General features: G+C 49.0%; 1 pseudogene; it reads right to left on the reverse strand.

Moving 5' to 3' along the window:
* Positions 1 to 39,799: 39,799 nt before the first annotated feature.
* On the reverse strand, positions 39,800 to 41,703 carry LOC125758479 (uncharacterized; annotated as a pseudogene).
* Between the last annotated feature and the right edge of the window lie 30,386 nt (positions 41,704 to 72,089).

A 72,089-nucleotide genomic window follows, 5' to 3' on the forward strand; every position in this document is an offset into this window, starting at 1 on the left:
ACATAGCGGCGAAGCAGCTTTTCGGATAAGCCGCGTTTCCGTACGGGAATCCACATACTGTGGCTCCCGGTGCCTACTACACGTCTCTTCGTCGCAGATTGTACCGATGCGTGTCGGCTTTCTGTTGTTGGTGAATACGATGTTGCGCCAGCTGTCTTGCTTCTTCTGCTCTTTCTATGTAGTCGCTGATGTCGTATTCATTCACTGTCGCCTCATCAACAGGTAGCATAGCATTTGAAGGTGTGGTGACTGTCCGGCCGAAAACAAGCTGAAATGGCGTCATTCGGGTTGTCTCTTGCATTGCGGTAATATTAGAGAGCGTTGCATAGGGTAATATTTTATCCCATGTACGGTGCTCTGTCACCGCGTACATCGACAACATATCAGGAAACGTTCTGTTCAGTCGTTCTGTCAGTCTGTTTGCTTGTGGATGATGCGCTGTCGTTTCCGCATAACTGGTGCGCGTTAGTTTAATACCATACTTCATCGGGTTGCCGTAAATGAGGTTCCTCGGTCCGTGATTAGCACTGTAGGTGCGCCATGCCGCAGTACGATGTTGGTGAGGAAGAATTCGGCCACCTCAACGGCCGTTCCTCTAACGCGAGACACTGTCTCAGGAATCTCGAGTCAGATAGTCGGTTGCAACTATGATCCACCGCTTCCCCGACGACGACGTGGCAAACGGGCCAAGTAAGTCCATTCCCACTTGCGCGAATTGGGCCTCTGGTGCTTTTATAGGATGAAGGAGGCCTTCCGGTTTCACCGGTCGGGTTTTGCGTCTTTGGCATGCACGGCAAGTTCTGACATAGTATTGCACAGAGCTTAGCAACTTTGACCAGTAGTATTTAGTGCGGATGCGTGCTAATGTTCTACTCACTCCTCAGTGTCCCGCTCACGGATCGTCCTGGCAAGCCTCCAAGATCTCGGGTCGTGAAAGTGAAGGGACGACGAGCCGGAACGTTGCAGTAATATTTTCAAAATTCCTTTTGTACAGGACGTTACTGCGGAGGACGAACGCCCACAAGCCTCGGGCAAAGGCTCTTGGAACATCAACAGACAGTCGCTGTAAGTATTTGATCAATTGTAGTACTTACGGGTAAGACTGCTGGTGAGGTGTCATCTACGATGTTGTCACAGCTCCCAAGAATACGGAAATCCTGTCCGTCATCGGCGGAAGTAGAGGCAGGGAGTTCAATCGGAGTATGTGAAAATCAATCAGCACCACTGTGCTTGCGACCGGCCTTATACACGAGTGTAATATCGTTTTCCGGTGATCGTAGGCTCCATCTTGCGAGCCGTCCAAAAAGGTCCTTGAGATTAACCAGCCAGCATATTGAGTGATGGTCACTTAAATCTCGAAAGGGCCTGCCGTATAAATACGGTCGAAACTTTGTGCTAGCCCATGTCACAGCGAGGCATTCTTTTTCCGTCGCTGAGTAGTTCACCTCAGTTTTCGAAAGCGGGTGAGTGACGTACGCAATGACTCGTTCTTGTCGATTTTGCATTGAATCAGTACTCCCCCAACACCTAAGTTACTTACATCTTTGTGGATGTGTGCTTCCACTTCTTCGTCAAAATGCGCAAGAACAGGATGGCTCTGACGACAATTCCGTAGTTCATTGAAGGCATCATCGTGTTCACTAAGCCAAATGAAGGGCACATCTTCTTTTGTCAGTCGATTCAGCGGTTCAGCGATTCATGAAAAATTTTGATGAATCGTCTGTAATAGGTGCAGTGACCTAAAGATCGCCTCGCGCCATTTTTATTAGTTGGCTTTGGAAATTTTGTGACGGCCTCAGTCCTCCCAGGATCTGGCGGACGCCTTCAGCACTGATGACATGGCCGAGAAAAAGGAGCTTACGGAAGCCGAAATGACATCTCTGCAGTTAATCATCAAATCTGATGACTTGATAGCGGGGAGCACAGCATGCCGCCTTTCCTCATGCTGCTCGAAGGTAGCAGAGAAGACTACGACGTCGTCAAGGTAAACCAGACAAGACCGCCATTTCAGACCAGAGAGCACTGTGCCCATCATTAGCTGGAAGGTGGCGGGTGCTGAACAAAGGCCAAAGGGAAGAACCTTAAACTCGTATAAACCGTCCGGTGTCACAAACGCCGCCTTTTCGCGATCTCTTTCGTAAATATCGATCTGCTAATATCCGCATTTAAGGCCCAGCGAGGAAAAATACTTGGCATCTCGTATCCTATCCAGAGTGGCATCGATCCTTGGAAATGGATAAACACACCCTTAAATGACGGCGTTCAGTTTCCGGTAGTCAATGCAGAAACGCTAGACTGGTCTTTTTTCTTCACAAAGACAACAGGTGACGCCCAGAGACTTGCTGATGGCAAGTCCCTGCGCGTCGCCCTTGAGCATTTCTTTAACCTGACTACCGATAGCTTCTCGTTCTTTTGGTGACACTCGGTAGGGATGCTGGTATATAGGCCTCACCTATATACCAGCATACCAGGCCGCATCGTCAATGATGCGATGTATGGCGATAGGTGTACGTCGCACTTTATGACATCGAGAAACATGCGGCAAATTCCCTTAAAAGTCCGTCTATCATTTCCTTTTGATGGGGCAGTAGTCCTGGTAAGATGTCGATAGCTGCAAGGGACAGAATCCGCACCTTCTAAATCAGATGCCGTGGTTTCAGCAGTGTTAGGCTCCGTAACCTGGACGAAATCATTCAGACTGGCGATGACGGTTCCCTTTGCGATGTGTTGTATCTCATTTCCAATGTTACTAAGCAAAACGTTAGTACGTCCGCTACGCAGTTGAACAAGGCCGCGTGCCATGCAGATACCTTTTTGAAGCATCAGGTCGGTGTTGCTGTCAGCAAATCCTTCACTGAACGCTCAGTCACTGAACGCTCTGTTGGTTACTGCGACAGATATGCTCGATATCGGCGGTATCAAGACGTAGTCATCCGCAATATAGAGGTCATAAACTTCTTCTTCAGCTTCGAAAGTTGCGCAAGCGTGCCTCGTTGAGAATGAGACGCAAGATTCTCGCAAGTTGATTAGTGCGTCGTTATCATGCAAGAAGTCCATGCCGATAATCAAGTCTCTTGAGCATTCGGGCAGCACAATAAAGCTGGCGACGTATGTGAAACCCCGTATACCTAATTCTTGCTGTGCATATTCCCGTCGGGTCAATGAGATGCCCTCCTGCTGTGCGAACTGGTGGTTCCTTCGAAGGCGTCACCACTTCCTTCAGTATTTTAGAAAGGTCGTTACTTATTACTGAATAATCTGCCCCTGTATCTACCAGTGCAATGAGATTGTAGCCATCAGTAAACACGCGTAAATCTGAAGCAACATCGCTACCACAGCACCGGTTTCGGAGTCTGTCGTCTTCGTTCAGAGTCAGCGACGGAGGTTCTTCTGCGTCAGCGTTGACAGCGGCCTTGCCTCCGCATGTCGCTGACTCTAGTTTTTCCGACTCGGGCTTGGTGAATGTCGTCTTGGAGAGCTTGCTGAAAGGCGGGGCCTCGGCGACCGGTACCTCCCCGCCGTCGTTGCTGGAGGTTGATGTGTCTGAAATAGACGTGATCTTTGACGGCTCGAGAGGTATTCTTTGATTTCGAAGGGGCGCTCACCATTTCAGTAGTCGAGGTGCGTTTACAGAGAAACAACGACGTCCTGCCTGGCGGTATTGGCACATGCGGTAAATGTGGCCAGCCTCCCCACAGTGGTTACTAAGGGGTAGTCTATCAGGTGTAAGCCAGACATCAGCTCTTCCCGTAGTCTCCTCTAAGGTGGCAGTGTGGTTGGCGAAATCGGGTGCTGCATGCGGGTAGTGGCTGCGACGTCCGCACGTTCAGGAGCTCGTCACGGTAGCATATCGGCATAGGTCGGACACCCTCGGCTGCTGTAGTAGAGGCGCTTCAGGCTGTGCGTTTAGCTGAGGTTCTCGTACCACATGTCTAAGCTCCTCGCGGATCACGTCGGCCAGTGAGGAAAGCATTGAAGCATTTGGCCAAGCCGCTGCTTTTAGAGCTCTTCTCGTACCACAGACCGTACTAGCTCCCGTAGTACTTCTATACTGTTTCCGAAGACTGGTGGCAAAAGTCCAGAGAAGTGATGCCATGTATCTGTTGTATCTCCTTGCTGGCTATTGTAGCGCTCACTCCATTGTAGTCGCCTTTGAACAAAACTCAGCGATGGTGCGCGGCGGACTCTGAACCAGCCCGGCAAAGAGTTCCTCTTTTGCGCCTCTTATCAGATGACGCTTCTTCTTGTCTTCGCTCATATTTGGATCCGTTCGTGAGAATAGGCGAGACATGTCTTCCACGGACATGCCTACACTTTCGTTGTTACGCTGAACACGGTGGACGCAAGTGCTACAACTGCAAGGTCTACGGCCACATAGCACGTGACTGTCCATAGCCTAAGTGCCCTGCCAATTGTCAAAGTTGCCAGTCTACCGACCATACGCAACGCAACTGCAAAGCTTTTTCGCGTAATGAGTCTAACGTTGTCAGAGAAGCACTTCCTTGCACCGGGGCCGGTCATGTGTTGCTCAAGGAAGTAATTATCAATGATGACTTCGCTCTCGTAGGTCTCATCGACACGGGCAGTTCGGGTTGTTTGTTGCATGCGTCAGCAGCGGCGCGATGTGGCATCGAGATGGTGCAGGAACCTACTCATTTGTACGGTTTTGGCAACACGAACGTACCAGTGACAAGGAGCCTCGGTCCTGCAAGGCAAAGATAAGCATTGATGGCGTTGTGGCCGATTAGATGTCTGTGTTAGTGGTTCCAGACAACGCGCAATGTGTAGATCTGCTAGTGGGCAGAACCTTCACCGACCTGCCCTTCGTCACATATGCAAAGGTCAGAAGCACGTTCCGCTTCTTCCACCTAAACGACTGTCTTTTCTCAGATCTGGTGCCATTGAAACAGCACTTGAACCTGAAATTGAGATGCAGAGAACATGAGCTACGACATGATACGATGAATTTCCTCACTATGTCGACCGATCGCTCCGTCACAAGCCCTCTCGTTTCTCGCCACTCAGGACGTGATGTGCTGCTGGACGAAGTAAATGGAAAAAGCGCAGTGCCAATGTGCTCCACAAGTGGCAGTGAGACTGTTATCTAAAAATAACAGCCCTTCGAGCAAGCCAGCAAAGTTGAAGTTTTGTGCGTCCACTAGACCAATAGCCGGAATGTCATCCCTACTTATAGTAAGAACGGCTCCCACGAAGATGCGTAGAAAATAAGCGACCTGTTGTTGAGTCAAAAGTCAATGTTGGCAGTACTGTAACTGTAGCCCGACGCTCAGATCAAGCGGAAGAACGCAACGAATTCGGAGAATGTTTTGCTATGAATCCTTCGGAGTTAGGATGCACAACAGTATTTGAAATGAATATCCAGGAAACAAGCTATTTGCAACGAGACCTTACAAGACAAATGCAGAAGGATGTAAGCTCTTGTTATCACGCAAGTTTTGCCAGCGGACACCTACCGCCAACCGAAGAATCCAGAGAAGGCCAAGAAAAGCCAGTGCGACAACGTCCTCACTGCAAAGGCACATTACCCATTACCGTCCAGGCTAGGAAGCTATGTGTCGTGATTTTATTTTATTTTTGCCTGTGCCTCTAAAGAACTGCGTTGCGCCATGTACTTGTGTTGTATGAACCTCTGATTGTTTTTTTCTCTCCATTTCATTTTTGTGGCTTTCCGCATCGCCAAGCCAGTCAAAATGGCCGGAAGAGTTGAAGAAATACTCTGTGCTGTGAGCAAATCTTTAGCGTTAGTTATTGGATTTATTGTTCGTGTGTTCTTGTTTTTTTTTTCTAAACTGGAAAGCGATCCGTGCTACGCAAAGCATCTTGACGTGCACTGATGTTGTTCTTCTTCTTGCTATCTCTGCCCGTTTGCTGACGCCAAATTTTGGCGGCATTGATACCCCCTCCCCTCCCCCGACGCATGCGTGCTGTTTGACTGGTGTGGACTGACCTGGCATGAATGACCGAGCGGCTGCGTGAGTATCCGGTTGACGTCACTTCCTCCCGGAGAAACCTACATAAACGTGGGCGGCAGCGGCTTGGGACCATTGGAAAGCGATACGTGCTACGCAAAGCATCTTGACGAGCACTGATGTTGTTCTTCTTGCTACAGGTACGTGACAGTATGTCACTTTCATTTCTGCATTTGGCGTAGTATACGGATGGCTTTCCAAGTTAATTCTGTTCCCTTTTTTTGTGGGGGGAGGGGCGGGTGTCTTGTGTGTGTGTTGTTACTGCAGTTTATTGTTGACGTGCGATATGCCTTCTAATGTGGACGTTATCAAGGAGATAAATACACTAAAAGATGTACATGACCAGACAGATTAAAGAGTTGGCCGATGAATTAAGGAAAAGTCCGTGTTCTTGGTGAGAACAGGGCTACCGCTTACGAGGCGAAAGTAAGTGAACTCACAAAGAGTGTGAAATTCGTGAGCGATCAGTATGATGGTATCGCCACGAGGCTTGACTCTGTCCTCATCGAGAATAAGGCACTAAAAGAAAGAAACGATGCTCTGACCTCAGAGAATAACAAACTGACAAAGCAAGTTGAACAGATGGAGCAATACTCCCGTCTTAACAATTTAGCGATCAGGGGAGTTCCAAATGCTAAAGATGAAAACTTGGTCGCATTGCTGTGTAGCATTGGAATGAAAGTGAAATGTCAAGTTCAACAATCCGATAGTGATACTGTCCAATGGATTCCGACACTAAATAACCCGAAAGGGAATAATATTATAGCTCGGTTCCTTTCCCGTGACAAAAAGAATAACTTCAAATGAAAGATGCGTAAAGCAACGCTCACAGCTAAGAAGCTTGGTTTGGGCAGTGAGCCATTGAACATCTACTTCAATGACCATTTAAGTCCCAAGAATAAGGCCCTTTTCTCTGCTGCCTTGAAGCTTAAAAAAGCGAATGAATGATGATTTCTGTGGACTGATCAATGCGTGATAAAAGCCCGTCGGAATGCATCAAGTGCGGTACACAGAATTAGCTCAGAGGCAGACCTTCGTATATTTACGGAGGGTCATAATGAGTAATTATCCTCACTGCTCGACATGTCTGTTTGCTTGATTTCTCCAGAAACATTTAAATACCTAATTCCGAATTCTCCAGACTTCTCTCTTTTGCACTTAAATATTCGTAGTCTCCAATGTCATTATGATGATTTTTTCCATCTATGCGTCACCTTGCAGCATACATTTGACATGATTGTTTTATCAGAAACTTGGCACAGAGATTCGTCATGTGTTAATTATGCTATCCCGGATTACAACCTTGAATTACAAAGTCGGCAATCCACAACAGACGCTTCTTTGCACGAAGGGGTAGCTATATACGTTAAAGACAGCATCAAGTATAAAGTACGACAGGACCTATGTTTTACAACGGAGTGGTGCGAGTTACATTTCATAGAAATTCATCCTATTACCACACCAAATCGTTGCGTGCCGCATAAAACAAAAGCCACGCTTATTGGAGTAATATACAGATCTCCTCAGAACCGGAGGGAACATTTCCTGCAAGCACTACAATTGTTTCTCACAAAACATGTAACGAATGAGGCCAACATTTTTATCACAGGTGACTTCAACAGTGATACCTCTGACAAAAACAGGATAACTTGTGGTTACTTCGACCTTTTGGCGTCTCATGGTTTAACCCAAGTAATAAATACGCCAACTCGATACAATGGTGACAAGCACATATCATTGGACCACATAATAACTAATTATCCATACTTTGCCTTTACAAGTGGTACAATATCGGGTGATATACCAGACCATATGCCTATCTTTACTGCATCTACTTCGTCATTCTCTGCTAAGAATGAAAAATATGTCCATAAAGTATATGACTACAAAGCCATAACATGCAAACTAGGTTTAGAAACATGGGTTAGTGTTTATAGTGTCACTACTACTGACGAAAAACTTGATGCTTTTATAAATACATTTTATGGTCACATGAGCAGCTCTTGCACTACGGTATCCGGCAGTAGAAAAAGACTAAAAAGAAAGCCATGGATTACACAAGGCCTAATAAAGTCGATAAATCATAAGAATAATCTACATAAAAAACTTAAGCTTTTTCCTTACAGCATAGACTTGGAGATGAGATACAAAATTTATAAAAAACGTCTAGAAAAGTTATTGCATATTTCGTAGGCTGATTATTATCGTTTCCATATAAACAGTGCCGCTAATAATATTGCCGAAACATGGAAAGTTCAGAAATCTGCAATGAATATTGAGACACACCAAGGTAAATCGATAGCTGTCATATAGCGCTGTCATAACAGGAACCATATGCGCTGGACAGAAAATTTTAAGTTACTTTGCTGAGGTTCTTGCAGAGCTTACCTCAAAACAACAGCCTGCGAACTTCAACAGCCTGATGATTTACCTATAATAAAGCATCACAATAGCTCCTTTTATCTCGCACCTACTGATCCTACTCAGGTCCGTAGTGCTTTGCTATCGTTGAACTACACAAATTCTGTAGGACATGATGACTTACTTGTAGCCCTGTTGAAACAATCAGTGAACGTTATTTCGGAACCCTTAGCCGATATAACAAACACAGCGTTTTTATCTGGTGTCTTTCCAACAGCTTTGAAAGTCGGCAAAGTAATACCGGTATTTAAAAAGAACAACAAACTACTCGTCGAAAATTACCGGCCCATTACCTTGCTTTCATCTCTATCTAAGGTAATAGAGAAACTACTTCTTAAGCGAATCACATTTTATTGTGAAAACAACAAACTTTTATCAAGCGCACAATATGGCTACCTGAAAGCGAAGAGTACTGAACTAGCCTTGCTGACCTTTACGGAAAAAAATAAGGCAAAATATTGAAAATAAGCTCCTCACCTTGGGCATATTTATTGACTTAACAAAAGCAATCGACGTTATTAATCACAAGAAAGTGCTTTCAAAACTAGAAGTCTATGGCATTCGTGGCACTTCTAACAAGTTAATAGAAAGCTATCTTACGAGTTGGCAACAGTATGTGTGCATCAATGGACGAAGTTCTGATAAAAAATTGGCCGCGTATCTGCGTGCTTCGCTGCAAATGTCGTCTAAAGACGATAGAAGAGGCGCTGCGTGAGATATGGACGCCATCTGGCAATTCGTCGGGAAACGTGAGTGCTGTGTTGCGGGCTTGTAGTGCCGGCGCAGCAGCAGGTGAAGACCGGCGGTGACCAACGCGACCGGCGGGGACGCCAGCCAGCCCGAACACGCGGTTTGGCGCGAAGCGCTGAAGCAGAAGGAACGTCCGCACTCAACGAGTACTCTCCACTAGAGGTGTGCACGGGCTCCGGGTAGCCCGAGCCCGGCCCGGGCCCGAGGCGAAAATCCGTCGGCCTGCCCGTGCCCGGCCCGCGGGCCGTGTCGGGCTCGAGCGGGCCGACGGATTTTCACCTCGGGCCCGGGCCGAGCTCGGGCTACTTGGAGTTTTATCGGGCCGGGCTCGGGCCCGGCGCAAAGCCCGACTCAAGCCCGAAATATAGACAATGAGCGGGAATTGTTTTCCAGCACACATGCAGCGCCTTTTACGCAACCGCCCTTTACCGCTTCGCCTTTCCATTCGCTACTCTAAACAAAAGGGCAGCAGGTAAAGCACTGCCTCTGTTGCACTCCGACAAACAGACAAGTAACACCACCTGAGCTATAGTGACGGCGTCACGCGACTGTTCGCGTTGGATTTAAGGCTAAATCCGATATGAGTGAAAATGCACGCGACAGCGACGAGCGACCCGACGTAGATCGCCATTCGTGCGAGCTGACGCTTGCATGGGCATACCCCATACACGTGACGGCTTTGGCAAGCGAACTCCATTGACCGTCTACTTGTATAGCAAAAGTGCCGCGCTGTCGCAGGTATGCAATGCAATTAAATATTTGTTGCATGTTGGTACGTAAAACGTTTACCGTTGTCTCGCAGTATTTTTATATGCACGTGAATTATTACGTTATTACGTTAATTATTGCGTTAACCTTCAAAAACCGGGCCGGGCCGGGCCGGGCCCGGGATTGTGTTTTCGTACGTCGGGCCGGGCCGGGCGGGCTCGCAGCCCTTTGCTGTCGGGCTCGGGCGGGCCTTCGACAAAGTCAGCGGGCCCGGGCCGGGCTCGGGCTCGGCCCGTGCATAGCTGTACTCTCCACACACTATTTTATTTACACGTCGCCTGGGTAAAGCAGGATTGCAGAACGGCGCCCCATGGCATTCGTACAGTGCAATACAGAACCGAAACCGAAACACAACAATGAGCTCGTGCAAAGGGCACGGCAGGAAGACAAGTTTCAGCGCAGTCGCATTTTCAGCGCAGCTTCAGAAACTAGGGTCTTTAAATTACGTATGTATGCATTTTCAATTAAAGGAACACACAACCTAATACTTAACTAGTGATGTTGCACCTGAGATATGCGTGATATTTACTTTTTAATCGACAACGTTCACAAGTATGAACAGTCCGTACCAGTTCAAGATGGCTGGCCCTTGGGCAAGTGGTTCAACTTTGGCCGAGTGGCTGAATCGAGTGACGTGCCGACAAACAGAAAGTCAGACCAAAATGTATCCGTTGAAGTATCCCAAGGAAGGCTATCGTCCTTAAAAACCCATTAGTACAGGTGTCCCACAGGGGTCAATATTAGGGCCTTTCTTGTTCATTGTATTCATAAATGATCTCCCATCGTACATACTGGAAGAATGTGTCTTATACGCGGATGACACAAATGTGTTCATAGCGGCTAAGACTGAAAGAGATTTATATCAAAAAGCTAATCACACTCTCAACAGGCTTTCTTACTGGTTTCACACAAATGAACTATTCTAAATCATGCTAAAAGCAATTTTATCGTTTTCTCTGCCAAAGACATGCCCCTCAGTAAGGGCGGAAATTTCCTTTTTAATGGGGTTTCTTTAGAAAATGTTAGCCAAACAAAATCTTTAGGATTAGTGATAGATGAACATCTGACGTGGCACAATCATGTGCGTGATATGAGTAGGAAGATTTACACAAATATACCAATAATTTATAAACTACGGTATCTGTTTCCACTACGCACCATTCTGATCGTTTACCGTAGTTTTATTGAATCATATGTCTCATATGATATTTCAGTTTACGGACTTACGTATCCCACAACATTACAGCCAATTCAGGTAGCACAAAATACAGTTTTGCGAATAACCTGTTTTATCCAACGTACTGAGTCCATATCATTTGCTCATCTCTTATTACATATTTTAACGCTGCATTGTCACATTCGTTTCCGCATAGCAGTTCTTACGTACAAATTTCTAAGAAATATTATACACTGTCCGCCAGTTCAATTTCATCAACACGTTACGCACTATCCAACACGTTCCTCTTTTTGTTAACGTTGCTAGCAGTTTCACGTGCACGCACAAATTATGGAGCGTTTTCGTTTATAAATACTGCAGCCAGTCTTTGGAATGCACTTCCTAAAGAAATAACTTCATCACCATCCATTCAGCATTTTTCTAACTCACTGCGCCAGTACTTCCTGTGCGATTCCTAAGTTCACAAAAGCTTAGTTTCACGTTTTGCTTTTGCATTGTATAACGTTTTGTTTCGTTTTGTGTACACCTATGCGCAAGATCTTTTTACACGGATACAAATTAACAGCACCATCTGTGAAAGGCACCCCTTCCACAACTCATGTCGAGTTCTGGAGTCCGAACTGTATAAATATTAAGCACTGTACTCAAGTTTTGTTATGAATAAAACCTGATTGATTGATTGATTGATTGATTGATTGATTGATTGATTGATTGATTGATTGATTGATATGTAAGTAATCTTGCCTTATCGTGTGTCATTTATTAAGTAAGTAGTTAAATAGAAGGATGGCCGAACATTTGTATGCTAAACCAGTTAAGGAACTTTTGCCGACATCGCCTTAACGAGGACGTTTAGCTTTCCTAGAATCGCCGAATGTTGGCACATCGCTAGCGCCTCTATGAGAAGCGCGCGTGCTGGTGTGAGCAGTGGTTGAAGAAGACGACGTTGAGGGTGAGACTGTCATGCTGTTCGCCTGTGTGGCGTGGAGTAGCCTGTGAGGCATGTGAGTTTTATTGCGTTTGCAGTAAATTATCTTTCTTTATTACAACGTCTCATGACTTCTACGACGCCCGAAGACAACAAACAAATCGATTGCCATAGAGCCTACAATCCTTTGTTAGTTTGGAACGACTGAAAAGTGATATTATATTGGTTAAACGACTAAATATTTACTAAAGAGCAACGTTGTTGCAAATTACGGTAACAGATTGACACCTGGAAAAGTAACGAATATCAAATTAATTCAAGCACGTGCGGCAAAGAATATGATTTGAGAGAGTTCATATGCGAGTTTCAAGACACCTTTTCCTACCATTTTCATTTTGTTTACATGTCTTCATTAGGTAATAAGCCCATCGTCATGGCAGCAAAAGTATATCTGGCATTGAAAAGGAGCAATTTATATGTTCAGTTCGAAGCATTGTTTAGCAGCTTTCCTTTTTAAAACGAAAACAATGAAGCTACTACCAGAAATATTTGTAAAAGCCACCTATAGTACAACAAAGAAAGTTATTCGTGCATATTGTGTTACTCTGTCTATACAATGTGCTGAATTGTTGACTCTGGCGGATGTATACATGCGTGTTTTTTGGTTGTGCTCAATGTAGTATTGGTGCGTATTAACGATGACTTACCTGCAATTGCAAAAAGACCAAGATTAAGTGCGTAGGCCGTGCCGCTATCGGCGCTATGTTCAGCAATTACATACGGGAGAAGTATGTTGACGGGACCCGAGGATAAGATGAGAAGACTCAGTGCCTCTGCAATAAAAGAGTATGTAAGGTATTCGTTTCTCCCGCATACCCAAAAATACAATGTACAGAAAATTCACTTTTTCACTGCACATTGCAGGCATATATTCAGGAAATGCCTCTAACTTGGCGGCTCTGGTTTATCACAGCATGTTAGAGCGTCTCAGGATATTTGCACGAGGTTATGAGGCGCTCAAAATGCTTAAATCAATGACTGTAGTGCAATATGGAAGGAAACACACAAAGCATTCAGCCTGACACCAGCGTCGTACTTCGAACTAATCTCCTCTTGAACGCTAAACGAAACTCGCGATTAGAGGACAGCATCACAACAGTTCGGGTGTATGTATGTGTATATGTATGTATGTATGTATGATGTATGCATGCATGCATGCATGCATGTATGTATGTATGTATGTATGTATGTATGTATGTACGTATGTATGTATGTATGTAGGTAGGTAGGTAGGTAGGTAGTAGGTAGGTAGGTAGGTAGGTAGGTAGGTAGGTAGGTAGGTAGGTAGGTAGGTAGGTATGTGATCATAGGTTAATTTGGTCAGCGTCTGCACGGCATCCCAAGCGAGTAAGCCTCGCTCCGTAACCCATCGGCAGTGCCGTTGCCTTGCGCCAGAATGCTTGCTTTAGGCGCTTCTTCGCGCTAAGCAAACCGGCAAGTTTTCCCAGCGCTGTGGTAAAAAAGGTAAGTGGCGTCACACGGAACAAAAGATAAATGGTACCCAAGCACTCAAACTCCCACACACGAGCATGGACACACAACATGCATCAGATCCTACTCGCACAGCTCTTCTGTAACACCGCTAATATACACCTAACACAAGCGCTTTAGCGCAAGGCAACGTCATTCCAGATGATCAATAGAAGCGATCTCAAATTCACCCCAACTAGCCAGCAGCAGTCACAAAGTTTAGTCTCGCGATGAATCGATATTGCCACGGGAGATGGACAGCGAACATAGCAAAACGCAGCCGGTAAAGATGAAATGCTTTATTGGGTGATTGGGCCAGGAAACGAAAAGTTGAAGTACGCGCTGTACAGCGTTAGCCGCAATGACAGTCATCGGCGTCGGTAAGCTCAGTTGTGCAATGCGTGGGCTTTTATAGACTATTTTACGGACGGGTTTCCCGTGCTTTATCTTGAAGCTTGCCGTGTTTTATCTTGAACAACTAAGCGAACAGCGCTACGGTGGGCGTATACACATGAACACTGTTGGGTTGGTGCATTCGGCGTTTCCTGGCTTTAGCAGTTCGCGTCACGGGATGCAAAAAAAGGAAAACATTCGTTTAACAGCCCGTGATAGCGGCGCCCATATGCCTTGCGTAACGTAGTCTATATATGCCTTATCCAACATTCAAGCGTTATCGCTGGTGCTCGTGTTAGATCTGGAATAAATACGGTTACTCGTGGCCTGCGAGTATTCTTGACAGAACCGTCTGAAACTATGCCGAAGTTTACGAACATTGCGGCGCTTCCTGCAACGACTTCCAAGGCTAAGTAGACATGCCGTAACTTGTCTTCACTGCTCACGGTATTGAAAATGGCCAAGCGTTCATACTAGACTGATCTAGAATAGTGAGAGTGTCCGAAGCGCCGGCTGCCGCGTGGGCCTTTTGCGGTGAACTTCCGCGCCGCGCCGCTGCTGCGCCGGACCCGTGGCCTTTCCGCACTCGGGAAGCGCGCGAAAAGCGAGGGGCGTCTGCTGCGCGCTGTAGCTTTTCTTTTTTTTTTTTTGCGCTGAGTTTCCTCACAGGGCACTTGAAGTCTACTTAAATTTTATAACGCGGTGCGGAATGGAGCTCATTCATCTTTGTTGTATATCAAGAACGCAGTATGAGAGTGTGGAAGAGAAACTTTATTGAGCTGCTCGTAGTTACAGTGCCTCGAGCAGACTGCCCCGATGGAGGCGTGTTCCTCGAGGAGGAGGAGGGCCGTTACATCGCACTCGTGTTTACAATACATGGCGAGAGCGGCGTCTCGGGGAAACGTGACTCTACATGTCTTGAGTTCACGGCGGCTGCAATAGTACATAAATAACAGCCGCGCACAGATGTAAAGAGGGAGAGGCCATGTGGTCTCTCACTACACACTCACGTTGTTAAACACGCACACTTTGCCGTTGCTTATAAGTGTGTAGCTTTTTAGTTCCCATCAATCTTTAAGCATTGTGTTAGTCCTGGGGCAACAACAAAAGGCAAAAACATCATGTGTCAAAGGGCTTCAGCGTGGCCTAGTTCCGGTGATACAGTTTGCGATAGTTTGTGGGTGCGTAAAAACGCGCAAAACGAACAAGCACAAGAAAAGAACAAAAATACTTATTCTCACGGGTAATCAGGAATTGCACCAAGTATGCAAGAATGAAGACTAATAAAAAAATAAATTACATGGGCAGTGAGCTGAAATACGCGCAGTGACCGCTTCAGACTCCGAGCTTTTACTCATGGTCGCCAGTGGTGTGCTAGCCATATGCACACCGCTTTATTCGACAATTTGTTAGCCTGCACTAGCACTTTAGTATGGCCAGAGCACACCGGGAAGACGTAATGGAAACAAAATAAAAAGTAGAGACGGCATACGACCGCAATGCTGTTGGCTTTTTTTTCCTTCTTAGGTAGCGTACAACAAGATTCACCGTGCGCGAACATTTGAAAGAAAACCAATGCCAGGTAAACTAACCTTATTCCACAAATTTTTGCATACCAGGCGTAATATAGAAAATTCTTCACAAATATCCAGATGTCATGAAATAAAGTGAGAAATACCCCTATTCTTGCTGTACAAGTTAAATATCTGCCTGAACGAAAATACGGTAAGAAATTTAGAAATATGAAAATCTAATTTCTCAATCACTTCAGAAAATTGTTCAAATACCGAGATCTCTTACGCACTTGGCCTGAAAAACTGCAACGTGCGATAATATATATATGTATATATATATATATATATATATATATATATATATATATATATATATATATATATATATATATAGATGCTGAAGTGAAGTGGACGAACGAACGAAAAACGATGCTTTATTGCCAACGTTGCGGCCGGGGACCGGCCTTCGTCAGGGCACACATATATATATATATATATATATATATATATATATATATATATATATATATATATATATATATATATATATATATATATATATATATAGACAGAGAGAGAGAGAGAGAGAGAGAGTACATGACTAGATGTTTCAAAGCCAGCTGTGGTGTCACGCATGCGTCGGCCTTGTTTGTATCTACAGGGATCGCTGAACATCAGTATGAGAAGTTCGCGCGATCGAGATGCGTGCATTGCTTCAATCCTTCACTATACGAAATGAAAAAAGTTTCAAACAATTCATTCTAAATTTCAGATGTTTTTACGATTTTCGGAGGTTAGCGTTCCATTCCACTATGTGTCATCGTGACGTCACGTTGAGTGACGTCATATGATGACGCTATAACATCATATGGTCGCTTTGTATTGCCTCCGTGATCCGGGGCCGATTACGGAGGCAATGTAAAAGCAGGTAAGGTGCAGAAAGCTTACAATGCCTTCGATCCTGTGGGCAGTCTTAAACCACTTTATGTGGAGGAAGCTTTCGGAGAGGGGCGGGAAGGGTCAGTGCATCGACTGACGAAAAAGAAGATGGCTTTCGTTTTGGAGTCGTCTCAGGCGAATTGTATAAGGAACCCTGTTTTTTTATGTACTTTTTGCGCATACATTTTACCTGTGCCGTATATTCTTCAAAATGTATTGGTAAAGCTTACATGTTGACATCGATATTGGTGACCGCCACGTTTTTATCACCTGACGGAGCCAAATCGTCAGACCACACATCGCCAGACTTATTTCTGGCTAAAGAAAGCGGGTTTGCGCGCCACACGCCATATTATTACTGTTAGTCGTTACGTAAATGGTAAGCATATCAGGTTGGTGATGCCATGACCTATCGGTCATGTTAGCCATACATTCGTACCCCTCCATGCCAATCTTCATGTACACCAATTGATGGAGATGCGAAAACTACGGGAGTTATTTTTTTTTTTTTTTGGTACCGCGGCCACGCCAATGGACACATTCCGCTTCGCATAAAAGAGCTTGAAGCAACAGAACACGGGAGGCAGCCTTGTAAAACAAATCGGAAGCACGAAATAAAAGAAAGGATACGACGAGTGCAAACGCGTTACCATGAGCTAATCATTTACTACGTACCAACCTGCTACATTCCCCTTGTTATCTCCAGTTTATTCTCTCCTGCAGCAAGTTTACGTTCGTCATACCACACGAAAATAAGTTAAGCGCCTTCTCTCACCATGAAGTGCGCGCAGAATGCGTTTCTCAAACAGCCGCGTAAGTGTTCACCATTGCGGTGCCAAACCAGCTGAAAGGAAACATACAAAATACCCGTTTCACAACGAACAAACGCGTTCTCTGTGCGATGGGTCGCTACAGTGTTTTGTTGCAGTGACGCGGTGCTGAATAATGCCCAAATTTTCGCACTTTTCCCAAATGCCCGCCCTTCCCGTCAAAATATCAGGCGCGTAGCGCACGCTCGCCGTTTTGGCGCGGCTTCGGCCGCGGAAAAATTCCACGGGTTCGGCGCGGCGCCGGTGTTCACCGCAAAAGGGCCTCGCTCCTCCCATGTATTCGCGCGGCCCTTTGGACACTCCCCCTATTCTAGGTCACTCTAGTCGTACGCTCCAAGCCATCTTTCAGTTTCTTTGAATGATGATCCGCGGAAGGTCAGCGGCTCCTTCGGTTGTTGTAGCATGACTGTCGCGGGTGACACAGCGGCTGCTACGATACCTGCTGTCTTCATCACTGTGACTTCTGGCTTATTGGGTAAAAGTCCGCATTCTAATGGTAGTCGTTGCTTCCTACGGCGACCTCGATGATCCGAAATGATTTTGGCGTCTTCTTCACAGCTTGGGCTTGGTTCACGGCTTTTCGCGGGTGTCCAGAACACGAAGAAACCAGCGCCTCATCCAGATGTCACGTGGTCGCGACGGTGAAGACGACGCAAGTCCGAATAATAACGACGATAATAATAAAAATAATAATAATAATAATAATAATAATAATAAGAATAATAATAATAATAATAATAATAATAATAATAATAATAATAATAATAATAATATCTGGGGTTTAACGTCCCAAAACCACGATATGGTTATGAGAGACGCCGTAGTGGAGTGCTCCGGAAATTTAGACCAGCTGGGGTTCTTTATCGTGCACCTAACTCTAAGTACACGGGCATCAAACATTTTTCTCCAACGAAAATGCAGCAAGCAGCCGCGGCAGGGATTCAATCCCGCGACCTTTGGGTCAGCAGTCGAGCGCGATAACCACTAGACCACCGTGACGGGGCAATAATAAAGACGAAACTTTTTATGGGGCGAACCTAAGCCCAAAAAATGGAAAGTGAAAGTGCAAGCAATACGCGTTGCTGTAGGTAATCTGATAGTCGTTGGAACACATGAGGCGTCGAAACTTCCAGCGATATCGCTGGTGCTCACATAACCTACCGAGCAAACTTGAATAGCCCCTTTCTGCGCGTAATCTTAAAAAAAAATATGAAAAAATGCCCCCACCTCCCCGAACGGAATCGTGAGGAAATGCGAATGCATTTCTTGCACCGACAGTACACGGCGTAGTAATTTTAATGGCGTAAAGCTTGACACATCGACGCGCTCAAGTGTCTCCCTTTTGGGCGCCTCTCTCAACGAACGCTTCCTATATGCGTTCGTAATCACCTCAGGCGTGTTGCCGCCGCCTTCAATGCAGCTCACACGCGTTTATAACGCGCTGTTTTCAGGCTGTGCCAAGGCAGCACAAACGCTACAAACGCGTTTCAAACCAGTGTTGTACGGAACGGCGTTCCAAGGAACGACGTTCTAGGAACTAGTTCCTTTTTGGAGGAATGGAGGAACGCCACCGTTCCATTGAGGATCGGTGGAACTGTAACGGTAACTCGTTACGTTTACGTAGGAACGGCATAGGGAACGGCGTTCCTTCTGTAAAGGTTCCTCTGCCTTGAACAGGCACCCGCACACAGCAGATCATGCAGAACAGGGTGGATGGGCGACCGCGCGAGGCGCAAGAATCTACCGCTCGACTGTCACTCGACTATGCTGCATCCTGATTTTCACTTTAAGGCGCCCGCCGGGGGTGCAGGGAAGCGCGCGATGTCAAGACCAACCAAGCGCGGGAGGAACAGCTGATTTTTAGGGGCGAAGCTCCTTAAGGCGGCACCCGTTCGTCCCTCGTAGTCGTCGTGGTCGTAGTAGTGAGTAACAAGTCTTACGCTTTGACCTCCAATGTGGTGCCGGTGGGAGATTTCTCCTGTGCGTTGTTGAACAATAAAAAATTCGCAGCGTGCGCGTTAACTAAAAGCCGAATTCTTCTGTCTCTCATTCCCCATTAGCAGCCATTGGCATGTTCCAGTAGGAAACGTTAGTAGAAGTAGAAGTGTAAGTGTTAGCTAAAAGCCGACTTCTTCTGTCTCTCATTGCCATTAGCAGCCATTGTTTACCTCCAAGGTAGTGCCTGGTGAGATTTCTCCAGTGCGTGATTAAACAACAAAAATTTTGTTCAAAACGCCGTTGATTGATGAAATAAACCAACGAAAGACGCCAGATGTTTTGTAAAAGCAGAACGAAAGAACGCCAGATGTTTTTCTTAAAGTGTAGTAGTAGTTATATGTAGCCACCTCGCCCGATCGTCAACGGGCGAGGTGGACCGGCAACGGCGCGAGGACCCTGCCGTACGAGAGTTAAATCACACTAAAAGACATACTTTGCGGGCGATACACTCTAGTGAGCTTTCAACTTTTCGTCTTAATGTACATGATAAAGAAATTATTTCTACGAAAAACTCAAGGCACACCTTGAGCAATATGTTTGGTTTTGGGACGCTAAATGGAACCATGAGGCGATGCGAAGCCGGAGCACTTGCACGATCGCGTTCCGTTGGCTTTCGTTGGGCATGCTACCGACCTCGCGTCGTGGAACGCGCGTCCTGTCTTCCCTCTAGCCTTGCCTTTAATTCGCACAGGGCGAGCGGGGAATGCGGTCGCTCTTGGCGCTCTTTCGCTCGGGAGCGGACTTCTTCCTTGCATTTCACCGATCACAAGTGATAATGAAGGGACCACGTAAACCAACAGTACAATAAAAGTTTGATGTTTAATATATACACGATGTTTCACACTCTTTATATTATGTACTGGGCGCATTTCACGGAAGAGTTTCACGGTTTACAGATGATTCCCTCCGTAGCTTCGCCCCACTCATCATCATTCACCCCGTGGATATGCTGTGATTTTTTTTCTTTTTGTCTGAGCCAGTCTGACCGCAATCACGGGCCGTTCTTGAGAACTTTTACTTGATACTCGAGAATCATCGAACCCCATTGTAAGGCTGCCACCAGGAAAGTGCACGCATTTTTTTTTACCTCGGCGACCTTTTTTTCTGCCAACTCAAAAATAGCTTTTGTGTGTTTGAGGGGAGGGGGGGGGCTGCGTATTCGCGCAGTTCTGCTGCGCGTCGCAATGGCCTTGTCAGCATAGGGAAAAGTGGGGGAGCCGACTTACCGTAGTCGAGGCGCCTACGCGTGATTCCGCTGAGTTTTCGAACGGCGCGAATCATCGTCACGAATCTGCTGTTTGACGCGCATGGCACAGAGGAGACAATCACAACACTAGAGGTCGCGGACGATGAGTGAAGCACCGATCTGCAGCTTTTATTATAGTTCAGTTCGTCAGCCGCCGCACTGATAACGCCTGTCATGCAATAAATGATACGCGTACATCCAGCGCCATAGGTCGGCAAACTCACTCATGAGTCGACTCACTGAGACTCACTCAGACTCAGATCGAGCCGGGAGTGTGAGTCTGAGTGACTCCGGGTAAGTGATATTTTGGGTGAGTCCGAGTGTATCCCATTAAGAACATTTTTAGTGAGTCTGAGTCCGAGTGAGTCTAGTTAAGGAAACTTTTGGTGAATCTTAGTGAGCCCTAACGGAAAAATATATTTCTTGAGTGAGTCTGAGTGAGCTCCATATTTTTTGCCGACCTATGGTTCTATCTACTAGACTTATATCACATCTAGACTCGCGCCGACTAACACTTACTTCAACGCACTAATGTTCATACGCCAGATCAATATTTGTTAATTAGAGGAGTGAGTTAAGGAGGGGGGGGAGGTCACGGCACCTCCTCCCCGCAAACTTTTTGACGGGAGGTTCTTGATAAAACTATCTCGTTCGAGTCATATGCTTCAATGAAAATGTCTTTACTGGATTGCAACCACTGATGACTCGTATTTGAAGGTACGAGATCAAAAGGAACCAAGTACAGCGCCGATTATGCGAAATATTGGTGTTAAACACCATTTACACCATGTTCAAAAAAGGCAATTATACGCTAATAGATTCATGAGTCGACTCACTCAGACCCAGATAGAGCCGTGAGTCTGAGTCTGAGTGAGTCCGAGTGAGTAATATTTTGGTGTATTTGAGTACGAGTGAGTCCGGCTGAAAAATATTTCAGTTAGTCTGAGTCCGGGTGAGTCCGGTTGAAGAAAATTTTGTTGAGTCTGAGTTTAAGTGAGCCCCTAAGAGCAAAATATATTTCATGAATGAGTGAGTGAGGCTCCAGGTCTTTTGCCGACCTATGTCCAGCGCTACAGTCTTGTTGCGCCCGCTGAACCTCCCTCGCCCCTATGACCACGGTTGACTTGTCCCTATTTGTGTACAACACGGCAGTATCCTCAAGCACTTGAAGGAACGGCTCTTCAACGTTGCCAACGAAGTGCTGACGAGAAAACAGGTTCCTCAGTCTGATACCAACATGGAGATTCGACTCTTGCGGAGTGCGAACAAGGGACTTTACTAATTTGCGAATATGTATCCAGGATATTATTTTCTACTCACACTGCGGTATTGAATCAGCACTCATAACGCCTATGTGTCGTTCTTTTCGATGTGGTTTCCTGTGCAAGAAACCTACTTATATTGGTGCATGTGTGGGACTTTCTGTTTGGCTATCTGAAGCGCAGTATTATGACGGCGCATTTGAAGACTGACGCGTATAGTATACCCCATGAGTTGAACTTGTAATAGAGGAGCACGAAAGTTGCTGTAAGACATGTCTGTAGTACGGCCGGTGGTGTCTAAAAAATGCGTCAAGGAGGGTTTCTTTAGATTCATTTTATCTACGTATAACTTACTGCCGGCGATATCAAATTAGTAAAATATATGTAGCTCGCTGTTAGCTTTAAATTGCTCCCCTTGTTTCGCCCCGGGGTTATCCGACACTACATTTTGATTAAAAATTCAAATCTAACGTAAAAGTAACGACACGTTCCAATTTTCGAAAAGTAACTGGAACGCGTTCCTTTCGCAATGAAGGAAATTGTAACGGGAACGCGTTTTAAATTGGGAAGGAAAGGGGAACGAGCCTTCGTTCCTGTTTTAGAGGAACGTGTAGAACACTGTTTCAAACGCACTGCATTGAGGCGGTGGCGCAGGGAGGAGAGAGGGCGAATGGCGAGAGAAGGAGCGGCGAAGCACTGCACCTACCCTCTCCTACACTCTCCACACACGCGGGAGTTCCGCCGAGCTCCCGCGACGCGAGCGCCCTCACACGCCAGAGCGCGCTCCTCCTCTCCACTCACTCTCCGCTACTCCGCCCGCACCACCTGCTCCGGTTGCTAGGGGCGAGGATAAGCGCGCGCCCGCAGCTGTCGCTATGGGAGAGAGAGTGAGAGGAGAGAGGCGCGCGGACACCAACCGACGCCTGACATAGCCCGACTAAGAAATGCATTCGCATTTAAAAATCGCGAAGCTTCCCAAACACTGCGGCGCGACCTGCGCCGAGCGGTGCTAACAGATTTTGGGGGTGACAACCCAAGACACCGAAATAAACAGCGAAGGGTGCGTGCTAACATGAAGTCACTGCGGTATTTTAAAGGTGCTGAAAGTGGTGTGGATGAGGCGCTAGAGCAGGCTTTCGTCGCCTTTTCGCCAGTGAACTACGCAACTGTACGTTTTTCGCCTGAAATTACCTCATATGCAACGCTTCCGATTTTACCGGTTTTAAGTGGCGGCACTCTTTTATGATCGTATAAACAGACTGTAGAGATGCGGGCGTGCTAAACTCATCGTTGTTGACACTGTTGAGCTTGTCCCAACTCTGTCAGACTTCGTTTTCTTTCGTCTGCGTCGAGCAGATTAATGGGATGTCCCGAATATAACCGATGTAATGTTCACTGGACGCCACCGTGGCAGTCATCAATTCGGTAATGGCGGCGAGCTGGCTACAAAAAGAAGCATCGCGGACATATTGCTTCAACCTGTTTCAGCTTGTAGTCTTGTGTTCCTGCGTGTGCAATCATAGTGGCCGTGGATGTTTTGCTTCAACTGGTCTCGGCTTGTAGTCTGTGTTTCTATGTTTGGAACCGCAGTGGTAGCCGATGTTTCGCTGCAAACTGTCTCATCTTGTAGTTTTGTGTTGCCTGTGTGTGGAACACACTCGAACTTTCCGTCGAGCGAAAAGGTGACGTTGACAAGCACTGTAGTGAGATCCTACTATTACCTGGTGCTGACACGTCCGCAGAGGCTGAACCACTCGTAGACGTCGGTGCCGTGGAGGTTTTAAGGCAACACGGCTCCCGACCTGGTGCTTAATGCGTAGACGTACCAGCGCCGTCACCCAAGGGATTTTACATGGCTGTCATGAGTAAAGGGGCACGGGGCGCGTGCCGGACGGCGGAATGCGTCGATAGTATGAGGACAATGGAAATGTACCTGATGGTGTGCACTCCCGCCACGTCCATGCACGCCATTGGCCGGAGAAAGGTGCGTGCCACGCCACCCGAGCTGAGGTGAGGGACCGCAGTACACGGAGTAGTCCTTGTTCGGTGGGAGTTGCAGAAGAGCAAGGTGGTGCAAGCAAGCGTCGCACCCGCAACAAGAACAGCAGAGCCCAGTTCTGGAGGTAGCGGAACGAGAGTCCCGGGGGATGGCCTTCGACCTTGGTGTCAACCGAGCGAGGCTTCCCGGGCTTGCGGCAGCCTCATCACAGCAGGTTTCAGGGCATCTGCGGCACTACCCCAGCTCGACAAGACGACTGCAACCCACTGACAATCCCCGGAGAGCCACGTCGGCAGTTTCATCCAGTGGCAGTGAGGAGAAGCCGAGAGATAGGCCTAACCAGGACAGACCGATGTTCTCGACGCAGAACGAAGCATCGGTGATGAAGACGATCAGCGAGGCGGCTCATCAGCGACGACGACTCTGAGACGTCGACCGGAGCTTCGACGACAGGACAGGGCGTCGACTTTGGCACCGAACCGAGTCAGCGAACCCCACGAACAGTAAGAACGGTAAGATTTGGATAGCGACAGACTAGGCGCCATAGTCGCCAGACTTTCGGGCTAGGGGAGCTAAGCATAGCTCGAACGCTTTGTGAGATTAGTTAGTGATTGCGCACTAGCTTAACATTTTCGCACGTTTAAACTTTTATTGTAAATTTCGAGTGTGTTAATTTTGTTTGGCGTGGTGTGTGCGGTAAAGTGTTTTTGCCATGCCACCATGGTCTCCCGACTCTCTTATTTCTCTCTCCCAACTCCATTCCGCATTGCAAGTGCTCCCGAGATAACGTGACAATGACCGCTGTAGTTGTAAACTCAACTTGCTGCGCAACCAGCAGGAATGAAGGAGGGAGACAGGAAAGAGCGCAGTCCTGTCTGCACGCAGTTCTGTCCTGCGCTCTTTCCTGTCTCCCTCCTTCATTCCTGCTGGTTGCGTAGCAAGTCGAGTTTACAAGTATGAACCAACTAGCCTGCAAAGACGTTTCGCTGTAGTTCACCAGGAAAAGCACGTCAATGGGCTTGAATTCAGATCGAGCTGACGAAGTAGCGATAGCGCTTGCTTCCGCGGATCCCCATTCGAGAATCATAATCACGGACTCTCGAAAAGCATGCGCTCATTACATGGCAGCGGAGATATCCCCCTTAGCCAGCCAATTTCTGAGATGGGCTGCTGCTGATCCAACCCCAAAACGTATAATATGGGCTCTTCACAATCATGGCTTAGGAAATAATGAGGCCGCGGTCGCTGCCGCCCGAGCGCTTACCGACTGGGATGCTCACCCTAGCTCTTTGACGCAAATAAACCGCTGCTGCGGTTCAGAGAAATATTTTACATTATCGCGACACTCACCGTCTTTCTCCGTCTCCTCCAGAGGGGCTGAGTAAGGCGGAGGAGCGAGCTTTAAGGCGCTTGCAGACATGTACTGTACTCTGTCCTGCAATTATGCAACATTTCAATCCGAACACGGATGGACGGTGCACACATTGTGGGGAGACTTGTCTTCCAAAAGGCGTGTGAATGTACAAAAAATTTGCAGTGGCTTAGCTCGGCTAAGCCAGGATATACGTAGCGTTAGCAAAGGTTCAGCTGAATATTCTTAGCTTTCCAGGTTGTCTAGGATTATTAGCCTTCTTCTGCTCATTCTTCGTACGCTGAACCGCTAATTGCCAGGCAACTACTTCGGGATCCGATGAGATAAGCTTCTCGGCTGTTCTGCGCCGTTGAGCAGCATTTGCGCCCTCCTTCTTCATGGCGTTACCCAGCTGCAAACGCCAGTCAGAGGCGCTATCAATCGGCTCCAGTGCATTGTCATACGGCGACTGCACATCGAAGGCGAATAGCTGCGTGCGTGCTGGCGCCAGTGTGTCTGCCATGGCTACGACGTCCCTACTCTCGAATGCGCAGACCAGCAGCGGCGAGTCGGCGAGTCGCGCGCGGCGGTGGCGGAGGGCGCGTGAGATCGCGGTGGCGGAGAGCGGTGAGCCAGCTGGGTGACATCACTGATTCCTCGCGCATGTGCAGCACGGCTTATGAGGTACCACGCGAAATCGGCTCCGGCTAGGCAAGTGTAGCTAACGCAACAAAAATTACCACATGCCCCCTTCTTTTACCCTTTCCCGAGAGTCATGGGAGACTGCCCTCCTCAACTGCTCCTCGCGGGAGTCTCACAGGGCTCCGGTGAGACGGGCGCGAGACGGGGTCTCGTCATGCGTTTTCCCGGACAAGGAACTCCGGCCATGTAGCGGGGTCATGCTTTGAGCCCTACACTCTTTTTCTTTTTGCAAAATATGTTTTCATATCTCTCTCTCTGCCTCTCTCTATCTCGAGGTCTCAGAACACACGAGTGTCTTTAGGAACTGAAAGCCTCTTGACTGTTGCAGCTGCCGTGGTGACATGCACTGCGGCCGGTGTGACGGCCGGTGTTGTTAAAGTCAATTTGCGAGATGCCACGGTGGAAGCCTTGTCCTCATGCGGAGTTTTGCGGTGAGTTTAGCGATCGCAGCTCTCACTAAATCACATCACGGAAAGCACATGCGTGGGAAGGAATTCATTCATATAACGTTTACAACTGCGTATGAATGCGCCACTCAGAATAATGATGTTAATATCGGGGGTTTTGCGTCCCAAAACCAAGATATGATTACGAGAGATGCCGTAGTGGAGGGCTCGGGAAATTTCGATCATCTGGTGTTCTTTAAAGTGCACTAACGTCCCACACTACACGGGCCTCTAGCATTTCTGCTCTATCGAAATGCGTCCTCGTAAAACGAACATCTCGCGCCAGTTTTTTGTCCGTCGTTTCCATCTTTTGAATCATGAAAGAATTGTGTTTTAAAGCAAAACAGTAAAGGTCGAGGTCTGCCGTGTGTCGTAGACAGAAATTTGGTTTCTCCATAAACCGGCACGCGCTCAATCACTGCCCAAGCGATCTGCACAGACTGTTAACAAGAGAAGCCGAAACGTGCGGCCCCTAATGAGTGTTTGCCGCCCTTGTGTTCCTTTGATCACTTTTAGTGGCCAGCGTGTTGTGTAGTCGTATTCGCGCAATTTCTGTGGCACACACGCGCTATTCGTGGCGAGATTGAGCAGAGTCGGCACCTAGCGGCGAGCGGAGGAAACCCCCCGGTGTGGATGGCTCCTTGCGTCGTCTGCTAGCCACACCGTGTTCGCATGTGTGCGTACGTCATGCGCGTCTTCAGAATACAGCTTATTTCGTTCTACTAGCACTGTATCAAATGCTTGTACGTATGCCTACACGATATACATAAGCATTTCGTCTTACGAGACTTCTATGCACTTTAATAAGTGAGTACACGCCCGTGTCGGTTTGGCGCTAGTTCTAACCATCGTACCGTCCTATTCGCCAAAGTCATTTCAATGTGGGTACCTGCTTTCTCGTTCAAGCACGTCACATAGTTCATTCGGCGTCGTCCTAAACGAAAAAAAAGTACTAAATGTCGAGGTGTGAATGCAGAATTTTAGTGACACCATTTCGTGATGTGTTGGCGATTTGGAAATCCTTGTGATACCGCAAAGCATGATCTAGCGTCTGCAGAGGATGGTAAGCGGTAAAAAAGACCTGAAGCCACGCATTTGTACAGCAATACGCGTATTCATGGAAACAGAAAAGCAGAGTGCAGAGAGTTCTATACTTCATCTAATTACGCAGAATACAGGTTCTCTTTCTTTGTAGCCGCTATAGCAAGAAGTTAATACTCCAATGGCTCAGTCGCGCAACACAGTTTATATTGTGGTATAGGCAAAACACAATTTAAACACATGCAAATAAAGCAAGAAAAAACACCGAGCACAGGGCAAAACACGGATGTGACTGAAGGCCAGTATTCCATTGATTGGCAGATTGCACTTCTCTCACAATTAATAGGTGTGTTAGGACGGTTGCGTGCATTGATGTGGCAATGGAGGGCACATACATCACCAGTAGGCTGCAGTCAACGCGCTTTACTCGCCAACAATCGACTCAAACCGCATACGGCGAAGCGCCGCTGCGTACATTTGTATACGCGCCGCCGACCGCCTATCCACACAAACGCGGTGAAGGTGCTGCCACCTATAGCCCGATCTCGCGGCGAATAGTGAACTAGAACCAACTATTGGCCGCGAGATCGAGCAGAGTCGCCGCCTGGCGGCTACTATCTGAAGCGCGCCTAGTGTGCATTACTCCCTGCGTCGTCTGCTAGCCACGTCATGTTTGTATGTGCGCGTACGTCCTGCACGTTCTCAAATGTCGGTTTTTTTTTGTTATGTTAGCGCGTGTTTAACTGCTCGTACGTATACCTAGCATGGTGTACAGAAGCAAATGAACTTGCTCGGCTGCATGCGCATTGCAATAAGATCAGTGAGTGCGACTTTCGAGAGGGCTGTGTATTGGTGTTGTACCCTTCGTTTGCCAGAATCATTTCAGTGTTGGTGCCTCTTTCCGGTTCAAGCACACCCTAAGCAGCGCTTGGCATAGTCCCAAACATGAGGAACATTAAACAGTGTGTGAATGCAGCGTTTTAGCGACTCCGTGGTAATCAAAAACGAGGCTCATACGCTTTCGCGTTGTTGTTAGGTGTAAAAATGCGGCACTCCAGTTCATGATGAGCTTTAGTTTTGCTTAAGATGTCATTTTATTGCACGTTCGTGGTCCCACTATAGCGAAATATTTCTATCAAGTGAAGCTTAAGACTTCGGTACTCAAACTGTCCCTTAAAGAAGAAAAGAAAAAACAGACAATGAAATAACACGGCAGTGATAAAACGGAGTTGCCGCGCGCAATTTTAACCTGGAGCCAAGTTTGTGCAGAACCACCCATGTGCTTAGATATATAGGTACGCTTGCAAGGACCCAGATGTTCAAAATTATTCCCGATGGCGTGCCTTACGTTTATGTCCTATAATTACACGCAAAACCTCATCATTTCTTTTTACATTATCTTGAGCGTTTGTTTGGAGTTGTTGTAAGTTGATGGAAGGCAGCGGACATTATTAGTTTGAAAAAAAAGAGAAGACTCTGTTGCATATAATAACCGGACCTTTGTTGCATCACTGTCGTGCACGTAACCAATCGATGAAAGCTCTCTGCTAAACATTTACCTGCGTATATATGTGTATTCGTGTGAACAGTGCTATTGAACTCATTGCACATGAATATGAGCTGGTATACAAGTGAACAAGAAGTAAACCCTTAAGCAGTTCAGTCGTGCTACTGCAGTGCCTAGTACACAAAACACAAGCTAAACACGTACAGAGAAAACAACAAAAAACGGTATATAGTGCGTAAGCGCAGTGTCATCCAGGGCGAGCATCGCTTTCATCGGCATATTGAGCTTCTCTCACTAGTAATAGTAACGTTGGATGATCTTCGTGCATCGATTCAACAATGAAGAGCGTAAATGTTACCAGTAAGCTGCAATCAACGCTGTTTATTCGCCGACAATCACCTCAAACCGCTCATAACGAAGCGCCGCTGTGTGCATTTGTATACGCGCCTCCGGACGCCTCTCCACACTAACGCGGCGACGGTGCTGCCACCTACAAGTCGATCTCGCGGCCAATAGTAGTTTTAAAGCAGGGCTAAAATGGTCGGGAAGTGGAAAACATGGAAGTCGAGAGAACGACTACGCAGCGAGAAAGAAAGATATGGACAAATAAATGAAGCAAGGAAGACAAGAAAGATAGAAAAAGATCAAAAGACAGAGAAACAAATAGTCAAAGAGATAGAAAGACACAGACAAAAAATGACAACGAAGAGAGGAAGCGTAGCCATGTATAGTATAGAGTAGCAAGGGTTGAGAAAGAGACAGGTGAGAGGGTAAAAGTGTAGCTAAGCCTGGGCCAGCTAAGTGCTTACCAGCTCTGCCATGACCCAGCCTTGCGCAGGCTGCGCAATTTTTTTGTCAAGAGTTCTATAACGGAAGCTGTTACGCAGAAATAATTTTTAATGTTGTTCCACTGTCATTTGTTATAGTAGCCTCTGGACTGGTCTTTTTAAGCGAGCAGCTGCCGAAAGGTTGCCTATATCAACATCTCTTGCTGTACGGTTGCCCATAAATGATTGAGCAGACAATTTTGGTCTCTTTGTCTGCTCTCTCGGTCAGGCTATGCAATACTCTGAAGTTATAGAAATAATTGTAATATCTGGGTTTTCACGCGCCAAAACCACGAATGATTACGAGGCACACTGCAATGGGGGGCTCCAAAAATTTCGCCCACCTGGGTGTTCTTCAAATCGCACCTAAAGAGAAGTACATGGACCTCTAGCATTTCACCTCCATCAAAAGACAATCGCCGCAGCCGGGTTCGAACGCGTGGTTCTAAACTGCAGCCATGTACAGTAGACACTGTACAACAGCGGAGGCTCGTACAGTGAAATCAACACTAAAGAGTGACTGGTATAATCTTCTGCATTGTTAGAGCATTAAAAAACTAATCACATGTGGTGCTGCGTGCACTTCTTATAACAATTATCAGCATATATTTCGTGAGGTCGTAGCCCTATACCTTTTCTCGGGAAAGCAACACCTAGCTCGTATTCTCAAATGCGTACGTTGCAGCAACAACAAAGCATCACGATATTTGTATGTCGGCTGGAAATTGCAGGAAATGTACAAAATTAAAAGTTGCTCCTTGAACTGCTGTGACGTCTACATTTATGCTCGAAGTTGTATCGTGACAATGTCTACGACACGTTAAGGCTCACGGATGTTACGTAGGGAGGAATGCAAAGCCATTAAGGATAACGTAAGGACCTGCCATTTGGTCTCAGCGTAATGGTTGGCAAAACTGCCGCGGCTTGCAAACAAGACAGTAATTTCTCGTCACCACGTGACAATCTGAGGTTACTGCTAGGTGGCCATCGTGGCGTTTCAATATGGTGCTTACAGGGCGAGTAATTTTTTGCATAACTGGCGTACTCTATCCATAGTCAGGAATGGTGAAGTGCACGGCAATTTATTGTACGTCATGTGTATATAGTTCTTACCTTGTGTGTTGCTGGAGAGGTTGTAGATGACAGCGAATCCTAAGTAAATTGCTGCCATCGGCACCAGGTAAAACAGCAGATCAAAGATGAAATGTGTCCCAAGATAAACGCATCCTGATACACCAGTCATCAACTGCAATTCCCGGGCTTCGTTGAAAATTTCCATGGAAGGCAGGAGTACGAAGGTGGATGTGATCAGTCCAATACTCACAGGTAACAACAAACCCCAATAGAACCAGTTGTAAACGATCAATCTTTGTACTTGATACAGAGGATTGTAATTGTCTGTGTATCGGATCTGTAAAGATAACCAAATACAGCAGTTAAAGTAGTGGGCGCCAGGGCAAGACATGAGCTCTTTATTAGTGCCGTATGTGAATTTCCTCACTATTCATGGCAGAACCAAAATGTGATTTAGGTACCGCATGTGACTGTAAATTGCCCTTTAGGCAGGATGTGAAGGAATGGCCCAGTCGACCTTTTTTCAAAATGATATGTGCGCTCTGCGACGGCTGGTCAAAGAGCCAGCATAAAATCATAAAGACGCGCCGGTTTCGTTATAGTTTGCTACTGTCACGTTTTCGAATGGCTGTCGTTACAAAGGCCAGCATTACATGGCCTTTTTTGGCTATTTTACGTAAGCAATTAGCATGAAAGCATCCCTGATTTCCTTCAGCGCATGCTAATGTTCTACTACCGTGCCTAGAGACACGAAACATCAAGCAGTCAGCAGTTGCTTCCTCAGGTGCAAGAGATAGCGCGTCGCTTGTGTGGGCATTATTCTATGTAGGATATCCTTTCTGCTTACCGCGCCGTCGTTCGTGCTGAAATATTGCCGAAATTTCTGATGTTAGAGGCACGACCTCTCAGTGTAGCACTTAGTGTCACTGCTAGCCTAAAATCTCCCGAATAATTAGGAATTTGTCGTCGTTGGTGCTTTTCACACACCCCTGAATACTTACCGAACTCCAATATCAAAGGCAATATTTTGCCTGAATGCAAATGCACGGGCATGCGAAAAAAGGCATTTCGAAGCTTGAACAAGAAAAGGTCGCAGTTTCGCTGCAAGTGTGAAGTGATGAATTTGACAAGAACAAACTGGAATGTTATACCAACTAAGGCTAGCAGCTCACTTCTTGTCTACGTGGCTGCTGCTGCGAACAAAGTGACCTTCGAGCTGTCTGTGACTTCAACGCAAACACAAATACGAGACCACAGCACGTTCAAAACGATGAGTGATCTGCTGAACGCCTCTAGGTGAACGAGGTACGCACGCACGGCCCTGGGTGACTACGACCGGTCGGTGAAAGAGTGCATTTACAGCAGACCTGTGCGCTGGCTCAGAAATCGCCGGCGCTGGCGCGCCGCTGTTTCCACTTCTGGCGGTGCGCGTGAACGGCGCGGAGTTGAACGGATCTGTGGCAGCGTTAGAGAGCTGGTGAGGAGACACCATTAGAGAGCTGGTGAGGAGACAAATTTGTCCCTTGAATTTTTTAGCAAAGCCACAGTTTTGCTGACATGGCAAAGTGAATGCGATGGCAACAAATCGTAACGTTATACAAATAAGGCTAGCAGCTAACTCTTTTGGATCCGATCTCGCGTAACTCTCCAAAACACTCGTGTATGGGAATACAGCCGCTTCCCGGGAGAGAAGCGGTTTTCGTGCAATCTGCCGTCTTAGTGGTCTCAACGCGAAGGGACGAGATCACAGCGCGTAGAGAGCCTTACGAGCCGTGTGCGGGCGTCTGCCGAGATAGCGCGCGCACCAGCGCTCGCCTCTGCGCACTTATAGTCCAGAATCACAGTGGCTGCTTCAGCCAGGAAGCGCTGCCCCAACCCTGGCGTCCCTTCATGCTCCTTCGCCCAGCGAAACACGGACGGGGCGCTTCCTCTCTGCTTGAGGAGCAATCGACAGCGGACCTCGAACGCGGGATGATGTTATCGCACGCGCACTCCGCGCGACGGAAATGGGCAGCTTGTCTAAACTGTGCTTCAGCCGCTTTCCTCGCCAAGCGCTTGCGAGCTTTACTCGCGGATAGAACATAGGATGCGCGGCGGGATGTAATCGATTTGAACTTTATACGGAACATGAAGGCGACGGTGAAAATCCGACGACAGTGTCCATATAACTGCTACCGCAATAAATATATTTAAAAACCATGGAAGCGGCTCGTCTTTTTACTGGAGAGCTGCATCGCCTCCGCTGTAAAGAGTTCGTCCGTTGAAGAATAAAATAATCTGGTTCCTTTGTCATCCTTAAAGGGCCCCTAAACCACGAGTACAAAAACGAGGGAGTAGTATCTTTCTCGCAGTCACTACCCTTTTTACAGTTGATATCTCTTCGCCACTCATTTCTTCATAAAGCACGCGTTGAATATCAGCCCTAGGCGTTGAGCCTATCAGGACCTCGTTCTTTTGTGCTACACGCCGTTACCTCCACTTTGCAGTCGGGAGTACAAAAAAATGAAATGAAATCAGGCGCTCGCGCACGATGACCATGCGAGACCAGGAAGAACAGCTGAGCCACTGCATGGTAAAGCAGGGTATGAGACAATTCACAACTGATATTTGCCGCTTATGGACCAATCGAGAATATGTACCCTAATCACGTACCGTTAATCAATGTTCTGGCGTCAAGAAGTGCGCGAAAAAGAAAAGCCAAGACAGAATAGCGCCCTTGTTTTTTCTTAGTTTCAGGGGCTGTTTGGGGGCCACTAAAAAAACAGGGCGTGCAAACACGGACACGAGAGAGTAGTGAAGACACCACAAACCCCGCTTCGAATTGAAAAATCGTGTAGCGGCGGGAAAGAAGGTAGACACAACTTATTTGGGCATTCCCAGGAAAGAGGCGCAACCTATCAATCCCTGTACACCTATGCAGGGATTGATACGTATCAATAACTGTTCACTCTGTGCCCTTATTTTTTGCGTCGGTGTTTGCGCGTCCTGCCTTTTTAAAATGAACACCTACCAATGGATGAGCTATCTATCATTCTAAATTTTCATTGTGTTTACTTCAAAATTTATTTATCGATTTCCTCTAGTAAAAACGAAAGGAAAAAATGTGTACGAAAGCATCGACATATATTACTTATCTGTTGTATTTATCTGTGCACAACGTACTATGCCCCAAACTCCAAAATACTATCCAGCGAGCTGGGTTGTCGCCCTTTAATTCTGGAGGACGCAGCAGCGTTGAAGTCAGGCAATGCCCGTGAGACTTGTAGAGGAGACAAACATACCATAACTTCCGGGGAGCTATTTCGACGTGTCCTTCTGATGGATACGTCCAATTCGACAGAGCGCATTGAGTTCCTCAAAAATGCGGCGAGCCATGACGTCATCGCGCTCTTCACCACGTTGAAGCAGCAAACCCGCCAGCACATGCCCAGCGTAAGAATAAAGTGCACGAAATGTATGCAGTAACAGGACACTTAGCAAACTTGACAAGTCTGAACTTGCATATAAACGTGTCCCAGACGTTTGCCATACTGCAGTGAATGCGTACCGATATTCGCAGGTGCGTTACGGTGGGCGGCCAAATTAAACCTAACTCGAGGGCTAACGCGACCAGAGCTTCATGCACGACTTCCGATATGTGCACCGAAAACCGGATCTTGAGTTGAATTGGTATAGCGCAATACGGGGAAAGAAACGGCCGAGCAGACCGACTGTCATGGGTTCGTAGGCTTCTGGGAGAAGAGGGAGAAGAGGAGAAAGAAGAAATTAGAGAAAAGATGGATATTAAACGAAGAAATATAGAATAAAAAAAGAGGAAGAGCGTGCATTGAAAGAGAATTTAAAAAAAACGAAAAGAAGAGGGAGAAAAACGCGCACGGGAGGCGCCGTGGCCGACGAGGGGAAGGAAGAGAGCAGGGTGCGCTTGGAACGGGCAGAGGCGCGGACGAGCGGCGGTGGTCGTGGCCCGAGGTCCGCCAACAGAGCTCCTGGAAAAGTGCCCCAGCTTTTCGCAGCAACTGTACTGTGACCTGGGAGGCATGACCAGGACGGCGACCAGCTCGCACCAGCGAGACCCTTCTCCTGACGTCGCGCAGATGTTCTGCGACTATGCTCCGAGGATCGCGCACCAGATGACGAGCGGCACAGCCGCTGCAAGTACCTCACGCGGCGGTGACCGGCAATTGCGGGTACTCGACGGCGCAGCAGACGGTCGTGCTCCTGTGAAGCAACGCACTTCGCGGGCACGACAAGTCGTCGTCTCAGCAGCTGCTTGATGTCAAGGACATCAAGCAGTGTCGAAACTGTAAATATTTTCTTAGTTTAGAGATAGTGTGGACAAGATATTTTTGTTTATTTAGTCGGATTTTCTTGTTTTCACTACTTCTTGTGTATATTGTCTAGTTGTTTCTTGTGTAAAAAAAATTTCGTTGTCCTCAGTGTTCCTGTGTTGTGTTTAGCCATCTAGGGACCACGACAACGACACAAGCGGACAGAGCGCTAACTTCCAACTGAGCTTTATTTTCAAAATTCATCAAATATGTAGACTTGCGCAAGCATACAAAAAACACCCTAACGTAAGGCCAAGATTAGACACAACACCGCAACGTCACAGACTAAAGATTCATAGACCGTTCGCCCGATAAGGAAGGACACTTTCTCAACGAAAGTTCCACTGAGGCAAGCGAGCATGGTAATCCGTTTGCGTGAACCAACTTACACATCGTCATTTAGGACTGCAGTAACGTTTGCCCAAGCTGTAGTTCTATTAGGGTAAACTGAATCCCAGCAAAACAACTCACTTTACCAGACAATCTGATCAGTCATCATTATGAGACTTAGCAGAAACGTGAATGAAGAAGCCGGGTAATTTCAGCAAGATGAATGGTTCTTAGTTAGAATATATTTGTTCATAGAGAAAATGGCATAGAGCTCGCAGCAGCTTCCACGGACCTTCGTTATTCCACTGAAAGCAGGAAGCTTCATTGTTCCCACATTAAAAGCCTCCTCACTAGGACACTTTGCAAGTGACGGCTGTTTTCTCGAAGGTGAAAATCGGTGTATCGGGAAAAATGTACAACTATAGTCTTCAAATTGGTTTCTCATAAAACCTCTCAGAAGAAGCACAAATGACAATTACTAAGTCGCTAGGTGGCGAATATTACCTGCAGATTTCATACATTCCTAATTCACTTCGGCTAGCATTCGCGAGTGACGAAGCTCCTCTACATTCTCTGAAGTTCCGTAGGAGACGGAGTGCGTCACGTTCACGTGACAACCTCCACATGCTTTACTCCTCTTATTCGTTGACTGCGGTCATGCAGTGACGCCATCATTCACTTAGCAGTAGATGGAAACGTGACAACCCGGGCTCGTGTGCCACGCTCCAGCGTCATTATACGGCCAGCTTCTGCAGGTAAGGTCGCGTGGATGTAAACGGGACCTTGAAGATTCCGGGAGCAAATTCGACGTAAGCGTGAATGCGTGTGACCTGTCGGTCCCGTTGGAAGCCCCATTTGCGTGAATGGAGGAGCATGTGTCCTCTTCTAAATTTCCACCTCCTTCTTGACCCAGTGCCGGTTATCGTTTGACAAGACCTTCACCGCTTGGCGATTTACTTGACGCATTGGCCTGGCTGCTATGGCTAAGCCTTGTGATAGACCCGATAACCATGCAAGACAGTAACGTCTGGGTGGTAGAAAAATTGACTTTAAGTAGACATTTTATTACGATAGCAATTATATGGAGAGTCTCGGCTGGTTTTGCCGCCGCCCTCATGCACCGTATCTGTATAAGATTGTATATATATATATATATATAAGAGTACTTAAGAAAAAAAATATAACGGCGAGCGTTATATACACACCCTTTACCACTGGCAGCACTCAGAGACGGCAGGCGCTTATACGCGTTTCTACATTACCAGCGAGATGGCGCGAGGAGCACACCGGGCGCATTTAAAAGTCGTCGGCCAGCTCGCTCGCTCCTTCTAATATTTGCGCAAAGAGAGCCTTGCCATTTCGCTGTCTGCTCGCGCGGTAGTTGCTGCCGGGAAAGGATGTTTCTGTAGCGTAGCAGCGCGGCCATCACAAGCCACTTTTCTTGCTATCGCATTCATTGCTTCGCCCTTGCGGCGAAACTGAACATCGTTAAAATCATCTGTCCAACTTTGACGAACAAAAAAATTATGTTAAAACCAGATATGCATTTCTACTGACAGTAACATGTAGCGCTGCGAGCTTTGCCTGCTGTATTCAAGCATCGATACATAAAATTCCCAGTGTAGGAGCCTTGAAGCTTCAGCTCTGATAATAATGACATATTTTATGGAAAGCGGCAATGCGTTGTAACATTTTCAAATGTCATCGGTGCATTACAACCCCTTGTTCTCTAGTAAATCTTGCCTAAATTGCTTCTGAAATCCTTCATAAAGTGGTTTTGTCTTGCGTAAAAATTTCCAGAACCGAATGGTTGCGAAATCCACAGTAGGTGCATGCTACACAGGCTGCCATTCCAGGAGCTGCATCCCGAACACGCTTACGAATTTGGGGCAACAAGAGCTTTCCCAAATCATCGTAGCAACTTTCCGAAGCATATTATAGGGATACCAGAAGAGCAACTTCACTCTGTTAAGGTGGGTGGCATGCGGAACTCGCGGGCGCGCTCCCATCTATGCTTCGTGTGCGTTCTTCATAAGGACACTGTTTCTTTGGTGTTCTCACATTGTACGGTCGGCCTATACTTGTGCGCACGACCGTGTTAGCGCAGCGCTTGGTGGCGACTGACGTGGCTAAACACGCACGAAAGGTGTACCGCTCCACTGAAGCTTTCCGCGCCTCATTTGTTGTTGCTCTTGATCCGGGATCAACCCACCTTTTACTAATCCATATTGTCACTTGCGACGTTATCTTGTGATGTCATGCTGTTCCGTTATGATGACATCACAAATTTTGGTGACGTGGGGCATCATCATGACTTCACATGATGACGGTCAAGTGTTTTTTTAGATGCGAAGGCATCTCTTGCTCGGGGGAATGTGCGGCAACGTGCTAGTCCGCACTCACACTACACATGCGCAATTCTCCTCCTTCCCTCTCTCCAACAGCTGCGCGTTACTCTCTCCACTTCTCTACCATCACCTGCTTGCGCTTCTCCTGCGTTTTCGCTTCTGCTCTCGCGGCGCATGCGCTACTCTCCTCCTCTAGTCTCCTCTCCTTCAAGTGGTAGAGCGCTGCGCGCGTTCAGTCCAGCGCTTGCTTCGGTTGACTCCTCTGAAATCTGGGCTCGACATGCCGATATTCTCTCCTACGCAGCGCCGCGATGAGCGCCAGCGCATGCGCGTCCCCTCCACCCCTCCCTCCCCTTCTACGCTGCTCTCCTCTCGCACGCCTGTAGACCGCATTCCCCGCTCGACCTGTAAGAATTACCGGCCAGGCTAGAGGGAAGACACGACGCGCGTAGTGTTCCTCTTCGCGTTTCACGACGCGTGGTCGGTAGCATGCCCGAGGTCGGTAGCATGCCGAACGAACGCCAACGGAACGCGATCGTGCAAGTGCTCCGGCTTCGCATCGCCTCATGGTCCCCTTTAGCGGGATATGGTGTAATTTTTATTTCCGTACGTGGACGGTAGCGCAAACACGCCGCAAAATCAAAGAGGTGTTCAATTTACAGCTCGTCCATAAGAACATCGACATTTGTCCGTCACATTATTGCCGACCTACCTGTGCTTCTTCTTCTGTCAACTGGAATGCTGAAATTCCCGTGTGGAAGCGTGCTGTCGGCTGACCAGTCTGTTGTCGCAGCAACACCGTGTCAATCAGGTTTCGCTGGATGATGTACCCCAGTACGCTTAATGGGTTGTTCCACATCTCGATTCTGAGCCACAGCAGTAAAAATGAAATGGTACATCATTAGACTCTGAGTTTGTTCAGTTATTTATTTCGACCACTCCCGCTGTGCGGGAGTGGGCGAAAGCGTCTCGCGTGTTCTGTGCAGCAGCCGGCAGAGGAATGGAGCCGTGTGAAGCTGTTTCCGGAGCTTTCGAATGTCGCGTAAGGATTGCCGCGTCGTAGACTGCTGATATCTATAAGAACTGCCAACGTTGAATCAATTTTTTGTTTCATTTTTCGGTCGTGACCCTGCTTCAGGGCCCAGGAGAGCACTGGATTCACAGCGTACCCCGCGTTAATCAAGTGATCAAAAATGTTCACAAAGCAAATGCTGTAGCTACTTCGCTCTAAATTTCCGTTCCACGTCACTTAGTTGATATTTCTACAGTGGTGACGGGGAAAGTAGCAGCTGGCAAAGGGTAATTCCACGCCAAAACTCCCAGCCAATTTGGCGACCGTCGCAATTCTATTCGAAAAGAAATGTGCTGATTTATTGCATTGAAAACTATTGCTAGATTATTCTGGAGAGAAAGAAATTATTGGTCTGTATTTTGCAGAATGTCGTTCGAGTGTTGTTTGTCAGAAAATTTATTCTAAGAATACCATTTTCTTTCGTTTCCATATGACATTTAGCTTCTATATTAATCAAAGGCATTTGTGCAAGCCGTTCGCAGCTCAGTATCATTACTGCAATTTTTCTGCCATGTACGCCTCCATAAAATTTGGTAAACTCATCTGTGTTTGCACATTCCCTGTTGTACTATTTCGCTATGTATGAATATCTGAGCTGTCAATATTTCCTCTACAAATGGTATATTTTGCGGTAACAATATTCTCACACCACTGTACTTTATATACCTTGCAAATCACGAATATAAGAAAATTATCACTATGGTCCTCATTGAGACGCAATTTACATCACGTAATGCTGCAAATAAAAATCAGCTTTATACCTCAATCGATAGCAAATAACCAGTTCTGCTTATATGGCAAGTTTCATCATTACAATGTTTGTTCTAAATAATGAAATAATTTTTGAAGTTCCCCATTGCGCGGAAATGTGGTGCCAGGATGACGACGCATTCAGCCGAAGGTACTACTTCTTCAGCAGTTATATTGGGCTTTGCGGTGGTGGTAGGGTGGTGGTATCTTTATTGCTCCCAGAACAAACAACAAAAAATAATAAAGAGGGGACCAGTACGAAGGCTGGTTGTGCTATTTCAGAGGAGGTCGGCGGGGATCCCTTGGGATACCGCAGCCTCCACCGCGTGCTGGATGAGCCGGCATTGGTCTTCTGGCTCGGAGGTATATTCTGCTGTATAAGAGGGGGTGTGGGAAGCTGCCTGTCTGTAGTTTGCGCCATTGGACGGCCTCACGTCTTGTTAGATCGTGGTGTGCAGGGGGGTATACGCATCTTCCGAGTCGGTAATACTGGAGGATGTCCGTATAAGTGGTGAGTAGTGAGTCGCGCGGCATAGTTGTATCAGGGGAAGCGGCGCGGTGAACCCTACACTCGGCTCGGCAGCTAAGATCTCGGGCGAGTGTGTGCACCTGGGCGTTTCCGCTCAACGACTCGTGGGCTGGAGCCCAAAGGAGTAAACGGGATGTAGAAGAGGGGGGAGCAGAAATTATAATGTGTAACGCCTGGCGGCAGATGCGGCCGGCATCGTAGTTGCGGATGGCTTGTTGAGAGTCACTGATGACAACTTTGGTAGTAGGGTCAGCTAGCGCAAGCGCGATGGCAACCTCTTCTGCTGCGGTGACCGTTTCTGTTTTGCGAATGCTGCATGCTGTGTGCCAGCTACGGTAGGGGGCGAGGGCCACCGCCACCATCGCTGGCTTCGAGGGGTGGCAAGAGGCGTCCGTATACGTGACGTCCGGACGTCCGCTGAAGCGCTTCTCGAACTGACGTGCCCAGTCGGCCCGTCTCTCGGCGTGGTGTTCTGGATGCATCCGCTTGGGAATGGGAGGGATGCAGAGACTTCGACGATATTCTGGTGTGAGGTCTGCATATTTGGGGGCCGCCCTCGTTGGTGAGACCCCAATTTGCTGCAGTATCGCTCGGCCGGCGTGTGTGAGTGACAGCCGCTCATATTGGGCGGTGAGGGTAGCTTCAATCAGCTCGCTCACTGTGTTGGTGATGCCGAGAGCCATAAGTTTGTGAGTGGCTGCGGACATGGGAAGACTCAGGGCCGTTTTGTATGCTTTACGAAGTGTCGTCTCTAGCCGTTCGCTTTCGGCGCGGGTGAGACGTAGGTAAGGTGCAGAGTAGGTGATGCGGGAGCAGATGAAGGCTTGGACGAGGCGCAGGAGGTTGGACTCTCGCATACCTCGGTGTTTGTTGGAGACTCGCTTGAGAAGGCGTCCGATCTGTACAACCGACTGACGATGCGTTGGAGCGAAATAGTATTGCTGCCGTTTGCCTGTAAGTGCAGGCCTAGAATCCTGATGTGATCCGTTCGAGGGATGGGGTTACCTTGGACCTGGAGGTTCATCTCAGGAAGTACCTTTAGTGCACGTCGTCCTGGGGACGGGATGATGATGTACTCTGACTTAGTCGCCGAACAGCTAAGGCCAACTGTATCGAGGTACCTACCGACACGATCGATGGCGGTCTGGAGAGCCTCTTCGATCTGGCCGTCGCTGCCCTGCGTGATCCAAAGAGTCAGATCGTCAGCATACAGGCTGTGGTGTAAGTTGGGGATGTCAGCCAGAAGCTTAGGTAGTCCTATCAGTGCGACGTTAAAAAGCAGCGGTGACAGAACGGAGCCTTGCGGTGTGCCGCGGTTGCCAGGAGAGACGATGCAGGAATTTGCCGTGCCGACGCCCAGTTTTATTTTTCGGTCGGTGAGAAAGTCTCGCACGTATGCATACGTACGATGTCCGACGCCAAGGGTCTGTAGTTGTCGAAGAATCGCTTCGTGGAGGACGTTGTCGAAAGCCTTGGCAACATCGAGACCAACAATGACTTTTGTGTCAAGGGTGCGTGCATGACGACCTGGTGATGAAGAAGAAGCATAAAGTCCGGTGCTGCTAGATGATGGCGAAAGCCGAACATCGTGTCTGGTAGGAGGTGGTTGTCTTCGAGGTAACGAAGGAGTCTAGTCTGGATCACGCGTTCCATCAACTTCCCCACACAGGAAGTGATAAAGATGGGGCGGAGGTTGGCCAACGTGGGTGGTTTTCCCGGCTTAGGAATAAAGACTAGATTGGCGCACTTCCATTCTTTCGGAATGGTACCGCTGGCCCAGCATTCTTGAAGGTAGTCGGTGAGGGCATGAATATAGGCATTCCTAAGCATTGTGTTAGAAATGCGGTCGGGGCCTGCTGCTGAGTTGGTCTTAAGGCGATTAAGTTCTGCTCGGACTTCAGCTAAAGTGATCGGAGCGTCTAAGGTAGGATTGTCCGAACCCTGATAAAAGGGGAGGCTGGTTGCCGGTTCGGGCCGAATGTAGGTGTCAATTAGCTCTTGTTTGAGCTCATCTGGCGTGCCAGGATACAAGTGGAAGATTCGCTCTAGCTGTTGGCGTGCTTGGAGCTTTCCTCCAGCTGGTTCCAGCAGATGTCTGAGAAGGCTCCACGTATTTCGAGTGTTAAGGGTCTTGTTCATCTGGCAACAAATGTTGTACCAGCTCTGCCGGGTGAGTCCGATTGCGTAGTTCTCTATGTTTGTGTGGGCGCGCGCCAGCCGACGGCGGATATCGCGGTCCCATTTTCGAGTGGACAGCAGGGCCTCGAGCGACTTCTTGCGCTTCCAGAGATGGGCGTAGTAACGGTCGCAGTAAGGGACTGTGTCTTCCACGTCGACCGTTTGCGTGGCGTCCGCCACTTGTTTGACAATTTCGGTTGTCCATGCGTTGATGTTCGTAATGGTGGGAGGCGCGTCCTGCTCTTTCCTGTGTGCGCGAAAAAGGTCCCAGTCTATCATCTTAGCCGGCCGTGTACGTTGCCTCGTGGGCTCTTTTATCGCGATCTCGAGCATGAAGTGATCGCTTCCAAATTTTTCGTTAGTATGACACCAAGAAGCTTCGACTCCGGAGCTCGTAAAGGCGAGATCTGGCGTTGTGTCTCGGTGTAGGCCCGAACCGAGCCTAGTGGGGTAGGAGACATCTGTGATAAGGGTGAGCTGGTGGGTATGCCAGACATTCCAGAGGCGTCTGCCCTTGGCCGAGTCGTAGTGGTAGCCCCAAGCGCGATGATGCTGTAGCGTCATCATCATCGTCATTTTCCAACCACCGCGTCGCGTATCTCGCGCAGCTCATGCCTAGCGCTCGAGGCGCGAGCAGTTGAGAACGAGCTCACGCTCCTGGAGGCTGGACGCCGGCAGCCGCTGCCGCTCTGCTTGTACCAGGGCCTTCGAATAAAAGTGGCGAGATTTCGGCACGGTCACTTCGGCCGCCTTGACGTCTCCCTCTCACTACAATTGGTGACCCGGACGGTGACCTTCGACGAGCGGCGCTGCCATGTTGCCATCACTCTGCCCGCCTGTGAAGCCGTTCCACCCGGCCTAACCCCGAGCGGGGTTTATGCAGCTCGATGCTATTCTCGCACTGAATGGCATCACGGCACAGCCGATGATGCACGCCGTCCTACTCCAAGCGCTGCCGGTTGAGCTACACCATCTTGCTGCCGCAACGACATCCAGCCCGCAGCCATACGACGACTTCTGCGCTGCGGTGCTGGCCTGCTACGGCGAGACGTACCGCCCGCTACCGGGGACCCGTGAGTTCCGGGTTTCCCCTCCGTCAACGCGAGCGGTACCGCCCGGCCCGCAGCCCTCCCATGACCACGACCTACCTTCCCCGGCTACGACTCCTCCGACCTCACGTCAGGCCACCAGCGCATCGATTCCTGCGCCCGACCACCCGCCCGACGAGGTACAGGAAGTGCCTGCTGCCATCGACCACTCCACTGAGAGCTCTGTCTTTTCGACAGCCTCGGCCCATGGTCCTTCAGACGTGTCGGCCATCTGCACATCTTCCCCGACCTCTATGGCCCATGACACTTCTGCCACGTCAAGCTCCACGACGGCTACCTCGCCGCACGCCCTGGAGTCTGCCATAGACAGGGACATCGTCACGCCCGCTATACGACCCCCAATTGCGGAGGCATCGCCAGCGACGATGTCCGACGTACCCGTTTTTCCATCGACCTCGACACTGTGCGCATCTTGCCAGCAGCGACCAGCCTCGCCCTCGCAGTCTCTCGCAGCCGAAGTCCCAGCCCCTAACCACCGATGGCCGAACTTCCGAGAAGCTGCGACTATGACTGATGCGCCTGAGGACGACGTGCCTGGTCAGCATACGCCAGAGCTGACCGCATATGCCACGCCAGCCACAGAGGCAGACATCCAGCATGCCGACCTGCGCACCAGCCCTCGTGAGCCGACCACCGTAGGGGCTTCCACAAGCACAGGTTCGTCGTCCGAACCTGCAGCAGAGACCACGCCTGCTCAGTTTCACCAGAGGTTTCCTGCGGAGTCCTTGATGCAGGACGCCATCAACCCGACAAGTGACCGCTACGCAGGCGCACTGCTCGCAACGGCAACGACGCCCAATCGCCACACATGTCTACCGCACGCGACTTTACGTCGACGAAGCCACCGCGCTCGACGCCAAACACAGCAGAAGCTTCACACCCGCCCTTCAACGCTACCACGCGGTGCAGCCATCTCCGTCAAGGGTATTTATGCGTTGCGGAGACAGCCCTTCGTGCGTCGTCATGTGACCGATACGCACTTGCGTCGACGCGCCTCCCGTCATATGACCCAGTGGTCAACGCTGCGCCGACGACTGCAACGACATCTGCACCCGCCCTCAACTGCATCTGCGGGTACCCCTCTCAGCCGCGCTCACTCGCGACAACCGGTGCGCTACCGAAAAGCCCCATCAAGTCGCCGTGGGATCCACCTGGGTACGACCACAGCGTACTTTCGCCCGGTTTTTCGTCCGCTGCGCTTCTCCCAGAGCCGCCCGCCAGAGACTTAGCGGTTCCCGAAGGTCCTTGCACGTTCACGACCTGGACTTCTCACGGACCCTCTTGTCTCGCGATAGCAAAATTCTTGTATATACGCTCCCATCGTTTTTTATTCATTTCGGCTTCATTTCTGCGGGGGGGAGTAATCTGTAGCGTCATCATCATCGTCATTTTCCAACCACCGCGTCGCGTATCTCGCGCAGCTCATGCCTAGCGCTCGAGGCGCGAGCAGTTGAGAACGAGCTCACGCTCCTGGAGGCTGGACGCCGGCAGCCGCTGCCGCTCTGCTTGTACCAGGGCCTTCGAATAAAAGTGGCGAGATTTCGGCACGGTCACTTCGGCCGCCTTGACGTCTCCCTCTCACTACAATGCGCATTGAAGTCACCGGTGATAAGGAGAGGCTGCCCTCGCGCTAGCTCCTGGGCACTGAGGAAAAGGGGTCCGAAAACGTCTTTACGGGCCCGTGGAGGGCTGTAGACATTAAGCACAAACAAACTAGTGCGACGATTGCGCCCGGCTCGAGGTAATACTTCTAACAATACGTGTTCGGGGAACGTAGGATCCAAATTATGCTGCAGGACCGCGAGGTTACGTTTGACGAGGGTGGCTACTTGAGGCTTTACGCGTTCTGAAAAGTATGCTGTGAAACCAGCAAGTTGCGTGTTCTTTCCCTCTTCTTGGAGGGCTATCAGCTCGGGGCGATCACTTGCGGTGAGGAACTGTTGGAGGACCGGACGCTTTCGTGCGAACCCCCGACAGTTCCACTGCCAGACGGTTGTGTTAGCCGAGCTGAATGCCATGATTAGGCTGGGAAAGTTCTGGCGTTGGAGGGAGTGCCGGCACAGCGGCCGCGGGTTCAGCGATAGCTGGGGGCTTTCCCTGGGCTTCTATGGTTTTGCTCAGGCTCTCAATTTGTTGGGCGACCTGTGAGCCGATTGTGTGAAGTGAACGTTCGATGTGCGCTTCTAGAGCCCTGATGTGAGTGTGGGTGAGTTAGTATTTTTTCTCGAGTCTGTCGAGACGTGTTTGCCAGTCTTCGGCTTTAGGATCGTTGTCAGCCGGGGCATTGCGTTTGTGTTTGGCATCTCACGTCATCCTCCCAGGCGTGCATGGGAATATAGAGCCACGAAGGACCTCTCTACCATAGAGATGAACTAAGAAGCGCGACCTCAGTGAGACCTCTTATCAGCCGGATTTTACTTGGCTTTGCAGTGCTGCCACTTGTGGCCCGCTGTATTCAGCTGTATTTCTGCGACACGGTTTCTGACGTAGACGTCGCGGCGCCCTGGATATTGTGACATCCAATGGATGGCAATGTGGGAGGCAGTCCACAAAAACGGTCTTGTCTTTTGTTAACATGGTATGTTCTTGATGCGGCTGTAGATGCGGGCCGCTGTAAGACGGGCTAGCAGTTCCAATCGAGGCACAGATGTAGCTTTCAGTGGTGCAATTCGCCCCTTCCTCATGAGAAGGTAAGTGTGCGAATGCATTGACTCAGCACATACGTAGACAGCTACGCCGTACGCCCGCGTGCTAACATCTGCGAAGATGTGTAGCTCGGTGGTTCTAACTGGATGTCCTAGCTCCCTGTTGACTTGTCGTGGCAGGCGAATCTCGCTTAGCGTCGGGAACTCGGAACACCAGTAGTTCCGTGCTGTTACCTGTTCTTGCGGTAGTGGGCGACAGTAAACGGCGTGAGGAAGCCGAGAGGATCGTACAAGCTAGCGAATCCTTGAAGCGTTGTTTCTTTTCTTGTGGGCATAGTTAATACAAATTTGATGACGTGGTCGGCGCTCACGATAATGGAATCATTGTCTCTTTCCCAGGAAAACCGGAAGACTTTCATTGTATGTGGATCGCCACCTTCATCTTCAAATGATAATTGGTCAGTCCGGAACTGTTCTCTTAGCAAGGAGCTGCTTGATGCCCATTTACGAAGCTCCACGCCGGCGTCCGCTAGAATGATTCTCGCCTCCGAGTAAATTCGTTGAGCCGTCTGCAGGTTGGCCGCACCGTCCACTAAATCATCGACGTAAAATGACTGTCGGAGGCATTCCACTGTCGGGAGATGAGCAACCCATAGTAAGCGCAGCGCATCTCGTCCTCCGGGCGAATGTTGATTTAAAGGCAAGCTTTCTAAATGTGAGCCACCATGATTATTGGATGCATTCTGAAGCTGAGCAAAAGTTCAGGTAAGTCGGCATCCATCTTAGGCCCCTTCATGAGCACGTTGTTCAGGGATGGTTGACCAGGAGCATGAGATGACACGTCAAAAACAACCCGAAGATTGGTAGTGACGGCACCACGGCCAATTACTCCATGATGCGGCATGTAGTATGTGTTGGACTTGGGCAACGTGTCGTTGTCAGGAACTCGTTCTGCGTGGGATTCGTTGAACTATGCCTTGATGGTGTCGTCATAACGAACAAGAAGATCTGGTTGCTGTCGGAAGCGACGGATCTGCATCAGGAGCCGCTGTTTAGCGAGGTAGTATTTGCTTTGGCCGGTGTCCAGACCAGGCTCCCGAAGATGAAGGGGAACCTCGTAGCACTCTCCTTTCTTAGAAACGTCATTTTCGAACAGTTCAAGGGTGATGCTGTCACTTTGGTTGCCGTCAGGGCTGTCTTGCACACCAAAAGAGTCGATGCACCAAAAGTTGGCAATTCGCATGTCCAGGGCGGTATCGCTTTCAGTGGCTTCTTCGACGACAATGGAGAGAAGTAGCTCGTGTGCTCGATCCTTGTACTAGGTTGCTTAGAGTACCCTGAATGGTCCATCACAAAAGGGTTTCTGGCGCCGTTATCTGAGGGGAAAGCCGGCTTATATGTCCGGTTGCCAAGTCCCAGTGAATGTCCGATCCTATTATTACACTGATCTCGTCCTCCCGGAGCGTTGTCGCTTCTGGACGTTCATCAGCCGGGAGCACACCTCGCCATGTCATCATGGTGACGAGCTCGCCGTCCGCTGGTGGGCTTGTCACTGGTTTAATTTCTGGTGTTGCCAGAGCTTCTATTGTGGTCTGGTTACCGCTATGTTGGCTCCGAAGCACACCGCAACGCGCTCACAAATCAGAGTCGCGGAACGTTGCCTTTTCCCGAAAGTGAACAAGGTAAGACGCTCAGTTCCTCGAACGGGACAATTCAAAGCACGAGCAATGTCCTGCCTGACGAAAGAGCCTTGCTTCCTGTGTCTAGCAGGAAGCGAACCAGCACAGTCTTTTCTGGCGCGATAGCCCATGCCCTGCCAGTCTGCAGCAGCACGGGCCTGAGACCAGCTCCGCTAGTTGACACGGAAGTTGCTAGAGATGGGGTTGTGGCATTCCCTGGTGTGCGATCTTGTGGTGCCGAGGCGTTGCCGGTACGCTATGACCGGTTCTTGACGTTGTTGATGTCGCATAGCGAAGTCAAATGCCGTCCAGCGCATTGGTGGCACTGCAGGGATCTGAAGGTTCGGCAATCGTTGGCGAAGTGGTTACGTTTGGCGCAGCGGAAGCACAGGTCCTCTACTTGAAGCCTCCTCCGTTTCTCTTCCGGAGTGAGGCGTTCGGAGCACTCCTGAATAGTGTATTCGGGCGAGTTTGAAAACTCCGCCAGGTGGCCACAGTGTGTGGACGTGTTTTCGCACGGGCTCTCGTTTCGATCCTCTTTTTCGGATGATCGTCAACTGCGGCATCCGTTTCGTCTGCACAGTTCGACCTACCTAGTTACCGGAGCTCCCCAGTGCCGCTGCGGACACTGTGAGTCCATCTCTAATTGATTCGCAAGCCTTCAACATCCCGAGGTGGCGAACGCCCCATTAAGCCTAACGGAGCCGGCGTCTGTACCACCCAGGCGCGGCGACGTCGGTACATGCCGCTCGAGGTGGGTAGCGTTGCATCTCATGCCGTTCTTGACGACAACAACCACGATCCCCAGCGCAGGCAGCGTCTAGGTTCATTGTCGCTGTTATGCACCGTTTCTAATAGCGACAACCAGCAAACGACGCCGACGATGTTAAGCGACACCGAGGAGACGCTCACAGCAACCGACAAGGCAGCCACTATTGGGTCATCGACCGACCACAACACTGGCAGTATTCCTACCGCAGAACGCACGAATGACCCGCAACTTGGGGAAGGCATGGACGAAGATTCCGCGGCTTTCAACACCGTCACGGACGCGACAGAAGACGACGCGTACAATGGTGCCTGCTGGAAGGTAGTCCGCAATAAGCGACGCGCACGCAACGCCGCTGCTCTCGAAGCAGCCTCGCTCCTCAAAACTGACTCGGAAAAACCTCTCACCAAGCCCAGGCCGAGCGGGACAACGCGCCTGCCTCCTTTTCCATTCCGAGATGAAAAGGTTGTCCTGCGTCCTCTCGGAGGTCTCCGATTGGATAAATGGCCCAAACCAACCTTGGCCACCGCGCTTTGGGCCGCCGCCGGAGTGAACCCAAGTGACCGAAAAAACCTCATCCTAAGAACCCGGCCAGAGCAAAACCTGGCCGTAATAAGCACCCCGTCGTCACACGTCGCAGACGCCCTGCTGCAGGTCCAAGAGCTGTCACTCGGCCAACGCACCTACCCGGTATCCTCATATCTGGCAGCCCCCGATGATTCGTGCAAAGGCATTGTCCCGGGACTGGAACCAGGTACCATCTCGCATACGCTGGTAGAGGAAATGCAAGCGACTGGCATCCAGATACTACAGGCTCGGATGATGGGTCAGACGAACATTGCACTGGTCACCTTCGAAGGGCTTCGCGTGCCACGCTTCGTCCGCTTTCTAGGAGCAGAGCTACGCTGCTACCCCCACCGCCCCAGACATCCGGTCTGCAAAACGTGCCTCAAATTGGGACACCGAGCCGACCACTACCCCACACCGGACCTCATCATCTGTGAGCAGTGCGGCATCGATAATCCCATGCCGTCGCATCCATGCTCTCCACGGTGCAAATCCTGTGGTGGAGATCATGCCACCACTGACCCAAAGTGCCCGCGACGCCAGCGACAATCCTTCAACAGATCCTGGGTTAAAAAAGCCATCGACGATGAACGGCGGCAAATGACGGCATCCACCGATGCGGCTCCTTCATCAGCGACCACTCATGCTCCTGAAACATCGAAGAAAAGTGGGCGATCTGGTTCGAATACACGGTTCAGATCCCGCTCCAAGACACGGACAAAATCCAAGTCCCGTTCCCGATCCCAGTCGACTTCAGCGCGCATACAGGAGAAGCGCCCTACTACCCCGGCATCACAAGCATCCCCATCGCCGTACAAGAAGGCACTACTAAGCAAACCGGCAACTTCAACAGCTACCCCGAATCATCAGCAGCCACGGGCCTCGGATAACAGCAATGCCATGGCGGCACCTCGGGAGGTAAGTTTTGAGCAGGGTCCCACACAGCTCACTCCCCCCCATCCTCCACACCATAACACATTCCGCCCCTCTCCTCCACCGAACACCAGCACCGATCCTTTCCCCGAAATTGCGCGGCTACGCCGTGACATGGAGGCGCGTCACGCTCAGATGCATGCGCAGCTGGACGCTGCAATAGAGAGTACAAACGCTAGAATTCAGGCAGCTATAGACAATGTGCGGCAGGAATCTGCCGTATCAGAAGAGCGCACACACTCCCTCTTTGCTGAGTTAGTCTCCCGTTTTGACTCCGTCGCTCCCCTACCCAATCCCCAAGCCATGCGGCCCCAGCCACCACTAACGGGTGCAAGAAGGACGCACCCATACTCACGCCCAACCACTTCCTCTCACGATGATGATGGCGTCCCTTAGCCAGGAACAGATCGTGGTCTGGCAATGGAACTGCCGGGGATACCGTCAAAAAAGGGGATCTCTGCAACAGTACGTTGCTATGGCCACGAGCCCTCCAGACGTTATCCTCCTACAGGAGCCGAACTGCTCGCCTACTTTATCCGGCTTCAACACTTTTACGGGTAACTCTCCACTCGTAGGAGCCCTAGTATCAAAAAACATCACATGCAACACTCACACTACAAGCATCGATATTCCGCATCAAATTCTCGAAATAATTACTCAGGGCAATAAAAGTCATAGCCTATACATACTAAACGTTTACAGTTCTCCCCGCTCGCGCACAGACTCATTTCATCGCCTCCTAATTGAATTTGGGCGTTTTGGGCGCACCCTTTTCGTGTGCGGAGACTTCAATGCTCCGCACACAGTGTGGGGGTACCGCAAATCTGCAGCCAAGGGAACTCGGCTCTGGGATGATATATGCAACTTGCGATACACCTTACATACAAACCCAGGACACCCCACGCGTTTAGGGAACAGTGTCTCACGACACACGTGCCCCGACCTTACTTTTTCCAGAAACACAGGACCAGTAATTGCGCATGGTCCTCTCGACGAACATCTAGGCAGTGACCACTATATCGTGGTCACTACTCTAACACTACACAATGCACGTTGCCCCGAGCGGAGGGTACGTATCACGGACTGGGTGCGGTTCAGGGAGCGTCGACAGAACCCTACAGAAGTATCAGTGTACGAGCAATGGCCAGAGTCTTTTACTGATGACCTAGATGCGTGTACGCGCACAATCGTTACCACAACTGCAAACCCGGACGTGGACCCGCATCTTTTGCATCTGTGGGAGGCGCGCAGAGGGCTCACGCGGCGTTGGAAGCGCCTACGCCTCAATCGCAGGCTTCGCCGGCGTATCGACCAACTTTCGCAGGAGGCACAAGAATACGCGCAGACCCTCCTCCGGAACAACTGGCGGCGTTTCTGCGAGCGTCTTTCAGGCACCCTGGGCACAGCGAAAACATGGTCGATACTTCGCGCCCTCATAGATCCATCCGGAACCAAGACACAAACATTTCACCAACTACAGAGACTAACACATATGTACAAAGACGATCCATCCGGCCTTCTCAAAGAGCTTGAACAACGTTTCATCCCTACTGGGCCCCTTCCAAAGTATCCCGACTACCCACACGAGGAAGAATCTAACGAGGAACTCGACACGGACATCACAGTCGACGAGGTTCGCGTAGTACTTCAAGACCTCCGTCGAAACACGGCACCAGGCGCAGATCACATTAGATTCTCCGCACTTCGAAACCTCAGTGACTCGGATCTAAATCATCTCACGAACCTGTTCAATGACTATTGGCATAAGGGTACACTACCACAGGCATGGCGTCATGCAGACATTTCCCTAATACCTAAACCAGGCAAGCCCATAGCCATAGCAAATTTACGGCCGATATCTCTTACCTCATGCGTCGGAAAATTAATGGAGCACGTGCTTTTACGGCGTCTGCAACCTTTCCTCGAGCGACAGTCATTCTTCTCCCACTCACAGTTTGGATTTCGGGCACATCTCTCTACGCAGGACGTGCTTCTACAACTCAAGAAGGAGGTTATGGGCCCGCCGTCGCGTGCCCAGACGAGGGCCATCCTCGCCCTTGATCTAAAAGGGGCATTTGATAATGTGGCACACGATTTGATCCTGCAGAATCTCGCGGAATCGCATTGCGGCGGCCGCATGTATAATTACATCCGTTCTTTTCTGCGCGACAGAACAGCCAACATCGGGATAGGGCCTCACCGTTCCGACACGATTCGCCTTACAGGTCGCGGCACACCTCAGGGATCAGTTCTGTCTCCCATCCTGTTTAATATTGCCCTTGCAAGACTACCTCAGCTGCTCGATCAGATCCCTGATGTCGCCCATGCGATTTACGCAGACGACATCACGATCTGGACGACCCGAGGGTCAGACGGGGCCATTCAGGATCGACTGCAGCAGGCAGCTGACATCGTTACCACATACGCACGACAGTGCAGCTTGACCTGTGCCCCTCAAAAGTCCGAGCTGGTTCTCATCCGGGCGCGTAGCATTAGCCCTCCACCCAAGATCGTGGTGCACGTGGAGGGCGTTCCCGTCCCTCATGTGGAGCGTGCTCGCATACTTGGGCTACACGTTCAAGCAAACGGGAAAGCAAACTACACTGTCTCTCTCCTGTCCCGACAAACCGAACAGATTCTCGCCATGATGCGACGGGTTTCAAACAGGCGCTCGGGACTGCGAGAGCGGGACCTGCTGCGACTGGTACAAGCCTGTGTGATCAGTCGCATCAGCTACCATCTCCCCTTCCACAGACTTACCCAGTCCGAGCAGATGCGGATTGACGTAATGCTGCGAAAGGCGACCAAGCTCGCTCACGGACTCCCACACTACACCGCCACGACACGTTTGCTAGCCCTAGGGACGCATAACACCCTCAGTGAGCTACTGGAAGCTCAGTGGACCAGCCAAAGACAACGCCTTCTGCTCACACCCACTGGGCGGCACCTCCTCTCTAGACTGGGATACCCATTCTTGCCCAATGACGTCGAGGACACCACCATCGCTCTCCCTCCCTGGGTCCGTAGAACCTTAAAGGTGCACCCGTTACCCCGGAACATGAGTCCTGAGCATGACGCGGGACGCCGGCGCGCTCGTGTTCGTACCTGGTGCGCATGCTCGGTGACATCCTGAAACAAATACGCTATACACCGATGCCGCACGTTGCTGCAACGGGTATTCTGCGGTAGTGTTGGACGGCGGTGAAACTTTACTTACGGCCGCCTCTCTGCGGAGTGCTACACCTACGGACGGCGAAGTCCTTGGTGTCGCGCTTGCTGTACAACAAGCTCTTCAGATTCCTGGAGAGGTGTACATATTAACCGATTCCAGCAAGCATGCCGAGCCTTTTTGATGGGACGCGGATTCCCCAAGGCGGCTCACTACATCCTACACAAGTCGTCAAACATAGACATAGACACATCCAGCCCACAACGTATCCACTTGCTCTGGACTCCTGGCCATGCCTCATTGCCGGGTAATGACCACGCTCACGCGGTCGCTCGAGAAATTGCCCACCGAGCTGCCCGGCATGGCGGGGCCGAGAGTCCAGATCAAGTGGGTCCTCCACTCACATACCGAGACATATTAACATACTACACCAGAGCTAGACAAACCATGTCCCCGCCACCACCGTCGTTCTCGCGAGAGGAAGAGGTGGCACTCCGCCAACTTCAAACGAATACTTTCCCCAACCTCCTCTCCATGCATAAATTCTACCCTGACCGCTACGCAGACTCTTGCCCGGGCTGTGGCAGCTCCCCAACGGCGTTCCATGTCACGGTGGAGTGCACCGCAAAATTATTCCCTCCCCTTCCAGTCATCCTGCGCCCCTTCCGCACCAAAGAGCTGTGGGACGATGCTCTCTGCGACGGGCCTCCCGAGGTCCGCCAGGCATTGGTTGGACGGGCCCGTGTCGTCGCTGCGATCATCATAGGGACCCCGGACTAGGGTTCCCTCCCACATGCTTGGTTTATATATTTTAATAAAATGTTTTCTCTCTCTCTCTCGGGCGAGTTTCACAGCAGGCAGCGGTACGAGTAGGGGGGTCGAACTTCGGCTGATAAAGCCGCCGCGAAGTGCAGGGGTGGTTGTGGTGGTCGGAATTCTTGCTGCGGATGCCGCTGGCTTGTGGATGAAGTCGCTTCTTCGAGGCCGCTTTCCTCCCGTATTTCTCTCCGAACTCGACTGAAGTTCATGAGGTCTTTCACTTGTTGTGACTGGGCTCCTTGAGACGCATCAGCGTTTTCCACTAGCAGGGCATCCTTTTGCCGCTGACGATACAGGACGCTGAGGTCCGGAGGTAACGCTTTCAAGAGGATGTGCCGCAGAACCGTGCAATACTCTCCTGGAGACACTCCGAGACCTTCCAGTGCTTTGATGCGAATTGCTGTCTCGTCATAGAGATTCCTTATTTGGTCACGTCGGCTGAGCTTCCAACTGGCGCGACAGACAGCAAATTGTCTAGGTGATCGTCGACTAGCATGTCGCGACGGCCGAAATGGTCGGACAAGGTCTCAATGGCTACGTCGTACTTAGCTTCGGCGGGGCGAATACCTTCAATGGCTGCCCGGGCTGCCCAAGTCCGGCATGTCAATCCAGTCGTTGTCATGGATGCTGGCTCGGTATTGCTCCCAAAATCCTTGCCATTGGCGCCGCTCACCTGCACAACTTGGGATGTACAGCTTGGGCAAGGCGATGCGAGATGGCGGCGTTAGAGATGAGAGGCCGAGCGAAGATGAATTTGCGACCTGCGTCGATGTCGATGCGAGAGGCTCGCTGGTAGGGCATGCGGTAACAGCGACGGATGCGCGTGGCGTCGGGAGCCGCGGCTCGGTTGCGCGGCGAACTTTCGTTTGTGTAAAGCTGACTTTCTCGTCGTACTCGTAGACGATAGTCTGGTCTGCTTCGATCTTATCATCGTGAAGTGCTGACCTGGATTTCGCTGTCGCAGTGGACCAGTTGGGCGTTGTTTACCACGATCAGGTCGAGGAACTCCTGGCGCCTGCCAGCCGGGGTGGTCGAATCTGCGAGCAGGGCGTCGAGTGTTCGTAGGGCTTTGGTGTTGGCGGTTCGCGTGAAACCGCGCTTAGTGCGTAGTTGGTCCATAGTGGAAGGTCGAGCACCGGACGACCGGGCGGGTTTCGGCACCAGAACGAATGTAACGAAAGAGACGAAGAGAGAAACAGAACCCGGCCGTCTGGCTGTATCGAAGGAATGGAGCTGAACTGAGCGTGCGAGCGCCCGTGGCAGTTGCTCGTGAGCCTCGCCCCTTCGTTCTCTTTCATTTGTAACAATTACACCAGGGAACTCTTCTTTTATGTCACGTTCCTTTTGTTTGTTGGATGCATTTTTCTGCGACAGCTATGATAAAGCCGGTGAAATAGGCTAAAGCATCTTTTATGGAATGTTCAGTGATGAGATCCCGGGATAAAAAGTTGGATTCATTAAATAGCTCCTAATCAGCCGAAGCCAGCTTCCATTGTGGTGCAGACAGAGTGCATTCTTCTAGGTTTACGACATTCAAGGTTATGCGAAAGTGGTCACTGCCATAGGAATCAGTGCTAACTTTATAAGTGCGGAGAGAGCGTGGCGGAGCCTATAGGCTAGTCGATGAAGGAGTAAGAGTTGTCCGAACAATTGTAATAAGTGCGTTGCTTCTTAGTGAAAAGGCGTAATCCAGTGTTTAAGAGAAACTTTTCGATACATCTGCTCTTTGCGTCGCACCTCGAGTCTCCCCACAGCCTGTTGTGTGCATTAAAGTCGCCGATAAGGATGAAACACTCTGGGAGCCGATCAACATGTTGATGATTCACAGTTGATGCAGTGGGTTTTTCCAGTGCAGTTTTCAGAAGAGTGATCCTTGTCTCCGCATTTATTGGAAGTAAACTGATCCCGACATGTCTGAGAGCCATGGTCATATTTTTGGCACTTGAAATATCTACGGGGGCTTGGGATGTACGGCTTGACACGCATTTTGGTATGGCCGCTTTCGAAAAACTCTGGTACCGTGCTGGAGGCAAATGTGACTATCAAGTGTTCTGCTGGGATCTAGTTGTTTACTCTTCTTATTTTGATTCTTCGTACTTCAATGACATTTTGATCTTGCCAAGCCTCCAATATTTCGGCCTCGGTAAGGTCAATGAAGTCGATTTGTGAGACCCCGCCACGGACAGTGTTCAAAGAGCGGTGTGGGGTCACTGTGATAGGGGTATCGCCAAATGCTTTGAGTGCAGCAAGTTCGTCGTGTTGCAGCTTCTCAGGAACCTCAAGGAAGAGGTCGCCGCTTGCCATTTTTGTTGTTTTGTTTCCGGGTCCAATGATATCAGTCAGGGATTTGGCCACAAGAAAAGGCTTCGGACTGGTTTTTCAGATTTTAGACTATCCACTACATGGTGCCGAAGGAAGGATTCTAGTGCTGAGGGACAAAGTTTAAGGTAGCTTCGGTGCGTACAAGCTTCAAGGCGGTACAATTAGAAAGAAGAAGATATGCTCTATGCATAATACACGTAGCTTTTTTCGGCAACGGTGGCGGCCACCAACCACGGATCCCAACAAGGGTGGGAACAACTTTGCATGACTTGCACACGCCAGCTGTACATCGCTACTATAACCTAATGCTCCTAGGCCGAGGTTGGCTATTTGCACAAGGTTAACCCTTGCCGCCGAGCAACGTGGAACTGAAAGAAGTTACAAGACAGGAAATATCAAACGCGAGAAAGAAATACGAAAATGTGGAGAGAGAAAAAGACAGGAAAAGGCGACTGGCGATTTCCCTGGGTGGGTCAGCCCAGGGGAACCGTTTACGTGAAGCTGGAGCCAAAGTGTGTTGCCTCCGCCGGGGGGCCCTAAAGGTCCAAGCACCCAGAGTCCGCTCAACCCCCCGAATTGTTTTTTTCCCCGGACACGGCTAAGGCACGCACGGTGAGGCGTGGGAGGGCGCCGAAACCCCCCTGCTGGCTCGGGTCCGTCAGAGCGCCAATCACCCAAAGCCTGCTAGCCCCTGCGGGTACACAAATCAGGGTTTCCCCTGAATAAACCAGCGGTGCAGGACTCTGTTCGTTCATATTGTACCGGCGGTGGCCATGCGAAGAGATACGAACACCATTATTCGCGACAGGCAGGTCACACTTGATGTTCTTTCGGTCGCTTTGAGTTGTTCCATAAGTCTAAGAGGCGGTCCGGGACCATGTCTGGAAAAAGGTGATGCAACCTTTCTCGTCAAAAGCCGACAAAGGTAAATAACCAGTGTGCGTTTTTCTATGCAACCTTTCTCAGTCACCATTGCTAATCAATGCGAAAGACCATAATCCATCGCAGCGTTAATAGGCAGCCTAAAGGAACACTATATCATTGCACTCTGATACTTTACCGTGCGAATAACTTACACTGTTTTGTTGAAGACGCTGCCGAATGCGTATGTGTACAAGTAATCAAAAAAGTTTTCCTCGTACTTTTCCTGAAGGGTCTTCAAAACATCCGTGATGACGTCATATGGTATATTCTGGCTGTCGAGGAGAGCCTTGTATCGTAAAGTATTGTCTTCCCCTATGAACTCTCGGAGAAACGTTCTTGGCGATGTTTCTGTAGCTCCCTCAGAGAAAATGGTGCTTAAGTTGATGTAACTGCGAGAAAACAGAAGTACATCTTTTTGATGTGAAACTAGAACAAAATTGAACCGTTCTGCTTACACTGTGTGTAAGGGAAAGTAGTTTTGTCATAACTAGTGTTGTCACTAATATAGTAGGCATAGGTGTGGCTTAAATCTCTTAAAATAGTTGTATTCGGTGTGTCCGGCAACGCATATAGGTATTTGTGTAGATACGGTACATTATTTTTGTTAGGAAAAGTATTCTATTATGTCCAAGAAATACTGCTCTGCTCGTCGTAATGTTGGCATAATCGCACTCGTAATGATTTATCACTTGCCAAGTAAAGCCGAAGATCACTCAATAAATGATTTTCAACATTAGGAAAATTCGTAAATAAATGTTTTTGCTTTACAACCGGAGTTAGCAGTCTTGTAGGAGAGAATTCGCCCTCCGCTATTCAGAACAGCTCATGCCGTGGCTGAGTAATTCGCCAACGGGTAACTATGATAAAAAGGTTTACATATTGTCACACAGGTTTCATGAAGCCTGAAATTAGATAGTCGGCGCCATGTCTTAGTGATGCAATAGGAACATCAACGGAAATGTGGTGCGCAATGCACCTTGCGAATAGCTCGCGCAGTCACAGATTCGAATAAAAAAATCCATAGCCGCTGAAAATATATACAGGGTTCCCCAGCTAACTCTAGCCAGAATTTAAAACTATGCCGACGCACTATGACAGCGCGATCTCATGCCTTTTTCTTACTGTTGCATGGAGGTAGTCACGCTATATTTGTGTTCTGCTTAATTGCTGATTTGGAATGTTTAATCAAGTAACGTTTCAAGCAACGAAGTGGGCAAAAAATTCCAATGAGAGTTCTAGATGGCTATGCAAAACACCCGACTAGACAGTCTTTAACGTAATATCTATTATTAGCTATTGATTTTTTTCTCTGTTCGCTACAGATGCCCGCAAAATAAAAAAAAAATGCCGGGCATGGCTCGCACCAGGGGTGCAAGGCTAAAGGCACAGCGGAGCTAGTCAGTTCCTAGCTGGACCTGGCCATACAGAGTGATGCTAAGTAATACCAAGCGATGCCACGTTATACAAAGTGATGCCAAGTGATGCTAATTTATACGAAGTAATGACAATTGATGCCAAGTTCCAGTCGAGTACATCACAGTCGCCTTGAAATTGCGGCCGTACTGTGTCGTGGACTACCTTAAATGAGGTGAGTCAAGCAGTCTTGCTTGGCAGTGCACCGCGATTCCCTGTAAGTTGCTTCATCACCGGCAGTGTGAACCTTCGGCCTCTGCGTCTGGCACGCCACCATCACGCACCGGCTTTATACGAAACGAAGGAGCGCATGCGCAATCGGCTTTGACGCCATGTCTGGCGTGATCGAGCGGTCTCGCGCAATGTCCAGGCAGGCGGGCTGGTGGTGCAGCTGTGTCTGGGCTAGCGAAGCAGGTGCACAGATCTGCAACTGTTTGCTAGGCAACACTCGGTGACGTCATCGCGGTGCGGAGGCTTTTGCTCGCGTTTGACAAAAAACCAGGCTCCCTAAACCAGGCTCCCAAAAAACGGCCGGCTTAACCAGCTCCACTGGTAAAAAGGATGTCATGACATGACGAAAATTACTCTGCCACATTAAAGGTGGTTCAAGAACTACGGAATATGCTCTTACTGAAAACGTTGGCTTGCGTCTTACTAAACCTTAACTTTTGGCCTTCTAATGCGAACCGCCACGCCTGGAAGTTGAAGCCACAGACATCCAGTAGCAAAGGGCCGTTGAGTTCGAAACCCAGCTGGTAGCACTGCTCAATTGCGATCCCATATATTAGCAATATCACAGCAGTTGGTTCTAGCCGGAAGATTCGAAACGAGCGAGGCCGTACAATGCGAACACACTGTCCTAAACTGCTCTCAAAGGGCTAGGGATGGTGATAATGTAATATTAAGCTGCCTCTAGCGCAAACTCTTTTATAGTTTTGCACTGCCTCACTCACCTTATAACACACTCATATCCTGAATAGTATACCGAACCAGCGAACCAAAGGAGCTGGTCCGGTATACCGTCCGCGTGTTAAACATCAATATCTGTGGCTCCATATTTTGCTTCGCATGAATAGGGAATAGAATGGTCTTGTCACTGCATTCTTCTACATAACCTGCCAATGAATGCTTCTGTACTTTACTGCCCACTTGGACTAAGTACTGGTTGAATTTTTATGACATTGGAACAGGATAGTAAATATTTGCATGTCTTTCCATAATCTACGTCCACGATGACACACGTTGAATCGAAGCTTTGTTACCCTGCATTATCCTGACATGTTATAATACAAGATATCGGATCCTGAAAAGAAATTTGGGACATTGACGTATTTGCGGAAGCTACCACCAGGTGTCACTAGAGAAGCTTAAATTCCGCGCGCACTGCCAGCACCAGTGGCGAGGTGGACTCATTGCGGCATTGAAGCATCAGCTTCGTCTCATTCTCCCGCACACGCTCTCGAACATTGTATTCAAAAATTTTGTGAGCACCACAAGCTGTTCCGACACAACCAGATACAATGCAGGAGCAGATGTGGGCTTTGGAAACCACGAGATAAAGGCCGACAAAAATGACCCAGGAAGTTACATGGCTTTAGCTACACAATAAAGTAGTGCGTTAATTCAAAGCGCCTTATCAGTCAATCTAAAAGTGGGAGTTGTTTTTGTAACATCTTCTCTGAGCATTGCAATCGATCTTGAAACACGCCAAAATGGGTCTAAATTAAGGTTTCCTTCGTAGGCAGAGTTTTAAGATAATCAAATGACCTGGGAAGGTGGACGCTTTGTCGCACATTATTAGAATTACGCCATTAATGCACACAAGTGTGCTTCCCGTTCAGTTAAGGTCAAGCACCCGGCCACCGCCGAGAGATGGCATGACATGTGCATGTCCTGAAATCCTGGGGATGCAAATCTCATGTATATTACTCCGACAATCAAGAAATAAAAACATCACTGCAGAAGGATTTTTGCTGCAGCCAGCGTTTCCACAAGTAGACTTTTCCTCGTCAGGGCCGAAACACAAAAGCTGTGGCCTTGGCGAAAGCAAGCCTACGTGCCGAAAGGTTGGTTGCAGTAACAGTACCTGTTCAAATTTTCATCACTTCAAACTTCCATCTTCCCCTGAAATTCTGAATTGCCTGAATATGTAAAATCAAAGGCGATTGAAGAAAAAAATAAACAGAGAATTAAGCAATAATTAGTACCCGGCCACGTGTGTATTCCGTGACCTTAGTACGCTGTGCTGAGGCAGTGACTCATATAGAGGCTGCAAACTCACAGACAGTTTATGATTATAAAGTAAACGGCTATGGTTTGCCTCTTCAGTATTACCCAAATGCGAAACACACGGCAAACGACGGAGTTCATCATCATCAGCCTGGATACGTCCATTGCGGTGCAAAGGTATCTCGCATGTTTCGCCAATCAACCTCGTCCTGTTAAACGAGCTTCTTCTAACTCCTGTGGTACCTTTGGATGACAAAAGGACACAAATCTACTCGGATTCTAGATCGGCGGTAAGGGCGTTTGCCTTCGGCTTCATAGCAAAAGCGGCCTATGGCGTTCTTAAGAACAGGGCAATACCTACGCACACGATCACTTTGTTTTCGGCACGCCTAGGCCAACATGTGGACCCACTCACCAACCTCAATGACATCGCCCACTCCGAGGCGCACTCAATAACTCTGCCTGCAGGAGAGGTCTTGTCACAGTCCGGGGTCCGACAGTTTCGAGACACTTTGATCACTTTTAACGAATTCACGAAAAACTTCTATCGGGAAACAAGAGTATTTCCCCCACCACACAAAAAGTTGACGAGACCACAGGTGATGACCCTTGCTATCCGAAATACTATCCGAATCTCGCTTTCATGCACTGTCTATTCTCAAGTGACTTAGCCCACAGTGCCGTCGCTGCGGGGTGACGTGCGATCTAGAGCACATGCTCTGGCGGTGCCCCTCATTATGCCGGGACAAGGACCTCACAGAACAAAAATGGAGCTCGACCCGCAAGAGCTCGCAGCAACATCATTTTTGGGTTGTTCTGAGAGCCTGCGATGCGGCGGTTAGGCTACGTCTAACTGTCCCCTTGTGGGAGCGCCCCGCGGTGTTGTCCTGAGGGGTGGCACTTCTCAGGATGCCTTGAATAGTGGTCTTCGTCCCGCATCTGGTCCTGTGCTAGCTGCGGCCGCATTATCCCCTCAAACTTCTGAATATCACCACCGCAGCTGGCATTCTTCTTCCCCTTCACGCGATTCCCTTCTCTTCAATTCAATCATTAGTGACCAGTGTTTATCTTCCCTTCACGCTACATTCTCTGCCCAGGCCCATTTCTTCTGATGTCAACGAAAATGTCCTGAACACCTCTTTCTTTCCTGACCCAATATGCTCTCTTCTTAATTTTAAGGCTACACATATAATTTTTCTTTGCTTTGTTGCGTCGTTCTAAATTTCAGTTAAACCCTGTTCGTACGCCTCAGCTTTCTGTCTCGTACGGAAGTACCGATAAAATACAGCTGTTACACACCGTTTTCAAGAGGGATAGAGGTAAACTACCATTTATGATTTGAGGATGCCTGCCAAATGCGTTCCATCCCATTCTTATTCTACTAGTTTCTTCAGCCTCATGATTCGGATCTGGGCTCACTCCCTGTCCTAAGTAGACACACTCCTTTATTACTTCCAGCGCTTGGCTACCTAGTGCAAAGCGCTATTCACTACGGAGGTTGGTAAACAGTGCTCTAGTTCTCTGCATATTAATTTTCAGACGTATTTTTCTGTTCTCCCTTTTGAATTGGGTAAATATTATTTACATTTCGTTCCATGAGTTACTCAGCAACGAAATGTCATCAGCGGATTGCAGGTAACTAAGGTTGCTTTCCGTCAACTCATATCCTGAACTATTCCTAATCTAGCGCCCTGAATACCTCCTGTAATTACCCGTTAAGCAGCACTGCAAACATCGTACTGCTGACCCGAAAGTCGCGGGACCGAATCCCGACTGCGGCGGCTGCATTTGCGATGGAGGCGAAAATGTTTGAGTCCCATGTACTTAGATTTAAGTGCACGTTAAAGAACCCCAGGTGGTCGAAATTCCCGAAGCCCTCCACTACGGCGTCTCTCATAATCATATCGTGGTTTTGGGACTTTAAACCCCAGATATTATTATATTTCTTTATGGTTCGTCAATGCCTTCTTTCCGTAGTGCCTCCATGACTGCTGATATTTGTCGAATGAAATGCTTTCTCATAATCTGTGTAAGCTATAACAAGGGTTGGTTACATTACGCGCATTTCTATACCATCTGATTGATAGTTATCTATGAAATGGGCATATTATTGATAGTGTGTATATAGTCGATTGTCGAGTAGCCTCTACAAAATTCTGCTTGGTGATTTTCTTGATTGAGTTCTAAGATGTCCTAATGCTAACATTGGTAACTTTCTAAGTAATTTGCATTATTTCAGCACTAGCCCGCCTAAATGAAATGTTATTTATGCTAAACGTCTTGTTAACGCCAGCGGTGACTGTTGGGTATCCTACAAATATGTGAATTCTCGTGCAACTTGTTAGTGTTAACAGTCGTGCATTAAATGCTCCTCTCCAGCTGGGACCGGCGAATTTCGTCTTCAGTCAAATGAAATAGGCAATGGATTGTATATACAGATAAGCACAATCTATAAAACAAATACATGATCTTTTATCCAGTGCCAGTGCAGACAAGAGCTCGCAGTTTAAAACAATGTTGATTTATCTTTTTTTGTATTTAGGCAAAGGTTACCTACACAACTCCTTAAGATCTACACTGTCCTGACTCCTTTTAGTATAAGCCGTCAGAGAATATATTACCTTTTTTCCGGTGCCTCTTCCCAGCGGTATAGGTCGAAAATTCTGACGCCAATGTATGCAATTGCAACAGGGAGTATCCATCCTGTCATAAATAGGAAAGGCGTGCGCCACAAATACAGCAGTCTTTTTTGCATTAATGCTCGGAAGCGCTGTGTCGTACGTGGTATCCGTTGGACGATCTCAACCTGGGTCACAGTGCCTCCTGCGAAGAGTTGACAGTTTAGCGGTAGTGTTCTTACATTACTCCCAGTCGAGATATTTAGAAAAAAGTGATATGAAATTCGCTAGGGCAAATAAACACACTGACAACTTTAGCTGCTACACGGCGGTTTGGCGTTTCCCTCCACTTCTACAGATTTCTCGTCACCGTGAAATCTTGCTCAGGCACAGGTGGTATCTCTTCCAACGCGTTATGCACGGCGACCTTCAAGGATATGGTATGCTCTGATGCGGACAGCGTGCGCTCATTGGCTGCTGTCTCGTTTCGTTACGTCAATGTCGGCGATGCCACGTCAGTCCCAATCCGGGCACCCCGACGTCAAACCGGCTCCCGGGCAGCGATGAAATTGCAGCGGAAGGTGCACATGTGGAGTAAAGCGAAGCACTCGTCTCTCCGCCTGTCGGTACCCGGGAAACAGCTTCCTTCGCACGGGAGCCCTGCGTGGCGCGGTGTAGTCCACGCGAATTCCAGCCGAAGCTATAGTCGTCAGGATGCGCAGGCGGCCTTGCGAAAAAAAAATCACAACGTATCCACGAGGTGAATGATGGTGAGGTGGGCGAAGCTCCGGAGGTTATGGGTGATACCAGTAATCCTCCGAGAAGTTCGCCCGATAAGATCATTATGCAAACACGTGAGGTACGGTGAAGATCTCGTTCCTGATGCCAGAAACCGTGGTGAGGTTATTATCGAATTAAAGTCGATCACACACCTCGCAACTGTGGCCAAACGAATGAGCGGGAAATTCCCGCTCGAACCGCGCGTCGGCTCCTTGAATATAAGACCGCTGCCGCCGCTTCCCGCGCGCACGAGCACCATCAAAGTCTGCCAGGCGCCGCGCTTGCTTCGCCGCCGCTTCTCGGGCTCGCCTTTCGGGGTCCGCTGCTCGGAGTGTACGTTGCGCCGCGGCGTCATTGGCGCGCACCGTCGCGGGATCCGCCAGGCGCCGCGCTCGCTTCGCCGCGGCGCTCGCTTCGCCCACCAACGATCCGACACGTACGGTGGCGATCCAGGAGACTGAGAGGCACTCGTTCCCCGCGAACCTAGGCACAGCCGGTGCAGCAGCCAATCTGAGAGTAGCGGCACTTCCACCGCCATCTAGTGGCGATTCACACAAGCACACTACTGCACACACTTCTATTGGACCAACACCATCTAGTAAATGAGACGAGAAATGGTGTGACGACACAGATTGTGTACACCGCCATCTAGAATATCATCACTCAACTGTAGTTTGTATGTGGATGGATGGATGCTATGAGCGTCCCCTTTATAACGGGGCGGTGCCATGTCTGCCACCATGCTCGAAGAAAAGAGAAAAAACTTCCTTGTTTCATGCTGGCCTGATACCTTATCTACATTGATTAAATCTATGTTATTATACCAAAAAAATATAAATTCACGGTCTATCTCTCTGCCTCTTAAGGCAGAACGACCTTATTTTTCCCCATTTATTTTTGTACTTTACTTTTCTGCCACCAATACTCTAACCGCCTCTTACTTATTTCTATCGCGGACGTGTTAAGCTTTCCATTGTTGTCCCTAAAACCCAAGGCTTCGTGTAGACTCGTGCCCACACGTATACCTGGGTGAATATCGCCACATTCAATCAGTACATGTTCCATCGTTTCCTTAGTTCCCCCGCAGCATGTACATTGTTCTTCTTCGTTACTGAATCTCGCTTTATAACTACCCGTTCTAAGGCAGCCCGACCTTGCTTCAAACAGTAAAGCGCTTCCTCTTGAATAATCATAAAACCTTTCCCTCCTTATTTCGTTTTTTTCCTTTTCGGTAGTTACTCAGAGCCGGCTTCTTTTCCATCGCTGTCATCCAATAAGTCCTCTCCGCCTCTCTGACCTTCCGCTTAATGCTCCTTGTTGCCATATCGCCCGCACTGCTAGCCGTATATTTACTGGTGAGCCTCCTAGTTCTTTTTCTCCACTGCGTGTCAACGCTTTTTCTATACAAATACCTGAAAACCTTCTCTGCCCATCTACTCTTCTTCATTCTCCTCAGCCTCTCTTCGAATCTCATTTTGCTCTGAGCTTCCCTCACTTCAAAGCCTGTCCATCCCATATCACCCTTTACAGCCTCATTTGTCGTCTTCCCGTGAGCGCACAACGCGAGGCGGCCCACCGTCCTTTGATCTACATCCATTCCTGATTGTACCTCTGACTTCATGCACACCACTTAGTTCCCAAATGTAAGCCCCGGGACCATCACACCCTTCCACAGCCCTCGAAGCACCTCGTACCTATTGTATCCCCATAAAGCTCTGTGCTTCATAATTGCAGCATTCCTCTTTCCCTTTGCTACCGATGCTTTCTCTTGTACCTCCATGTATCTATCCCCCTCATTTACCCATACTCCGAGGTACTTGTACTCGCTTACCCTCGGTATTTTTTGGCCCTGTATGAAGACCGCATGGTCTTTGTGATCATTGAATACCATCAATCCACATTTTGTTGCACTAAATCGCAGTCATAGAGCCTCACATTCCCTTCTGCATATATCTGCCAGTCGCTGTATATCATCTTGACTGTCCGCAAATAAGACAATATCATCAGCATAAAATAGACCTGGAAGCTTCTGCTCAACCATCGTGCCGACCTGTTTGTGTGACAAATTAAATCCAATGTTGCTACCTTCAAGCGCGTTTTCCATCCTCATCATGTACAGCATGAATAACAGCGGGGACAAAGGACATCCCTGTCTCAGCCCCTTGCTAATTTCAACGCTGTCCTTGCTACTTATTCCTTCCCCTTCTATACAAACTGTATTTTCTCGGTATATTTCTCCCAAAAGCTGTATACAGTCTTCCCCTATGCCCACTTCTTTCAATATATCCCAAAAAATTTCCTGATTAACGTTGTCATACGCCCCGGTGATATCTAGATAAGCTACGTATAAGGGCCTGTTTTCTATTTTCGATATTTCTATACACTGGGTAAGAACAAACAGATTATCGTCTAAGCGCCTGTCGATTCGAAATCCAGTCTGAAGTTCTCCCAAAATATCATTTTGTTCTACCCACGCTTCTATTTTTAATTTTACTGCCTGCATCGCCAACCTGTATAGCACCGATGTAATGGTTAGCGGTCTATATGAGCGAATGTTATCCTTTTCTCCCCTGCCTTTATAGATTAAGTTCATTCTACTTTTTCGCCAACTGTCTGGTATTTATCTCTCCTGTAAGCACTTTTCTACGGCTTTCAGCAGTGCTTCTTTAGTGTTATGTCCGAGTACTTCTATGAGACAGCGCCATCTATTATACTGTTCGGGAGATACTGCCGGTTACGCCTGACGCGTGACAAGGTTAGACTAAGAGGAGCTTCGCCCCTAAAGAACACCATCGGCAGTCCTATTGCAACCTTGGCGCTAACTGAATAGTACAAAGAGAGTCGTCTACAAGCGAAGGCGCAAAGGCTAAAATAACACCCCCCCTCCCCCTTCCTTGTTTCGGCTACGGTGAGCAAAGGCTATAATAAGCTTCTTCCGCCCATCCGCGCTTCAGAAAGAGCGGAAGCTCAGCAAAGCGAACGACCTCTTTATTGTAAAAGAATTTTCAGGCGTTATTTCCATGCTCTGCGACTCGCAAGCTCAGCGAGAGGATCGCACGACATCGAGTTCAGTACTCTTATTTCCTTTCACTCTCGCCTAAACGGAGCAGTTGACACGCATTTCATATGCCTTGAAGACTTGGTGAACGGATTACATCGGAGGCACAGAACTATCTCAAGATGTATCCCCTCAAGCGAAGATGATGAAGAACACCATGTGATAATGATAATGTACAGATGACGAAGTGCCTCATACATTCCCAAACTACTTTCCCCCGCGTGCGAGCAGCCACCTTGGCGGCTACTTTAAGGTGCGGGGGACGCCTTGTGAACGGCTTCATACCGGAGACATTCGCCATCTCGGTACTACGACGGCGCCCGTCGTTTGGAGCAATAACAGGTTCGAGGCGATAATTACGGGAAGGGTCTGCTACAAGACTGTTTATGGGCCAAGAAACCGAAATTGAAGTTTGTCGGACTAGCCACGATTGCGAACTGGTGTCCGGAGTAGAACCTCGTTGCTGGGGCGAAAGAAAACAGCGCTCTCAGATGCGTCATGGAGATTCTTGCGGTCCTCTTGTCTTGCCTCAGTGCTCACTCGAGCGAGCTGGCGACAGTGGAGGAGGCGGAACACATATTGTTTACAGGAGGATGCAGATGGAGTGACAGGGGCGGACAAGAGAGAGGCGTGCAGAAGGGCAGGTGACGATTGGCCATAGACAAGGTAAAATGACGACTACCAGTTTTGCGTTGTACGGCGGTATTACACGCAAAAGTTACGAATGGCAAAATTGCGTCCCAGTTTGTTTGGTATTGCTCAATGTGCATGGATGTCATGTCGGAGAGTGTGCGACGAAATCGCTGTTAGCCCGTTGGTTTGGGGGTGATAGCTCGAGGTTGTCTTGTGTGTGGTGCGGGAGGCTCTCAGCAATTCCTCAACAATTTGTGGAAGGAAACCTTTTGTCACGGTCGCTAGGGATGCCACAAGGAGCGCCGTGGCGCAGATATAACGCTTGAAGCGTAAATGCAGTGGCTTCAGAAGCCGATGCCAAAGTCACGAAGGTTGTTCCGACGCAACGTGTCAAGTGGTCGACAGCAGTCGCTATCCATCGATGACCAGTGGGAGTTGAGGGAAGATAACCATGCACAGCAATGCCAATGACTTCGAATGGTGCCGACGGACACGGAAGTCGTTGCAGCTCCCCGCTTTGAGGTAATGCCGGGAGCTTTCGGCGCTGACAAAGGTTGCAGCAAGCGGCGTACTTCGCTACACTGAAGGATAGACCTGGTCAGTAGAAGCGACCTTTAATGCAGTCATGCATTTTTGGGGAAACCAAGGTAAGCAGGAGTCAAGTCGTCGTAATATGCCTTAAGAATATGAGCTCAAAGAGACGAGGCAGAACGGGCACTCAGCGTTCGCCGTCTGGGTGATAGATAGGACGGTAAAGGACGCGGTTATCCTGCTTGAACTGCGTCAGCTGTCGACGAAGGCGGGCATTTGGCGGCCGCGAATTTCCCTGAAGGCAGTCTATGATGCGTTGACAGTAATGTAAACATTTCGACAGAAGTCTGTCTGGCTGGGTGGAATAATTAAGAAGTTGAAATACCTCCAGCCACAAATTCTTGAAGGAGACCCGGCGTTTCGAGACCGGCTTGGTCTCTTCTTCAGGGGTGACTGTGCTGATCAGGGGGGCTTCGTCGCAGCTTGTTTTTGGCTCCGCCTTTCTCTTTCCCTCACGTTCCGGAGGCCGTGCACGTAGATCGGAGGCATTGTTCCGAGGGACCGGTTCACATTCGCAGGTGTGTTCCGAATGTGCCACGACTCGAGTAAGAGCCTCCTTCCCAGATTCCTTTCCATTTCTATGATGTATGCGCCCTCGAAGTCAATTTTGTGGTCGTCCTTCTCGCAATGCTCTGCAAGGGCACTGCGCTGTATTTCCATCTTTCTGACGTCATTTTTGTGTCAGCGAGTTGATGATATATTAAAAAACGCTGCTGCCAGCAACAAAACGTATCTATTGGTCGTTCCAGCAGGGCTTCGTGACGAAATTCTATTTGCCTGCCACGACGAACCTTCATCTGGCCACCTGGGCATCACACGAACCCTCGCTAGGGTACGCAAGTCATACTACTGGCCGAAACTTGTCGCTTGCGTTAAACAATACGTTCAAGCCTGCCGCTAATGCCAGCGCCGAAAGTCCCCATCTGTTAAGCCTGCGAGGTTACTTAACCCTATCCAGCCACCCAGAACACCCTTTCATCAAGTCGGCATGGACCTCCTGGGCCCGTTTCCCTTGTCGTCTTCGGGAAACAAGTGGATAATCGTCGCTACGGATTATTTAATCCGCTACGCTGAAACTAAGGCTCTTCCCAAAGGCACAGCTTCCGAAGTCGCTCAGTTTTTCACAGAGAGCGTTGTACTACGCCACGGTGCTCCTTCCTGCGTCATCGCAGACCGAGGAACGGCTTTTACGGCAAGGCTCCTTGAGCAGGTTTTTCAGCTAAGTTGCACCACGCACCGCAAGACAACAGCCTATCACCCACAGACAAACGGATTGACCGAAAGGCTGAACAAAACGATGACTGATATGCTGTCTATGTACATAGACGTACAGCACAAGACGTGGAATGAGGTGCTGCCTTACGTAACATTCGCGTACAATACCGCTACGCAAGAGACCACACGCTTCACGCCGTTTCGTCTCCTATACGGTCGTGATGTCCAGACGATGTTGGATGCAATGCTCCCCTGCGACATTGACAACATCGACAATCTTGACGAAGATGCTGAGTGTTTTGTGCAACGAGCTGAGGAAGCACGCCAACTGGCCCGCGTTAACATCAAGAAACAACAGGACGTCGACACACGGCGTACAACCTCCGCCACAGACAAGTCGAATACCAACCGGTTGACCAAGTGTTGGTATGGACCACCGTGCGCCGCAAAGGTCTTTCTGAAAAGCTTCTCAGTCGGTATTTCGGCCCTTACAAAGTGCTACGACGAGTGAGCGACGTCAACTACGAAGTACTTCCGGACGGAAGCCAATCACCACGACGCCGACAGCCACGATCCGAAATTGTGCACGTGGTGCGGTTAAAACCATACTACAGATTGTGACATTGATGACATTAGGTTTTCGTTTATGTTTACCGTAAATGCTTCGTTGAGCATCGAGGCGATGCTCCTTCGGGAGGAGGGGCAATGCCACGCGCTTAATATGCCAGCGAGAAAGAGGCAGACGAATGCGCAGTAGCTCTCGCGCCAGTGCCTTTGTTTTGGCTGTGCTCTGCCGACCCCGTTCGGGACTTGGGGCCTTGTATCGCCGCCTTGTGCATGTCGCCTTTGTATTAAACGTGACAATATGATCGAGTCATGGTCGTCAGCAAAAATCTGGTCAATCGCGGCTAAGGACGAGACATATGTGAAAGGACCGTCCGAGCGTTCGTCACTGAAGCTAGTAGTGGAACCGGTGCGCGGTGCCATAGGGGTAGCGAGAAATCGCATGTGGGTCCTTGTGCATTTTACCACACTTGTTGATAGCAACTAAGTCGTATATTTGCAGACGTTTAATCCAGCAACCAAGGCGTCCCGATAAGTTCTTGAGTGTGAAAAGCCCACATACGGCATGGTGGTCCGTAACGACGGCAAATGACTCCACCTCTGTGTCACTGTCTCTGCTTCTGCCTTTCAGTTTTTTCCTTTTCGACATTTTTGTGGCTTTCTTCGACGTAATGTAAGATGACGGCCTGTAAATAAGGTTGAACCTTCTGCACCGACCAAACAACAGCTAGGCATTTCTGCTCAGTGACTGTGTATTTCTTCTCGGCGTTGGTCAGTACACGGCCTCCATACGCGACGACCCTCAAACGTGTTGACTTATCTCACTGTAGAATACCACTGATGCCGTGACCACTACCGTCAGTATGCAGGAGTGTGGGTGCTGTTTCATCGAAATTTCGAAGTCGTGGTCCAGTTTTGAGGCTGTTTCTCACAGGGCTAAACGCTGATTCGGATTCGGGAGAACAGTCAAAAGGAACTTCAGAACCGAGTAATTTGTGTAAAGATGCCCCTATTGAGGCAAGGTCTCGTATGAATCGGCGGGAGTAGGAAACGAGGCTCAGAAAACTACTGAAATCTTTGCTCCTTTCGCAACGAGGGAAGTGAAGAACCGCCGAAACCTTATTGGGATCAGGACGAACTGCGTCCTTACTTACAATGTAGCCTAAGATCTTAATTGTCTTGCTGTCGAAATGACACTTTTTCGTGTTCAGCTGCAGGTCTGAGTCAGCAAGGCATGTCCCCACTTCCTGGAAACGTTGTAGGTGTGAGAAAGGTTGACGAGAAAACAACAATGTCGTCCAAATAGCACAGGCAAGTCTTCCACTTCAGGTCACGCAGAGCGGTGTCAATCATGCGCTCGAATGCTGCGGGAGCATTGCACAGGTCGAAGGGCATTACACTGAATTCGTAAAGCCCATCTGGTGTCGAAAACGCCATTTGTTTTCTTATCGTCCTCATGCATCGGTATCTGCCAGTATCCCGAACGTAGATCAAGACTCGGGAAGTAGTCGACCCCCTGTAACGAATCCGAGGCGTTGTATATACGTGCCATAGGGTATACATCCTTGCCCAGGATCTTGTTTAGCGCCCGCTAACCTAGGCAGAACCACACAGAACCATCTTTTTTCGGAACTAGAAAGCCAAGAGATAACCAAGGACTAGCAGAGGGGTGCGTTATCTTCCGTCGCAACCTTATATGACCTTCTGCTCGGCTAGAGATACGCGGTATGGTCGACGACGAACGATGAATATTATATCAGTCCCGATTCCATGCGTGGTGACACATGTCTGTCCTAATAGAGTGAAATGCGCGTCAAACGAAAC

Source organism: Rhipicephalus sanguineus, chromosome 5 (assembly GCF_013339695.2).
Source record: "Rhipicephalus sanguineus isolate Rsan-2018 chromosome 5, BIME_Rsan_1.4, whole genome shotgun sequence".
In the NCBI taxonomy this organism is placed as follows: domain Eukaryota; kingdom Metazoa; phylum Arthropoda; class Arachnida; order Ixodida; family Ixodidae; genus Rhipicephalus; species Rhipicephalus sanguineus.